Source organism: Nicotiana attenuata, unplaced genomic scaffold (genome assembly GCF_001879085.1).
Source record: "Nicotiana attenuata strain UT unplaced genomic scaffold, NIATTr2, whole genome shotgun sequence".
Classification (NCBI taxonomy): domain Eukaryota; kingdom Viridiplantae; phylum Streptophyta; class Magnoliopsida; order Solanales; family Solanaceae; genus Nicotiana; species Nicotiana attenuata.
Genome location: NW_017674760.1, coordinates 1 through 57225, shown reverse-complemented (window position 1 = coordinate 57225; position 57225 = coordinate 1). Strand labels below are relative to the sequence as shown.

Sequence of the window (57225 nt, the reverse complement as noted above, 5' to 3'; positions counted from 1 at the left end):
ATTATTTAGCTAACTTCCGCTATAGGTACAACCTAAAAAAGCACCGGACGCTCCACTCACGTGCGTAATTCCACCCTTCGGGGAACGGCAAAAGCTCCGAGGGGATGACGTAGACCGTCCGGGCCCGGACGAACCAACCGGCCCATTCTCAACCCCCCTGCTCTTCGTCACCGACAACAAACGACGGGGATGAACGACACTTCAGGGTTAGCAGGCCCTGATTATGAAAGGGCCGATACAGCCGGATGAGGTGATCGAGCGTAAATTCGAGATCGGCCTTCTCCGCAAAGAACCTCATCATCAGCACCACCCGCCAAAACAACGGATGTATCTGCGCCAAAGTGACCCAATACTTCAAGCAAAAATCAAGCACGACCTTATCGAGGGGGCCAAACGCGAAAGGATACAGGTATACACTCAAAAATTCGTCAGCGGAATCTGTAACGTTCGCTGCCGGAGGAAGCACCTGCAGCGCTACCCCCTCACTCCATCCGCAGTATTTTCTCACCATCTCTGAATGCTCCCATCTTATCAAAGAAACCGTCGTCAGAACGAAATCCCTCAGCTCCCGAGCGCCGGGAACAGCACTCTCCGCTCTCGGCCATTCGCCGCCCCTAAAGTGGTTGCCATGGCTACGGTACATACCAAACAGTATCAAAGCAAAGGACGCGCACAAAAACTTCTTGCACCTAGGGAAATAAGGAACCCATGCCAAAAGCAGGGAGAAACAGATACCATCTAAAATAAGTGGAAGCCCTGCGAAGAAGCCTGAAGCCTCCCCTTATGTGAATAAGAAAGACAATGTTTCGCCTGCCGGAGTCAGCCCCGGGAGTACACGATGTCTATATAGTCCGATGGGTATGATATCCGACCCGGAAGTTTATCCACTCCGACAAAAACCCAAGACTCAAGGAACCGCCCACATTAATCTCCGAGCTCGGGATGGCATCCGCCTCGAGGATCCCCACCAAAAGAGAACCAGAATTTGTGAAGCCTTTCATGCTGTCACTCAAGATGCAAGGAGCTCCAATCGCGAAAGTCCGTTGTAAAGTTTCGATAGCGTGGCCTAAGCATAGGCAAAACCGCTCAGCAAAACCTATCTCTACAATATTCTAAAGGAAGTTGTTCCACATCGGAAATCAAAAAGGGACCCGCGGTACCCAAAGCCGGCCTCCATCCAGGATAAACATCCTCAAAGGCCCCGAAGTCAAACGCATTATCTCCATGCGATTCAGAAGGCTAGGCAGCCCAGATCTGATCAATCAACCAGGGTTGCCCGAGGAACAACGATGGCCTCGAAAGGGAGCCGTGTCGGCAGTAAGGAGTCTGGAGTGAGGGCTCGCACCCCCAGCCTAAGTAATAGAGGTCCGAAAAGTATTAAAAGGGCATTCAAGGTTGGCCTCGAGGGTATAAAAACATGCAGTTACTCGGCACAAATCAAAAGCAGAAATCAAAAGGATATGTTCATATTCATAAAAATTCATGTACAACAGCCCCTGAAGGGTCATGACATACGTTTACAAAAGCCCTCGAAGGGTCATTACATACAATTGCTAAGGCCTACGGAAGTCTACCCCTACAGCGAAGGAACGGAAGGATGTACATGTGATGAAACCCGGAAGCCCAGTCCGCCCTCGAGGGTGCATCTCCGGTATCAGCATCCTCGAGCATCACACCCTCGAGGGTGATCCCTTCGACCTCCACCTCCTCTAGGTTCCCAGCTCAATCCCTCAAGGGATTCCCGCCAGAGGAGATGGAGAAAATGAAAAGGAGGAGACACAAAGGAGGCAGAGAAAAGAGACATAGCCCGCCAAAACCAAAAATTGGAGATTCGGCGGGCCTCAGCCTCAACGACCGAGAAGGCCACCTTATCCCTCGGGAGAGAAAGATCCCTAAGGATGAGGTGCCACACCAAGCCCGGGTGGAAGAGTGAGCAGCGGTGCATAATCCGAACGACTGTCTACATAAGGGGGAGGCCGATTCCCCGTCCATCGCCACCTCAGGCCAACGGCAGCAGCAAACACCAGCATACCAATGACCATGGTGGGACAACGCGCTTATGCTCAACTAAGGGACGTCTCGACGAAGGGCCATGGCACAACTTAAGGAAACTCCTCCTAACGATCTTGAGGCCATAAGCCCCAAGCATGATGTTCAAAGGCAGAAGAAGATGACAAGAAGGAATAGGCAAAGCATGCCGATGAAGATACTGGGATAGGAAAAACAACGCCAAGGCACCCCATTTATAGAAGGCAGCAACACGGTCGTCGAGGCTCTGGAAAACTGATCGACGAATGAAATTATTGCATCCTTGAAAAACCAAATCGACGGCAGCACTTTTTACCTTCAAAAGCGGGAGTGGCAGAGTATTGAGAAGGAGTCTATGAGATATGCCATCTATCATGAAAAATTACGCCACGACGCGGATCGCCAATGCACTATCGCCATAAGGAGCTCAAGGAGTCAATGGTCATAACCGTTTCCCATCGTTTCGTTCTGAGAAACGCGGAGACTATCTGTACGTGGTAAAATCAGAGGGCCCGATTTCCCACCATCAAGCCATCTCGGGGAGATACCTCGAGACCCCGAGAACATGAAACTACCTCGGGTAGATAGCTCAAGACCTAATGATATGAAGTCACAACTTAGTCCACTCCTGTGAGGCTTGTCGAGGTCCGATTCGAGGCCGAGATAAAGAGAAAAGGGGGAAGCCCCAAGACACGCGGTTGAGTCTGACAGAAGCAGCCTATCCCTAGCCTATGCTAGGTTGTCGAGTCAAGCCATCACATCTCCATATTTCATAAATTAAATATACATGTATTCCGAGTTTCCTCTCCTATATAAAGGAGACTTGCCCTACCTTGTAAGGGACTGATGTTGCTCCCACAATTCTACAAAGTGCAATAATATCTCTCTCTCTCTCTCTCTCTTTTCTTACAAAAGCTCATTGGTTCTCACTGATACTGAGGATACCTCGATATCCCTCGCCTCTATACGTGTTGTTCATTCTATATGTGTTCTTCATCGTACAAACTCAATTTCAGTTGTAAATAGCTTCGTTCGATTATATCTCTAGCTGTTAGATTACTCCCGAGTATCCCCGACAATCCGAGCTTGACCCCGAGGTCGACCTCGAAGTCTCAATCGACCAAGCTTACGCCCGGGTAGCAGACCCTTTGGTCCGCTCGTTACCTCGTTTATCTCCCCCCCCCCCCATCGTTAAAATTCATAATACTAGCATCATCTGCTCTAACAAACTAGCTTGGGAATAAATCACGTATTTTTAGAGTCCCATTTAATAAATTTAATTGTTGTTACCATTTTCACGGTAAACACTTGGATCTGCACACAAGGTGCAGGGAGTAATGTGAGTACGCCAACTCACTAAGTAATATGGGTAAATAAAGACTGAGCAGTAAGAAACACATAAAAACCACGTCATGAAATCTCAGTAAGTACAACATGCTTTCAAATCAGTATGTGAGTCAAATCATCTCGTGTTAAATCAAGTTTTCGGTAAAAATCATTGAAAATATCTTTCAACAGTTTTCAACAGAGGCTCAATACAATTGATAGTGAAAGCGATGAAAATCATAAACAGCCCCTTGGGCACAACATTACTCAAAAACAGCCCCTAGGGCATATCTCATATCACTTACTCAGGGTACCCGCGCTCACTGGGGGTGTGCAGATTCCGGAGGGGCTCCTAAAGCCTAAGCGCTATAATCCGGATTGACAACTCACGTGCTGCACGGACATCTCACGTGCTATAGTATCAATATCAGAATTTGCACGGACAACTCACGTGCTGCACGGACAACTCATGTGCTATACTCTCAATATCCTCATAAAATAGGCCCTCGGCCTCACTCAGTCATAAACCTCTCAAGCCACTCGGGATATCAGTAAAAACGGGGTGCTCAGCCCAAAATATCATTTTATGCATCAAAACGGAGTAGTAAAGACTGAGTTCTGATATCATTAAGCATAGCATGACTGAGTATAGATCTTAAATCAAAACAGTGAGAGGATAATAAGAAAAGGCCCCTAAGGGTCCAAACAGCTTTGGCCCAAGGCCCAAATATGGCATTCAGCCCAATTTATAGAAATTCCTTCTAAATCACATAAGTATCATATAGTTTCAGTCAGATATGCAACTTAATAGTTGCTATGGGATGGACCAAGTCACAATCCCCAACGGTGCATGCCTACGCCGTCACCTAGCATGTGCGTCACCTCAAAGTAGTGGAACGATGTGAAATCCAGGGTTTCATACCCTCAGGAATAGAGTTACATTCATTACTTACCTCAAACCGGTCAAATCCCTACTCTGCGACGCCCTTGCCTCTGGAATCGGCCTCCGAATGTCCCGAGTCTAACCAAAAGCAATACATGCAATCAATATAGGCCAATTAACCAATTCCATACAAAAAAATTATCAATTTAGACCAAAATCCTAGAATTCACCCAAACCCGGCCTCCGGGCCCACGTCTCGGAATCCGACAAAAATCACAAAACTAGAAACTCCGTTCACTCACGAGTCTATACATACCAAAATCATCAAAATCCGACATCAAATGGTCCCTCAAATCTTCAAATCAAACTCTCCAATTTCCAAGCCCTAACCCCTCAATTTCATCCCTAATTTTTACCAATTTCATGCTTAAACAACTGAAAATTACCATAATCACAAGTATTGAGCTCAAGTAACTTACCCCAATGAGTATCCCCTTGATTCCCTCTTCAAAACCCTCCAAAAAGCTCCAAGTCCAAACAAGAATGGTGGAAAATAACTCAAATTCCCGAGGGGTTCAATTTATACCTTCTGCCCAGGCATTTCCGCACCTACGGCCCTATTCTCGCACCAGCGCAACCGCTTCTACGGTCCAAACAACCGCACCTGCGATTTTCACTTAATTGCCCAAGATCGCTTCTACGGTCCATTCCTCGCACCTGCGGTCCAGCCTCAGCTTCCCAAATCCCGCATCTGTGGTCCTCTTCCGCTTCTGCGGCCACTGAACCTGCGATCCCCACTCCGCAGGTGCGGTTATGACAGCTGAAGGAAATCTTCAGCATTTCTTCAAATTCCATCCTTAATTCGTCAACCACCCAAAATTAACCTGAGGCCCTCGGGACCTCTACCAAACATACCAACAAGTCACATATCAACCTATGAACTTAGTCGAACCTTCGGGAACACTCAAAACAACATCAAACACCAAATCACCCTCGGATTCAAGCCTAAGAACTTCTAAACTTCCGAATTCCGCAAACGATGCCGAAACCTACCAAATCACCTCCTAATGACCTGAAATTTTGCACACACATCACAAATGTCACTACGGAGCTACTTCAATTTCCGGAATTTCATTCTGACCCCGATATCAACATTTCCACTTTCGATCGAGAATCGCCAAATTTCTATTTCGCCAATTCAAGCCTAATTCTACCACGGACCTCAAAATCACATTCCGGACGCGCTCCAAGTCCAAAGTCACCTAACGGAGCTACCCGAACAATCAGAATTCACATCCGAGATCGTTCACACATAAGTCAACATCCGGTTGAATTTTCCAACTTAAGCCTTCTCAAAAGAGACTAAGTATCTCAATTCACTCCAAAACCACTCCGAACCCGAACCAGCTAACACGATACGATGAAATACAACTTAGGAACACATAAGGCATCAAAAGTGGGAGAAACGGGGCTATAACTCATGAAACGACCGGCCGGGTCGTTACAATAGTTTATGCACAAATTAAAATAGGCTATTTAATTAACCGTTAAAATTTTAAAATAGTTAACTAACTGTAAAATTTGTGATATTGAGGCTTTTATCATCCTCTTTTACACTAATATATGGCCTCTTGAGAGCAAAGACTAAAATCACCCTAATTTTAGTAATATATTATAGTTTGAAAAGAAAATAATTAGCAATTGCTTTGTAAAGTTCTTAACATTAATAACCATCTTATAGTAGATGTCACACCTCCTTTTTTACCCCGGAAGGGGTATATGGGAGTTTTTTCAATTAAAGTGACAATAATCGAAACGGGATTATCTATTTAAGTTCAGAGTCGCCACTTGGGATAACTATATGGTGTCCCAAGTCACCGGTGTAAAATCCCGAATCGAGGAAATTTGACTCTGTTTTACAGTCCGCGAAACACAGAAATCCAGGTAAGGAATTATGTTAACCCGGGAGAAGGTGTTAGGCATTCCCGAGTTTCGTGGTTTTAGCACGGTCGCTCAACTATTATTAATTGGCCTAATTATCTGATTAATTACGCATTTTAAACCTACGTGCATTTTTCACCTTTTTAAACCGCTTTTAACATTTATGGAATTATTTTCTAGAACAATGCACGATGTCGTACACTTATCGTTTTGGCACGCATTGCAAATCGCATTACATGAAATGCACCCGCGATTTATAACGTATTTATTTTATTATTAAAATTATTCAAAGTTATGGTAGGGTCACATGAAATGCACACCCAAATTGAGATTTACGCATCGTGACTATGCCACGAGAACCGTACCCATGGCCACGATAATTTATTATTAATCGCGCCTAAAGCAAGCTACGATGTTTATGAATATTAACGGCCTAAGCATGCTCCTAACGAATATAGGCAAGTAACAAAGCAATAGACAATTAAAAGCTCATTTTCATAAACTTTAGCACCTGAGCCCCTTCAATCTAATTTAAGGTAGTTCAGTTGATGAATAGCAACCCAATTCTACATTGTGACAAAATCATGTTCAGCTATAACCAATTCGAGTAAACATACGAGCAGATAGCTAAGCGAGAAAATATGAAACTACGGAGAAACAATTACACAAACAACGGAATCATATCACCAAACAAACATTTAACATTAGGCTTGAATAAAATGGATAGAGGATGATAGAATTGGACCTCAACATGGCCGGAAAATTGGTTGTTTCACTGTTTTAAACTCAAAAATGCAACGAACCGCGGATGAAAACTCGAATTGGCACCGGAAACTCAACCAAACACGGATTCAAACCCACACTTTAATCACTGTTCACGACCTTAAACTCGGACAGCTCCTCGAACCTGAATCTCGAGCAGAACTCAGCAGGGAAACTGGAAACAAAGGCTGGACTCAATCGAGTTTCATAATCTTGAAACAGAACCCAAAGTAAGATAAAGATGCAGAATATTTTTTATTAGTTTTTCTGAAAAATCTGGTCGCAAACTAGTACTCAAACGAATTTTTTTCTTTTCTGATTGTTCATAGAAACACAACCAAAAGAGAGAAGAAGATCAATGATCTTCTTAAGCTTTCCCTTTTCGTCTCTGTTCGTATTTCAGCCACAAATCGATCCCCTCTTCCCCTAATGTTTCCCACTTTTTAGTCTCTTTCAGGTGAGGTTCGGCGGGTTTGGGGGGCGTGAGATGGCGGCGGTTTGGTGATGAAGAGAGGTGGGGCGTGGCTGACTTCTCTAGGGTTAGTGAAGGGTCTGTTTTCGCTGATGGAGAGGGGATGGATTTCCGGCGGATTTGGTGGCTGTTGCTGCTGGTTTTCAGCGAGTTCTGGCGGTGTGAGCAGAGGACGGGTGGAGGTCGTTTTGGTTGGTGAAGGTTTAGCGTCGCTGGTTGTTGTGTGTTCGACGTGAGGGGTGGTCGTTTTTGTGAGGGTGACGATAGCTCTCTAGGTTATGGGTGTGTGTATGGAGATGGAGATGAGGTCTTGGAGATCTAGGGTTTTTGGGTGTGAAGAAGATAAGGGGCTCAAGGTTTCTCTCTTGTGTATTCTTGCTGGAGATGAAAAATGGTTGAAGCTTTTGGTTTCTAGGGTTTCTTTTGACGAAAATGGCTGATGCCTCTAAGACTAGGTTAGGGGTTATTTTTAAGCTTCTTTCTAGGGTTTTAGGGGTATTGGGCTTGGCTTGTTATGGGCTAGGTCCAAAAATTAGGCCTAAAAATGGGTTGTTTGAGCCCAAATTTTATTCTTTCTCCATGAACGAGACTAAAAATACGACCTCATTTACTAATTAATCATACTTAAGTAACATAACTATTAAAATAAGACTAACCGTTAAAACAAACCTATTTTTGGTATTTTCAAATATCATATTAAATTAAAAACAAGGTACTATTTTTGTATATTTTTTTTAGTTTTACGAAAGGTATATAAACTAAAAGCAACTAAAAAGAAGAAATATTTTTGTAATTTTAATTTTTTGTGATAAAATAAAGTAAAAGAGTCAAAACTAATTGAAATAGCGATACAAGGCCTAAACTAAATATTTAAGCTAAAAATGTGTAAAATCTTGGGGAGGGTCAAAAATCACATGTCTACGGTAGAGACAATAAAATGAAAGCCATGATCGGTTTTGCCTAAGTTTATTTTAACGTGACCTATTTTCTTATTGGGTGGGTTAAATGGGTATAAGTGACACATCGTTAAATGAGTTTAATCATTTAAAATAGAATATTTTAACATGACATGACATGCCAAATAAGTGTTTTTTTATTATTCTGAGTCACAAAATAATAGTTGACTTTGTAGTCCCAAACCAAACAGAGTGACTTTCGTAGAATATTCACATAATTGGATGACCATCCAGAGAATTAACTCTATATACGGTTGAAATCGGGCTTGTCTACGACATGATCGATCGGGCTCGGAACATGAGGGACTTAAGATCGACCCCAATTCTAACCGGACCAGCCGAGGTGAGAATGTCCATCTTCAAGAACATTGAGTCTGTGATCCCGGAATTAACCCTGACCCCGAGCGAGCTCTAAGAAACATTGTTAGCGTAACCAACAGAAGACCGAAATATCTGTGACCGGTTGGATATTACAGCGGGAATCTCGGCACGTATCAATAAGGAACCGGCAATCAACAAATCAAGAGATTTTTACCTTTTATATAATTGTACCTAAAGTAGGATTCCTCTACTATATAAAAGGGATCTGATTATTCATTTAGACACACTATAAACGCACTCAGAAGCAATACACTGTTATTTTTCTCTTTAATCTCTTATTCAATTGTGTCTTGGTACCGATCGAAGTGCATCTTGTTCAAGGGTGGCTAATCCCCCAAGGATGTAACGTTTCAATTTGTGCGGTTTGAATTCACTTTATCATTATTTATTTCAATTGCAATTTAATTTATCGCTTTGTGTCAATTTGATCCATGTATCCTTAAAACCACTAACAAGTTCAGTTGTTATCCGATTTTGAGGGTAAACAGTTTGGCGCCCACCGTGAGGATAAGGATAATAGTGGTTATTTGATATAAATTTTCATAACACACACTGCTTTTACACTTGTTCTTTGAAGTGCCTCTAATTTCAGTTTAAAGCCCAAAATGTAAAACTCATAATTAGTACCCCTACCTGTTGATAATGAGTCTGGTCATCACGATGAAAATATCAACATAGCACCTGGTAATGAGGTACCGCCCGCTGATCCCATTGGAATTCCAATTGCGGACCGTTGGACGCTAACTCACATGTGGCTGTCAACACAAATCTGCCTACCGACCTCGAGAATAGCATCCGTGGTGGAGCCCGATCGGCAGAGCAAAATACTCAATATAATAGAGGAGACGAGATCAATTTATGGATGATCTTCGAAATGTTACAGGATCAACAGGCGGCGATAGCTCAGTTACAAAACCAAAGTCGCGTACCGAGCAGAGTGAAACCCGATCTGTCCTAGGAAGTCACCCGCAGGAATAAACCGGTCTTAGAGAGGTCGAATGGAAATGTGTCGGGGACTAACCCCGAGATCATAAAAATGCTCGATGAGCTAACAAAACGGATAGAATCAGGGGAGAAGAAAATCGAAGCAAATAAGGTGGAAACCTACAATTCCAGGGTCGACCAAATCCCGGGAGCGCCGCCGATACTGAAAGGCTTGGATTCCAAGAAGTTCGTGCAAAAACCTTTCTCTCCGAATGCGACTCCAAAGCTGAAACCTTAAAAGATTCTGCATGCCCGAGATTCCTATGTACAACGGAACGACCAACCTAAACGAGCATGTTACCTCCTACACATAAGCCATCAAAGGGAACAACTTGGAGGATGATGAGATCGAGTATGTCTTGTTGAAGAAATTCGGAGAGACCCTGTCAAAGGGAGCTATGATATGGTATCGCGACTTACCTCCTAATTATATTGACTCATTTGCGATGCTTGCAGAATCTTTCGTGAAAGCACACACCGGGGCTATCAAGGTCGAGACCAGGAAGTCGGGCCTTTTAGAAGTAAGACAGAAGGACAATGAGATGCTCAGAGAGTTCGTGTCCCAGTTGCAAATAGAACGGATGGACCTGCCATCGGTCGCTGATGATTGGGCCGTTCAAGCTTTCACCCAAGGACTCAATGTTCGAAGCTCGGTGGCTTCACAACAGTTGAAGCAAAATCTGATAGAATATTCGGTTGTTACTTGGGCTAACGTGCATAACCGGTATCAATCAAAAATCAGCATCGAAGATGATGAACTTGGGGCCCCTTCTAGGTCTGTTTATCCCGTCGAACCATTGACAGAGTCAAGATAGATATGGACCGTGAACCGAGGTCAAATAGTGATCGGTATCAGCCTTACAATGAAGATCGAAGAAACAGTGGGCCCAGGCAGAATTCTATGCGAAGTGAAAGGAGAAGTGATTGATGTTAGAGCAACCCGAGACTCATGAGCAAGAATGGTTTCGACAGGCTTATCGGGCCTAAGGAAGCACCAAGGTTATCGGGATATAACTTTAACGTCGATGCTACCACCATTGTATCAACTATCGGACGCATCAAGGACACCAAGTGGCCTCGACCTCTACAACCCGATCCAGCCCAAAGGGATCCTTACTAGATGTGCAAATATCATGGCACTCACGGCCACAAAATAGAAGATTGCCGACAGTTGAGAGAAGAAGTAGCCTGGCTATTCAACAACGGGCACCTTCGAAAATTCCTTAGTGATAGAGCCAAGAACCATTTCAAGAATAGGGATTCTGATAAACAGACGAAACAAAAAGAACCTCGACACGTCATTAACATGATCATCGGTGGGGTCGATGTCCCTCAAGGGCTGATGTTGAAACGTACCAGAGTATCCATCACAAGGGAAAAATGTACTCGAGATTACATACCGGAAGGAACCTTGTCTTTCAAAGACGAGGATGCAGAAGGGATCGTGCAGCCCCATAATGATGCAGTGGTAATATATGTACTCATAAATGAATCTCGAGTTAAGAGTGTGTTAATTGATCCAAGTAGCTCGGCCAACATCATCCGATCGAGGGTCGTAGAACAGCTCGGCCTACAAGATCAAATCGTGCCTGCAGTCTGAGTTCTAAACGGATTTAACATGGCATGTGAAACCACTAAGGTAGAGATAACATTACCAGTGAATGCCACCGGGATCATCTAGGAAACCAAGTTTTATGCGATCGAAGGAGACATGAGGTACAACACCCTGTTCGGGAGGCCATGGATCCACAATATTAGGGCAGTATCCTCGACTTTGCACCGATTCCCAACACCAAGAGGGATTAAAATAATCTACGGAGAGCAACCAGCCGCAAAAGGAAGGTTTGAGATCGAAGAGGCGATTCCGATATTACAATGACAAAGGGGCCAAGTTCGGCCACAAAGCAAGAAGATAAATAGCAATTACCGACATCAGCCCCGACACAACCGAAAAAATAGGGGACTGATGAAGACAATGACTACCGGGTTCCCAGGTCTTTTATATCCCCCGATGATTCCAACGCCACTAAATCGACGGTCGAGGAGCTGGAACAGGTCATATTGATCGAGCATCTACCCAGTCAAAAGGTATACCTGGGCATGGGGTCAAGTCCCGAGCTCAGGAAAAAACTCATTCAATTTTTTATAGCTAACGTAGATTGTTTCGCTTGGTCCCACCTTGATATGACAGGGATCCCGCCAGAGATAACCACTCACAAGCTAAGCCTGGACCTAAATTCCACCTGGTCAAGTAGAAAAGGAGACCCAGTCTGAGGTCAAACATGCTTTCATCAAGGACGAGGTATCTAAACTCCTTAAAATAGGTCCATTCGGGAGGTTAAATACTCGAATTTGTTTAGCAAACGTAGTGGTAGTTCTAAAAAAGGGAAAAAAATTAAGAATGTGTGTAGACTATAAGGATTTGAATAAGGCATGTCCCAAAGACTCCTTCCCTTTGCCCAACATCTATTGCATGATCGATGCCACGGTCGGCCACGAGATCCTCAGTTTTCTCGATGCCTACTCCGGGTACAACCAAATACAGATGAACCCGTATGATCAGGAAAAAAACCTCCTTCATCACTAAGTATGGCACATACTGCTACAACGTGATGCCATTCGGATTAAAAACGCAGGTGCTACTTATCAAGCCTAGTAAATCAGATGTTCAAGGAACAAATAGGAAAATCAATGGAGGTTTACGGTGACTATATGTTGGTTAAGTCCCTGCGAGCAAAGGATCATTTAAAATATTTGCAGAAAACCTTCAGCATATTGAAGAAGTATAATATGAATCTGAACCCGGAGAAATGTGCGTTTGGAGTCAGATCAAGTAAATTCCTCGGATTCATGGTATCTAACCAAGCAATCGAGATCAACCCCGACAAGATCAAAGCCATCAAATATATCACGATTGTGGATAACGTGAAGGCCCAGCAAAGATTAACCGAACGCGTAGCCACCTAGGGCGATTCATCTCAAGGTCCTTCGATAAGAGCCACCGATTCTTCTCAATACTGAAAAAGAAGAATAACTTTTCATGGACCCCGGAGCGCCAACGGGCCTTGGAGGAGCTCAAATGGTATCTATCGAGCCCATCGCTGCTTCACACGCTGAAGACAAACGAACAACTATACCTGTACTTGGCAGTATCGGAGATAGCGGTAAGTGGAGTCCTGGTCTGGGAAGAGCAAGGTTTGCAATTTCTAATTTACTATGTTAGTAGGACTGTAGGTGAGACCGAAACTAGGTACCCTCACCTAGAAAAATTGGTGCTCGCTTTTCTAAGTGCCTCTAGGAAGCTAAAACCATATTTTTAGTGCCATCCTATATGTGTTGTGACTACTTACCCATTGTGAAATGCATAAACCCGAGATCTCGGGGCGTTTGGCCAAATGTGTCGTGGAAATTAGCGGGTACGATATTGAATATCGACCCCGAAAAACCATTAAATCTCAAATTTTTGCAGATTTCGTGGCCGACTTTACGTTGGCCTTAGTGCCCGAGGTCGAAAGAGAGTTGCTGGTGAACTCGGGGACCTCTTCAGGAATCTGAACCCTCTTTACAAAAGGTGCCTCGAACGCAAAAGGGTTCGGACTTGGCATCGTATTGAATCTACCAATAGGCAATGTAATTAAACAATCTATTACGACTGTAAAAATTGACTAACAACGAGGCCGAATATGAGGCCATGATTGCAGGTCTTGAATTAGACAAAAGCTTGGGGCGGAGGTGATCGAAGCTAAGTGTGACTCCCTCCTCATGGTGAACCAAGTTAATGGGACATTTGAGGTCAAAGAAGAACAGATGCAAAGGTATCTGGATAAGTTGTAGGTAACATTACATCGGTTCAAAGACTGGACTTTGCAACACGTACCTCGGGATCAAAATAGTGAGGTCGATGCCCTTGCTAACTTAGGATAATCATTCGAGGATGACGAGTTCAACTCGGGGCCAGTTGTACAACTCATGAGATCGGTAGTGGTAAAAGACCATGCCGAGATAAACTCAACAAGCCTAACTTGGGATTGGAGGAACAAATATATAGAATATCTGAAGATCGAAAACTTTCCTCGGATCCAAGAGAATCGAGGGCCCTGCATACGAAGGCAACCCAGTTTAGCTTGTCCAAAGATGGAACCCTGTTTAGAAGAACGTTCGATGGCCCACTAGCAATATCTCTAAGGCTGGGAGATACCGATTATGTTCTAAGGGACGTTCACAAGGGCACTTGCGAAAATCATTCAGGCGCCGAATCATTAGTTTGAAAGGTAATCAGAGCCGGCTATTACTGGATCGACATGGAAAAGGACGTTCGCGCCCAACTCTAGTCCTAAAAAGGATAAGCGGTCACTGCAAATATAATCCGGTCTAAAAGACCGGAGTCGAATCCCACAGAGAACTAAGGCTTAGTTGTATCTGTTTAATATCACTAAGAAGACAAGATTGAACAATTTTCTAAATTATAAAGATTGAGATTTATATTTCTAACTAATTAACTAGCAAATACTACAAAGTGGTAAAATTATCAACTAACGAGACAAAGGGTTGGAGACTAAATTAAAGAGGTCCAGAGTTACGATTTCCCCAATTGTCGGAATCCTTCTAGCTATGTTCCCTACAATTTTGCCAATGTATTCTCTACTGATCGTGAGCACTTTAGATGCCGTAATTCTCTCTCGAGCAACTACAACAATTTACTAGACATATTCTTTCGAACTACACTAGTTGGCTTTATCTAACCGCTCATTATGACCACGTCAAGGCTTTGTTATTTCTAAACCTACCTTTAAACCCGCTGTATTGATTTCTCACATACGTTAGGAGTGACGTTGTTCAACAACCACCTAAATATATATCCTTTCTCAAGCAACACATAATAAATATGCACAGTCAATTGATGGCCATTCAATCAACACAATAAACACGTAGTTGAACAAGTAGAGAAATCCAACGACTCAATTATATAAAAACATAACAAAAATTTATCCTACAAAAGGTCTATCAAAACCCTAGATAACAAATTATTTATTCATAATAGTATGTAAAACTACAATACTAAAAGTCATAACCAACAACGAAAAATAGGAAGAGGAAAAGAAAAACTCGTTGAAAAATTCCCCGCCTTGCTCCTATTGTGTCTCTGCCTCCTTAGGTCGAATCTGTGTCAAAAATATGTCCAACCTCCCTTAAAATACCGTTTTCCATGTATATATACCAAGTAGGGTCGGACCCAAACAATTATACCTTCTCCTACGCGAAAAAGGACAATTTATCAGGTCTGGACGCCGCGGTCGCGGTCCGGGCGCGGTATTTACCCAGTGTACTGCCTCAGTCCGCGTCCAGGTCCGCGGTCACGGTTTCGACCGCATTTTTCACCCTGTTCCATTTAGAATTTGGAAAAACGTAAAACATGAAAGTTCTATTCCTTTGAGTTAGCTTTCCATCCATATATTGTGGATCACAAATGGAGTTCTGAACTAAAAGTTATGTTCATTTTACTAGACAATGCGCAATATGCCTACTCGATTCTTTGTTTTGTTGCTCTATCATCCGTTGATTCCCGAATACGATACCGGCTTAATTCCTTGGGCTTTTACTCGGACTTCAAAGCTCCAAATCACTCGAATTCATTCCATAACATCTACATAGCTGGGAATCACCCCTACAAGGCATAAAACACACAATTAGTGCAAAATACTAGCGATTAAAGCGCAAACTCAACTAAAGTGCAGTAAACTAGAGTTTAATAATCGACTAAAATACGTAATTATAGCCTATCATCAGGACGCAAAGGAGTTTGTGCGAAAATGCGATGAATGCCAAAGACATGCTCTGATGATTCATCAACCCAGGGAGCTGCTGCATTCGGTTCTTGTCACCATGACCGTTCATGAAGTGGGGAATGGACATTGTTGGCCCCCTTTCATGGGCACTCGGTAAGGCTCAATTTATATTATTTATGACTGACTATTTTTCTAAGTGGGTGGAAGCAAAAGCATACGAGATGGTCAGGGAGAAGGAAGCCATCGATTTCATTTGGGACCACATCATATGCTGGTTCGAAATGCCGGCCGAGATCATGTGCGACAATGGAAAACAATTCATTGGTAGCAAAGTAAGCAAGTTTCTTGAAAACCATAAGATCAAAAAGATCCTATCTACACCCTACCACCCTAGTGGGAACAGACAAGCAGAATCAACCAACAAGACCATACTCCAAAACCTCAAAAAGAGGTTAACTGACGCCAAAGGAAAATAGAAGGAAATCCTGCCCGAAGTCCTATGGGCGTACCGTACGACCTCGAAGTCCAGTACTGGGGAGACCCCATTTTCGCTGGTTTACGGCGTCGAAGCTCTAATACCAGCCAAAGTTGGAGAACCAAGTCTCAGGTTCTGATACACAACCAAGAATTCAAATGACGATGCCATAAGTACGAGCCTGGAGCTATTAGATGAAAGGCGCAAAGCTACCCTTGTTTGGTTGGCCACCCAAAAACAGCGGATCGAGAGATATTATAATCGCGGGGCGAACCTTTGACACTTCAATATCGGGGACTTAGTGCTAAGAAGGGTCACACTAAGCACCCGAAATTCGAATGAGGGGAAGCTTGGGCCGAACTAGGAAGGTCCATATTAAATTATCGAGATCACCAGAAAAGGATCATACAAACTCGGAGCAACAAACGGTGAACGACTACCGAATAACTGGAACGTAACTCACTTGAAGTGATACTACTGCTAAGGTACGACCCCATTCATTCCTTTCACTTATTTTTGAACTAACACTTGTAGGTGACCAACAAGGAACATTATAACTTTTAGGTCTGAAAGCACGCGTTGCACTCTGTTTCCCTTGGGCCGCTTTTGTCCCAAATGGGTTTTCCGGCAAGGTTTTTAATGAGACAACAGTGAATCGTGCTAACTTATAATCGAAGGCCGATCATGAATTGGTGTCAAATATAACATCAACAGTATCCAAGGCTTCTCTATGATGGACACTAGGGAGCATTACCCTCAGATAACGACTTTAGCAAAGAAAGAGATTTTGTGATCGAACGGTATCGGCTCGATCGATAGGATTTACTGTAAGGGCCAAACGGTTGAATGAACTGTTCCCACATAGACTGATCGAGCCCTGGCACAAAGCTTGTGCACATGTGTAATTATTACGCCCAAGAATAAAAAACGGCTCGGAGACATCTCAAATATAAATAATAAAGCAAAGGAAAAACTCAGAAATTGCTGAATGGAAAAAGCCTTATATATAAATCAAAAGATTTTTTACANTATCAAAAGATTCTTTTACATGGGCCAAATGACCTCGATACAAATTTTTACAAAGGCCAAACGGCCTCAACAAAAAAAGGAAGGTAGTACAAAAGGCAGAAAAAAACAAAAACATCTGTGAAGTGCCTAAGTGGCCTAGTCTTCTCGAGGGGCCGCCTCATCACCTGGAACCTTCGGGGTCTCCTCCACCTCGGATCTGCTCAAACCTCAGAGTCTTCATCATCCTCGGGATAAGCCAACTTCTTGGCCTCGGCTTCGATCCCCTTGGCACTCTCAATTTCAGCCGACAAGTCGAAACCCCGAGCAAGAATTTCCTTGAAGGCCTCTCTTTTTGGATTACCGCTTCACGTGCTCGACGGTATCCTTTGCTCGATCCTGGGCCGCCTCGGCATCGTCTTTATTTTGGGCCACCATCTCGTCCGCATCGGATTTAACCACCACGGCCACCGACTTGGCCGTTTCATGCTCCTTGGCCAGAGTTTCTCAATTGAAGACGACCTAACTTAGCTGAGATTGGAGCTCCTCAATATTTTTGGCATGCACCATGGACTTTTCCTTTGCCGCCCGAAGCTGGACCTCGGTCAAAGCCAATTGCGCCCGAGCAGTTTCCTTTTCCGAGGCCAAGCAGTCCATTTTACTTTTCCATTCTTCGGCCTCGGCCTTTACCACGTCCATATCTGCCCGAAAGTTGGTCGATCCGATCAAGATTCTGTTGGACCTGCGGGTTCGGAGCGTTAGTCACCGAGTCTAGTTCGTCTTCACTAACATCAAAGACTTTTACCTTTTCCACCAGGTCGGCGTTCTCCTTCCGAGCCACCTCTAGCTCAGCTCGGAGGCTCTTAACCTCCCCTTCACGTTGCTCATTAAGAATTTTGTAAGCATCTCTCTTCTTAGTGAGCCCTTGAATCTCAGCCTTATACTAGTTTAGCTCTTCTCGATATCGGAGAAAAGTCTTGTGATGAAGCACCGAGTCCTACAAACACAAAGAAAAAAGATATGATCATCTATAAATTAATCTAAGTACAAATTAGAAGTCATCAAGAGGTATGTAAAGTTACCCGATTTAACGCTTGTTGTGCTTCATTGAACAGGCAGAGCGCATCCACCTCGTTCATCTTGGCTTGGTCTTCATCGATCACTAAGAACCTAAGGTAACTGGCCACCCCTAGGGGGGCAGAGAGGACCCGGGCATCCTCCGGAATGGAGATGATGATCGATCGCTTCCGGTCAGGATCCACGCTCGATGCTGGGAACCGGTTGAATAGTTTTGGACTTGAGGAAGGACTAGTTATTCCCGAAGATGGAGTCTTCCTTGGCACCTCCAAGTCACCCAATCCGGTGACGTCCGTGGTGGCAGAATCCATGCCATCAAAAAAGTCGCAGAGGGGGTATTCCGCTCCTTGAGCCCCCTCGTTAGGGAATTCTTTCACCTTATGAGCCTCGTTGAACATAGACTCAGTAAACGAAGGCGACTCGATGATGTCTATTACACCGATTACATCATTTGGGGCATTACCCACATCCTAGGAGGCATCGGCCACAGCCTCCTCGTTGGCCTCGACCACGGCCTCCTCATCAGCCTCCCTGGCTTGAGGCAGATTGGCCTCACCTCTCTATGGTTCGGAGGCCCCTTGTCCCTCGAACTCTGACCGCACGCGGGCCACCAGTTCAGAGGCTTCTTCTTCTTCTTCAGATTCGTCTCTCAGCCGGTAGAGTGAATCCGAGGGTGAGGCTTGAGCGCTGGTATTTTCTTTGGGCTTGTGCACCAACTTTCTTTTTGTTGTCTTCTTCTCTGAGCTCGGAGAACTCGGATCCCTCTTTCTTTTCCTCTCATCACCCTGTCTTGGAGCAGGGGACTCGGTGGGGCAGTCCTCATCACAGGATGGAGGCCTCAGTGTGACGTCCTTGGATAAACCTGCAAAAGGAAACAAAACAAGTAAAAACTTAGCGACACAAAAGAAACCCAAGTATTGCTCACTCGGGAAAGGAATCTCACCGTGAGAATGGGCCTCCTACCGATAAGAAGGAAGGAAAAATAAGAGTAAAATAAAATTTTGAAAACGAAATTTTACTTACGTTTTATATTCCACTTCTCAGGGAATGGCATGCGCTCGGCTAGGATCAAGTCTGAGGTCCTCACTCGGATAAAACGGCCTAGCCAGCCACGATCCCAATCTTTATTGATACTCGAGAATGAGGCTTTACTAGCCCGACACACAAGTTTGATCCCTCCCCCCCTCCCCCCCTCGAAAGAGTTGGGGACTATATAGGCGCATGAGGTGGTCGACGGTGAATGAGCATCCATCGATCTTGCTCACGAAGAACCGAAGAAGGACCACAATCCTCCAGAATGAAGAGTGAATTTGACCGAGGCATACCTCGTATCTTTTGCATAAATCAATGATAACCGGATCCAATAGGCCCAGCGTAAAGGGATAAGTGTAAATACTTAAATATCCCTCGACATGGGTGGTGATATGTTCATCGGGTCCGAGAACCACCACGTGCTTGTCAACCTAATTGCAATCCCTTTTTATCGTGGGGAGTACCTTTTGCACCTGAGGACTGTGCTTCAGACCTTGAGAGAAAAGAAGTTATATGCAAAATTCTCAAACTGTCAGCTCTGTCTAGAAGTGGCATTTTTGGGTCATGTAGTGTCGAGTGAGGGGATCAAGGTGGATCCGAAGAAGGTTGAAGCAGTGCAGAGTTGACTCAAACCGTCCTTAGCTACGGAGATCCATAGTTTTCTTGGTTTGGCAGGGTATTACCGTTGATTTGCAGAGGGTTTCTCATCTATTGCAGCACCTATGACCAGGCTGACCCAAAAGGGTGCTTCAATCAGGTGGACAGAGGAGCGCGAGGAGAGCTTTCAAAAGCTCAAGACAACTTTGACTACGACCCTAGTATTGGTATTGCCTACAAGTTCGGGGTCTTATATTGTATATTGTGATGCATCGCGGATTGGTCTCGGCGTGGTGTTGAGGCAGGACGGTAGGGTGATTGCCTATGCATCTAGACAACTGAAGGTGCATGAGAAGAACTATCAAGTCCATGACCTTGAGCTAGCAGCTATTGTTCATGCCTTAAAGATTTGGCGGCACTATTTGTGCAATGTCCCTAATGAGATCTACACCGATCACCGGAGTCTGCAACATCGGTTCAAACAAAAAGATCTTAACTTGCGTCAGAGGAGGTGGTTAGAGTTGCTTAAGGACGATGATATGACTATTTTACACCATCTAGGGAAGGCCAATGTGATGGCTGATGCCTTGAGTCCTAGGGCGAAGAGTTTGGGGAGCTTAGCATATCTACTAGCAGCAGAGGAGCCATTAGCATTGGATGTTCAGGCCTTGGCCAACCAGTTTGTTAGATTGGATATTTTCGAGCCAAGTCGAGTTTTGGCTTGTGTGGTTTCTCAGTTTTCTCTTTATGATCGTATCGGGGAGCATCAGTATGATGAACCCCATCTGCTTGTCCTTAAGGACACAGTTCAAAACGGTGATGCCAAAGAGGTCACTATTGGAGATGATGGTGCATTGAGGATACAAGGCGGGCTATGTGTGCCCAATGTAGATGGTTTCCGGGAGTTGATTCTCCAGGAGGCTCACAGTTTGTAGTACTCCATTCACCAGGGTGCCACGAAGATGTATCAGGACTTGAGGCAATATTATTGGTGAAGGAGAATAAAGAAGGACATAGCAGAGTATGTAGCTTGCTGCCTGAATTGCTAGCAAGTTAAGTATGAGCATCATCGACCATGTGGATTGCTTTAGAAGCTAGAGATTCCGGAGTGGAAATGGGAGCGGATCACTATGGATTTTTTAGTTGGGCTCCCACAGACTTAGAGGAAGTTTGATGTTATTTGGGCAATTGTGGATAGTTGACGAAGTCAGCCCATTTCATTCCAGTGATGACTACTTATTCATCCAAGCAACTGCTCGAGTTTATATTCGTGAGATTGTCAAGCTTCATGGCGTGCCGGTATCTATCATCTCTGACCGGGGTACGTAGTTTACATCGCGGTTCTAGAGGGCTGTACAGTATGATTTAGGTACTCAAGTTGAGTTGAGCACATCGTTTCACCCTTAGACGGACGGACAACCTGAGTGCACTATTCAGATATTGGAGGATATGCTCCGTGCTTGTGTGATGGAGTTTGGGGGTTCTTGGGATTAGTTCTTGCCACTTACGGAGTTTTCCTACAACAACAGTTATCAGTCAAGCATTCAGATGGCACCGTATGAGGCTTTGTATGGTAGGCGGTGTCGGTCTCCAGTAGGTTGGTTCGAGCCGGACGAGGCTAAGTTATTGGGTACAGACTTGGTTCAGGATGCTTTGGAGAAGGTAAAGGTCATTCCGGATCAACTTCGTACAACCCAGTCCATACAGAAGAGTTATATGGATCGGAAGGTTCGCGATGTTGCATTCATGATTAGGGAGCGGGTCTTGCTCCGTGTTTCGCCCATGAAGGGTGATATGAGGTTCCGGAATAAGGGCAAGCTGAGCCCTAGGTATATCGGGCCTTTTGAGATTCTTGAGAGGGTTGGAGAGGTGGCTTACACACTTGTAGTACCACCTAGCCTAGATCCAGTTCATCCAGTATTCCATGTTTCTATGCTCCGGAAGTACCACGACGATCCGTCTCATGTGTTGGATTTCAGCTCAGTCTAGTTGGACAACGATTCATCTTGTGTTGAAGAGCCGGTGGCTATTTTGGACAGGCAGGTTTGAAAGTTGATGTCAAAGAACATTGCCTTAGTGAAGGTTCAGTGCAAGGGTTAGCCAGTCGAGGAGGCGACTTGGGAGACCGAGCATGATATGCGCAGTCTCTACCCTCATCTTTTCACCACTTCAGGTATGTCTCAATACTCGTCTGAGGATGAACGATTGTTTTAAGAGGGGGAGCTGTAACGACCCGGCCGGTCGTTTTGAGAGTATTAGCCCCGATCCCCTATTTTGCTTCTTCTATTTCATTTTATTCTTATGTGACTTTCCAGGTTAGTCGGTTCGGGTCTGGAGGTATTTCGGAATGACTTAAGACACTAAGTCTCAAGGTTGGAAGCCTAAGTTGAAATGGTTGATCGGATGTTGACTTATGGGTAAACGACTCCGGAATGGAGTTTTGATGGTTTTGTTAGATTCTTATGGTGATTCTAGTCTTAGGAGCGTGTCCGGATGGTGATATGGAGATCCGTAGTTGAATTAGGCTTAAAATGGCAACAGTTGGATTTTTGAGAAGTTCGACCGGGAGTGGACTTCCAGATATCGGGGTCGGATTCCAATTCCGGAAGTTGGAGTAGGTCCCTAATGTAAAATATGACTTGTGTGCATAATTGGAGGTCAATCGAACGTGTTTTGATAGGTTTTAGCGTCAGATGTAGAATTTAGAAGTTTAAAAGTTCATTAAGCTTGAATTGGGGTGCGATTCATAATTTTAGCGTTGTTTGATGCGATTTGAAGGCTCGACTAAGTGTGTATGATGTTATAGGACTTGTTGGTATGTTTGGTTGAGGTACTGGGGGCGTCGGGTGGATTTCGAATGGTTAACGGATTGGAAAGTGGACTTAGAAGGTTGCTGAAGTTTGCTTGTGCACTGATCTGTTTTCTTCAATGCGATCGTGTGGCTTGTTATGCGATCACGCAGGGTTTTTTTGGTGGACTGAGTTTTTACTCAATGCTTTCGCAAAAAAAGGGCACGAACGCGGAAGCTTTGGTTCTCAGCGAGTCGCGAATGCGTGGTGAATGTCACGTTTGCGTAGGGGTTTTTGGGGTAGCAGGCCACGCGCGGTTGTGCTTCGCGGTCGCGTGGCTGAGTTGGCGATCGTGTAGGCCTGGGCTTTTCCTTTTCCACGTTCCCGTGTAGTCAGCCGAGTTCGGATAGGCCTAACTTCTGGGGCAACTGAGTTGTGCTTCGCGATCGTGAGGCTATTTCCGCGATCGCGATTAAGGAATACCTGGGCAGATTTAAACATTTCAAAATCGAGGGTTTGCCATTTTCTTCATATTTTGAGATAGAGATCTCGGATTGAGGTGAGATTTTGAGGGATTTTCAGAGGAAACATTTGGGTAAGGATTCTACACTCATTTTTAATTAATATCCAATAATCCATCGTTAATTTCGTCATCTAATTGAGGTTTTGGGTTGAGAAATTTGGGGGAAAAAGTTGAAAAGTTCTTAGACCGAATTTTGGCGTTTTGATTGAGGTTTTGGTATCGGATTTGAATAATTTTGGTATGGGTGAACTCGTGGTTGAATGAGTGTTCGTATTTTGTGACTTTTACCCAATTTCGAGACATGGGACCAGGTTGACTTTTGGGGCGATTTTCTAATTTCTTGTTAAAGTCTTGATTTCGTTAATTAGATTAGTTTATATAGTTATATTTATAGTATGTAATTACTTTGTCTAGATTTAGTCCATTCGGAGTCGGAAAGTCGAGGAAAAGATATTCTTATTGACTGATTGAGCTTGGTTCGAGGTAAGTGGCTTGCCTAACCTTGTGTGAGGAAAATCCACTTAGGATTTGGTATTGTTGTAATAATCTGTGATATGTGAGTGCTGTGTACGCGAGGTGACGAGTGCGTACATGGGCTAATTATTGAGAATCCGATTTATATTGAATAGTAAGCTGCTATATCTTAACTGAATTATCCCAGCATGTGTAGATATCATGTTTAGCCTAATATCTCATGTCTATGTGTCTTAAATGCTTAATTGAAATCTGTGGAGCATGATCTCATGTCTTCCATGATTTTTGCATTTAGTCTTTAATGGTAGGATTCTTGCTGTGAATTCGTTGTTCCATTGGTGGCAAGTGTGTGTTTACTTTTGGGACTACGAGGCGGTACCTCAGGAGATCCCCTGTTGCATTTTTATTTTTTGGACTACGAGGCGGTACCTCGGTAGATCCCCTGTTGTATATTTACTTTTGGGACTACGGGGCGGTACCTCTGGAACTCCCCTGTTGAGCATTTATTTTTGGGACTACGAGGTACCTTGAGAGCTCCCCTGTTGTTTACCCCTATTTTCTGTGTAGTTTCCTCTTTCTGTATTTCTCGTTGTTAAATTCCCAGTCTTTCATTATATTACTATATCTTCTGCCTTAATTATTATAGTCCCCTGACCTGACCTCGTCACTACCATACCGAGGTTAGGCTTGGCACTTACTGGACACGGTTATGGTGTACTCATGCTACTTTTATGCACATGTTTTGTGTGCAGACCCAGGTACCTCCTACCAGCCCCGCTATTAGTAAAGAGTACGTGTTGCTGCTACGGAGACTTCAAGGTATATATGCCAGCGTCTGTAGACCTCGGAGTCCCCCTATATCCTTTCATGTCGTTCTTCTTTATTTTCCCTAGATGCTGATGTATAGAGACAATTAGAACAATTCTTTAGAGCTTGTGAGTTGTGACTACCTGGTCTTTGGGAGTTGTTTATACTCAGAGTTGTTGATTTTACTTGTACACATCGAGCGACAGTTTTCCAGCTTTATCTATATATTTACCTGTTGATGTTGAGCTTTAGTCATTAATTTAGTTGTTATTTCAGTTATTCCGCAACTGTTAAGCTTACCTAGTCTTTGAGACTAAGTGCCGTCACAACATCTTACTGAAGGAGAAATGGATTGTGACATCAACTCTTCTAACTTAAAGCTTTCATATTGAGATATTATTCCATCAAATCAACCTCGGATCCTGAGAACGTCAAAACCAACCACATACACAAGTCAAATACATCATATATGAAGCTACTCAAGATCTCCAAATACCGAACGGAATGCTAAACTCAAAACGACCGATCGGATCGTTATATAATCTGTTCAGGAATGGTTTAATGTGATAAAATAATATTCCTAGAATTCCCTATAGAATAACAAAGGTAATACCCGTGTTTTTTTTTCCAAGTGGAATTAGCATGGTATGAAGGAGATCGACAACTTGGAGTTTACTAACAAAGAGAACTGAAAAAGTGGTCTAATATTTGGCTTTGTTTGTGTATCGGCCTGCTGGAGGTGGCAAATCTCTGTTTCTAATTATGTTTTGCATATAAATATCTAATATTTAAAGAATCTGTTATACTGTCAAACGAAGAGGGAGAATCTAAATTTAAGAATTTATAATACATGAGAGGTTCTAAATATTATGTTAAGTATTTACAATTTTATCTAATGTAGGAGTTACTTTTAAAGTTCTAAATATTAAGAGGTAACTTAAATTATGATTTTATCCAGCGTAACATATGTTTTTTTAGAAGGTGAAAAAGGAGAATAATATTTCGCTAAGGGGTTTCATGCTTTTGATGTGCCAGGCTGTATCTACTGGTTATTGTTTTGCTGTTCATCTAATTTCAGGTTCTGGTGATGCTGTTATTTGTTTCATGGTTTCTTTTGATGGTACTGAGATATTGCCTCTTTTCGTCTTCTTGAGCCGAGGGTCTTTCGGAAACAACCTCTTTATCCCCTTGGGGTAGGGGTAAGGTCTGCGTATACACTATCCTCCCCAGATTCCACTAGTGAAATTTAACTGATCGGTATTGTTGTTTGTTATTGCTTCGTGCTTTTGATACAGTATATACTAATAGATAGATAGACAAATAAAAATTATTTTTAATATTGTGTATATAGATATTAAATTTAGGCAAACACAGCTTAATTGCAAGTGTCTGCCAGTGGATGGCTGCATGGACATGCCTCCCTAGTCAGATATGTTTTCTAGAAGCTTCAATAAAAAAGGAGGAGAGAGAAAAAGGAGATCAAATGCCAACAAATACTTATTCTACATACAAACAAATAATATATACGTAGGTAGACCACATTTTAGGATTCCACCACACATTCGGCCACCGGGGACTTATTCTTATTATTATGACTCTCTTCCTACCAACTTCACCCTCTTATAACAACGACTCAAAACGATGGTAATTCTGTAAATAACTTCACTTTCGACTCTCATTTCATTTCTCCTTCACTCCCTCCCGCTCATGAAAAACCCTAACAAAAAGCTGACACTCCAATGTGTCTGAAAATCTAAAAAAACAGTTGGCAGAATTTAACATTTAACGGTCAAATTGGGATTTTTCAAACGAAAAAACACCCCATTTTTGAACCGTCAAATTTGGAAATTCTATTGCTTCAAGTAAAGGGTTCAATTTCTTTCCTTGTAAGTTCACACATTTTAGCTTCTCCTACATATTAACTATTGCTTTACTTTTTACTTGTTAACTATGGTTTAATTAACTTGTAGTATTAATTGAGCTCAAACTTTAGTTTATAGAGCTGAGGAATTTAATAGAATTCAGTGTATTTGTTTTGTGGGTATGTCTTTGTGATTGTTAATTGTGAAACGCAATTGGGACTTTGCTTAATCTTTCATTAATGATTTTTTGGTTGTTGTTGTCTCTTTTATGTCATGATATTGAAATGAATTTTTTTGATAGAATTAATTTTTTCTATGGAGCTGTCACTAACAATTACTAGACAAAATATTCTGTTCTTACAAGTAAATACATGAAACCCGAGTAGGCTTGCAAATCAAATCATGGTATGATCAAACGCTTTCTGAGTTCTCTTAGACAGTGTAATTGGGTATTTACCGATACACCATCAAATCTGCCTAAGCCTTGGTGGGTCGAGTTACCCGGTACTTGGGAGGTAATAGGTACCCGGGTGGAATACTCGAGGTTTGCTTGTTACTAATGTAGTCTCGTCTCTCTTCTGTTTCTTAAGACATCATTTAAAAAAAAAAATTCACAGTCAAGGTTTGCTTGTTACTAATGTGCTCTAGCCTCTCTTCTGTATCTGATCCATTGCTTCACTCTGTAGTTGTATTGGTAGTGTCAATGCAGAAGATATGAATACATTGACATACTGTGTGCAGGTATGTTTATCTTATGGGTATCACCGAGGTGTTAGAGAATGGAGGAGTTGGTAATGGGAATGGTATAAATTCATGTGGTGGTAATGCTTATGTGGGAACAAGTAATAGTGGGTCTGAGAGAATGGTGAATGGTGGAAGCGGAAGTGAGAATTTGGGTGATGAAATTTTGGAGGACTTTGACTTGTATTGGGAAGATATCAATGACCGGATGATGGTGTCGAGGATGGTGAGTAACTCTGTTGTTAAGGGAATTGTAAGTGCTGTGGAACAAGAGGCGGATGAGAGAATGATTTCTAAGGAAATGGAATTAGCCAAACTGAAGGAGTATTTGCAATTTCACGATGTGGGTCTGAGTAAAACTGAATCTTTGGGGTCGCCTGTGTTAGGGGATGAGCTAGAGGGTTTGAATTCTCAGAAGCATTGGAATTCATCTGATGTTTTTCTGGAACATGAGAAGTTAAGAGAAATTCTGGATGGGCTAAGAAATTCAGGAAAGGATCAGTTCAAGAAGCTGAAGAAGGGAATTGATAGGGTTAGAGGCTTCAGCTCTTTCAGAAGGAGTGGTTCTTGTTCAGAGTTGGTGGGTCTTGGTGGCATTTTGCGAGAGAAGGAATCTGAGAGTTGGGTACACGTCGACAAAACACTGAAGAATCTGAAAATGACCATGGATGCCATTTTCATACGGATGGATGAAATGATACAGTTGTCCAAGACATCAATGGGGCAGTGGCAGGAGGAGCATCTAATTGAATCGGAGCTTGATGCTGTGGTGATGCAGAGTCTGATCCGGGGTATGCAGGAATGTTTTGAGGACAAATTGTGGGATCAGTATCGTCAATCACGCGACATTCGAATTGAGAAGTTGAATGAGATCTCTAGTTTGCGGAATGATATAGAGATTATATTGAAGTCATTCTCAAGTACAGAAACAGGGCGTCTGACTTTACATGGATCTCAGGATGTGGACCACTTTCACCGCAAGATGTCTAGTGAGCATGTGGCATCTTCAAAATCTATTTGGGAGGAAAAAGGGAGGCTGGAGGATTCAAAGAGTGATATACCCGAGAAGTTTGAAGCTGCCTCTTTGAAACACATGTCACGGGAGGAAATGGTGGACTATTTTAATAATATGATGACAAAGATGAAGAGAGAACACGAGTCCATTCTGGAAAAGAAAACTGATGACTACTTTGCTCTAAGACGTGAATATCTAAATCTTATAGGAAGGGGGTCTGTTGTGCCGCATAAGACAGATCAGGGGGAGTTTGATTTTCTAAGAAAGAAGATCCCAGAAGTTATATTGAAATTGGACGATATCCTTGTAAAGAATAAAAACTGTCCTGAATTTACTCAGAAAGCTGAAAGTTTAGACAATTTGAAGGACAGAATCGACAGCCTTCTTTCTGAAAATCGTCAGCTAAACGAATTGCTTAGAGATAAGGAAAATGACATGAAGTGTATGTTATCCGAAATTTCCAGCGCTGCTGAGAAGAGTCGGCAACAGTCTTTGGCTGAAGCTAACATGCTAAAGCAGATAGATGATATCAATTTAGTTGTGGAAGACTTACAGATAGCAGCTTCAGTCAGGGAAGAAGTGTATACATGTTTTCTGAGGGATCTCATTAGAAAGAAAGGCAGAGAAGCTGATGAGTCAAGCATGGAGTTTCATATTATGAATGGAATTTATGATATTATTTTGAGGGAAGCTTACATTAATGCCGAAAGTACCGGCAGATTTGAACTTGAAGATTCAGAGTTAGAGTGTCTGATAGTGCAAGATCTTTATGGAGTGATTTTCGGTGAAGGAATCAAGGATGCTCGGGACAAGCTCAAAGAATTGTACCAGGATTATTTGAATGAAAATGAAGGTCGGATATTTCTTGAGATGAAAGCTATTCAGAGGGAATATGAATTAACATTGGAGGTTGAAGAGAAGGAAAAACTAAAGCAAATGATTTATCAGCTGGAAACGTCAGTGGATGAAAAGGACAAATTAGCAAGAGATGCATCAACTGCTCTAGCAAAGGAGAAGGAACATTTTCAGTTGGCAACTCAAGAGCTCAATGCTGTGAGAGAACATGCAAGTAGGCAGCAAAGATTAGTTTCTGAGAACAATATAGAATTAGATGCAGTAAAGAGTCAATTGGCAGAAGCATTGGAGCAAATTGAAGTACTGAAGGAGATGATCCACCAGTTAAATCAAAAGCTTGTAGAGAAGGTGCAGGAGTTAAAAGATGCTGATGACAAAACAAAGATGGTCCTTGCTGTTTCTGAGGAGAGGCAGAACATTTTGGCCTTAAATGAAACCAAAGAAATTGAGCAAAGAAAGCAGATGGAAACAGTAATTTGTACGGTGCATGGGCTGTCAAAAATGCTTGCGGATTTTGAATGCAGGGTGAATGGCAGTCTTGAAACTAATCATGCGAGGTATGTGCTTCATAACCCACATGGTATTAATGATTACCTTTTAAAGTCATACTTTTCCGCATATGGACTCTTGTGAGTCCTATCAAAATTTTAGATACCAAAAAGTTCTACCAGCACATTAGAGTTCCAAACTGGATAAAAGCCTGACTAAAATAGTAATAAATGATAATGACATAAGAAATAAATGATACTCAATTCTATCTTCCAAAATGGTAAATTTATAGTGATACTATGGAAATGTGTAATATTTTCATTACTCTATATAAGTAAAAAGCAATATATAAAATTTATATAAATACTTAAATATGCTACTTCATATATTGAAAGGGAAATGACATTAAGTTAAATAGTTAATCACAATTGCTTAGTATGATTGTTAATGTAATATTACCAATTAAAAAAGGAAGCATTGCTAATGCAGCTGTCATTATTATCTTTATGAAAATCAACTATATGTATCTACACCCTCCGTTTCAATTTATGTGTCTTATTTTCCTTTTAGTCACTGCCTCTTTCTATTTTTAGTAACTATTTAATTCCAACGTTTCACATGACATATTTAAGACCACAAGATTCAAGGGCATCTTGGTACATTACACACATCTTTAGTTTAAGACTGCAAGATCTAGAAGTTTTCCTGACTTAAGCTCCGAGCTAAGTCAAACTAAGGCACATAAATAGAAACAGAGGGAGCATTTGATAAGTTAATGTACGATTATTTTGGGATGGCAATCAAGATGAATGCGCTTTACATTAGCCCCAACGAAAATATGGAATGCCTATAACATAACAAACCCTGTGATACGTAACTTTGCCGTTTTAAAAAATGGGCCAAGATAGAAGCCTAAATGACGCAACAACAGATTTCTTTACTCTTAAGTGCTAAATTTGAATTTAAAAGAAGAACCCCTTCTCTTCAAATTGGGATCGCCCGTAAACTTTGCTCTGCTTTCTAATACTAACCTGCCATAGTCTCTTCCTGCCACATCAATCTATAGGCCCTTATATACCAGTGAACATTCAAATGCTGTAGAATAGGACTCTCTTATTCAGCTCAACAGGATCCCTCTTGATATCCATATTGCTTTCTTGATAGAAAAAAATTACGTTGTTAAAACTAAACCTTATTATAACACTTATAGTTATTTTCCCTGAGTTTTCTTCATGGAAGGAAAAGATTCTACTTTTTGCTGTCACAAATTGCCAGTTGTTGATTATCAGTTGGATATCTATTTCTATCCTTTAGTTTTTTCCCTTTTGTCGATAATATTTACTCATCTACTCCTTAATGGACTCGTTCTCTCCATGTGCCCTACTCCAGCAATAGATAAGCTATTATTTAATGCATCAACTTGGTGCACTAAGCTCTCGCTAAAGAAGGACCAGACCACATTGGATCTTTTCTACAGTCTTACCTTGCTATTCTGTAAGCGACTGTTTTCATGGCTTGAAAGTCTTCTCGTTGTGCCTAGTTTCCCTCCTGTTTACTGCACCAACATGTGGCAAAAAAGTTTTCCAGCATTAAAACATTGTACTTTTCTTTATTGTAGTTTACAAGCCTATTTGTCTATGCATATCCTGATTTGTTTTTGGATGCATTGGAAATCAGGTATATAGGCGTTATAACTGGCTTAGTTATTGTATAGTAATCGGGAATTTTTTTAACTGGTTTAAGCATTAACACCATGTTTTTATTGTTGACTGGCTTAATCATTTTATACTAATAGGAAATACAGTGTAATACTTGTACATGTTCTTTTTTCATTTAACTGCATAAACACACGCAGGCAGACACGCATGCACATGTGCACACATACACATGGACCTAGGTTATAGATGATAAGAATTCTTGAAGTTTTACAATGTGTTGATTTGCCTACAGCATAATAGATTGTCTCAATAATTCAGGTTGGAGCATTCATCGTGTCAATTGAATTCTCTTGCTAAGAAGACCAATTCACTTAGAAGAACAGTGCTATTGTACCGACAGAAGCTTGAAAAAAGATGTTCAGACCTTCAAAAGGCCGAGGCTGAGGTAATGACCTGCATTTATTAGGCATAGGAATATAATCAGTTGGAGTATGTTAATCTACATGCAGCCTCCAAACTAATTGAGAGATGGTTGACTTAGGTTAATTGAAAACCTAACTCTCGTTATGATCCATGCTAAAGTTATCTAATTATAAAGAGACAAAATAAGCAATTGATAGTATGGACATCAAATGAATTTTCCATTTACATCGATTTCTATTTATTTACAAGCTATAGAACAACAACTACATCTCATTCCCAAACTAATTGGTCGGCTATTTGAATCATCTATAATCATGCCATTTCATTTGGATAGCTATGAAGATATAAAATTACCTATTAAAAATTGTATTGGTCCTGTATATTTTTTTTGGTTTTGCATGTTCATAATAGTTCTTTTTTATCAAAGCATTTTCATAGTTGCTAACTCTGCAATGACTTCAAGTGTAAGTTACAAGCTTACTACATAAGTAAAAACATCCTTTGATATATCCATGCTTCTATAGTTGCCTGATATATTTTAAATTCAATATTCAGGTTGATCTTTTGGGAGATGAGGTAGATACACTTCTGCGACTACTTGAAAAGATATACATCGCACTTGATCACTACTCACCAGTTTTGCAGCATTATCCTGGAGTAAGTCAAATCTTCTGCTCAAAGAAATCTTAATTAACTTTCCCCTTCAATATAAGTGTTTTTGGGTTCTTTTGATTTAACTTCGAGCAAGTAAACCTGTTCAAGTATTGTCTCTAAGGTTGCAAATACTAAAAATAATTCTATTGAGGCTGCTAGATTTAGGAACTGGCCTTTGCATCTGAAGACAGAATTTTTCTTGGCACCAAGTTTTGAAGGACAAATTAAAGGGAGAAATTAAGAAAAAACAACACCAGAGTATATAGTAGTTATCATGTGGGGACTATCAGTAACTGCGGTTGAAATGGCAAGTGGGATAAAAGACTTTTTCCTGCTGCTGGTGAACAAATTCCAGGGGTTGGGTGGAGGATTGGGCATTTAGGTGTGTGGGGGGGGGGGGGAGGGGGAGGGGGGTGTGTTTGACGAGTTGCAGTTTCCCCTGAAGCTTGTATTGTAAGAGGTAACATTGTATCTTTTTACATATCTCTTTTATTCAAATGCAGATTATTGAAATTCTTAAGCTGATAAGGAAGGAGTTAAGGGGAGATTCTGCTAAACCAGTGAAGTAATCTCCTATATAAGGTAATTTTCTTTTGCTAGTGGTTAAAATTTTATATGGTGGTCTTGGAGCTTGGAAGCAGTATAATATTGCTCGGTTGCTATCAGTTAGAGCACCAGAATACTGGAGTGTGAAATGTCTATGCAAAAGAGTACATATTACTATATTAGTACTTTTGTTTTCTGGATAGTTATTGCTTTCATCTTTCGAACATAAGGAAAAAGGAAACAACTATTGTTGAGTTATGTGCTACTTGTTATATTTGCTGTAGCTTCACCATTAGTCAAGCTTCACCCCAATATATTGGTAAGAATTGTTGAGTTATGCTACTTGTTATGTCTACATTAGCTTCAACATTAGTCAAGCGTCACCCTACCTTTTGGTAAGAAAAGGAAAAAATGAATCTTAGTTAAATAACTGCCCTCCAATTACAATAATTTTGGGAAAATGACACTGTATAGTATCAAAATAATAGCCGAAAAAATATATATTTTTTTGTATATATATACATTCTGTATGTTATATAAAAAAATTATACAAATTTTATACACTTTTTCGGCTACCGAATGTAAATAGTATTTGGCGCGGGCTAAAAGTGATAATACCCTTGGCACTTCTTTTTGATAGTATATGCTCCATTCATCACTGATTAGGGAATGCAAAAGATACACCATACCTGGTTTTTTGCCCATAGTGAACATAAACTCTTTGGGAAAAGAAAGGGTAGTCAGGGTATATGCATAAAATGCAAGATGTTGTAATTAGAGAAACACAAATGACCTAACACATGTTTCATGCTTCCTAGCAAGGTTTTGATGATAATGCAAAATTATCTCATCCAATTCGTGGTCGTAAGTGAAAACTTAGTGAAAGACTGGTGTTTTCTTGTGAACTATGAATTCATCAGGTTTCACTATGTGCTTAAATATTATGACAAACTAGTATAATAGCAAGCTATTAGAAAGAGACCTAAACCAATTTGATTGCCATTTCTTCCTCAAGCCAAGACATAGAGAGGTCCCTAAACTAATTAGATTGCCATTTCTTCCTTAAGCCAGAGGTTTCACTTTGAGCTCAAAGATCATGACAAGTTTGGATATTAGCAAGCTACTCCCTACAGTACTAGAGAGCACTAGACCTATTAGATTGCCAAGTCTTCCTCTAGCCAAGATACAAAACGATTATGAAATTCCATGATACCCAAAAGGAAACCAGTTATTTAAGAAGTGATCTTCCTAACACATGTAACATGTTTGATGCCTCCTAACAATAATTTGATGGTCATAATACCATATCTCATCCAATTCGTGGTTTTCTTAAGTGTAAATTTAACGAAAGGGTGGACCTCCAAGGCTTTGATCTTGTGGTAAGAGCATTGCGTATGATGTATGGGTTAGGCACACATCATGGGTTCGAACCCTGCCATAGACAAAAACCCATTATTTAAATGGAGAAGAGCAGAGGGGTGGCCCATTATCTACTGAGTTTCGAACCATGTGATATTGGCCCTCAGAGATCTCTCGGTTATATATAAATGCAAATCCTTAATGAAAGGGTGGTTTTCTCTTGTGAATTCATTAGGTTTTACTCTGAGCTTAGAGATTATGACAAGTTAGGATTTTATCAAGCTATTTTTTTATAGAAGGAAATTTTTTATCAATGTTATAAATATATTATATTATGGATGTTCATTTAGTACTCTGTTATAAATAAGCTTCCTGAAAAAGCTTATCCATATGGGACTCCGTCGTAAATATGTTTATCTATTTAGTACTCTATTGGAAATAAGCCTCCTGAAGAAGCTTATCACTTCGGTACTCGGTTATGGATAAACATTACCCACGGTAGAAGATTATCCATATCGGGTACAATAAGCTTATCCTTTCGATATTCCGTTATGGATAAACATTACCCCCGGTAGAAGATTATCCATACCGGGTACAATAAACTTATCCTTTCGATACTCCGTTATGGATAAACATTACCCCCGGTAGAAGATTATCCATACCTGGTACAATAAGCTTATCCTTTCGGTACTCCGTTATGGATAAACATTACCCCCAGTTGAAGATTATCCATATCTGGTACAGTAGCAGCTTACACAGCAGCTTGCAGTAGCAGCTTACACAGCATCTTCCTTTCTTCTATAAATAGAGGAGATTTCAGTTTATTAAGTACATAAGTTTGAAGGTGAATAATATATCGGTTTCTCTCTATATTTGTCTTCACATTATAGTCTTTATTTTATAACGCGTTATCAGCACGAGACTCTGTCATCTCGAGCAAATACTTTGAAAGTATCAGAGGTACGAACTTTCTTTTTCTAAATAATGTCAAATCTCTCTAAACTTGAATTTGTAGCCCTGGATATATCGGGCAAAAGCTACATGTCTTGGGTGCTTGATGCTGAAATTCATCTTGATGCGATGGGTCTGGCAGACACCATTAAGGACAAAAATCAAGCATCAAACCAAGACCGTGCCAAAGCAATGATATTCCTACGCCATCACCTTGATGAGGGCCTAAAAATGGAATATCTTACTGTTAAAGATCCGGTCATACTGTGGAATTATTTGAAAGATAGATATGACCACCTGAAGATGGTCGTTCTTCCACAGGCACGTTATGATTGGACTCATCTAAGGCTACAAGATTTTAAATCTATAAGTGAGTATAATTCTGCTATGTTCAGAATTATTTCCCAATTGAAATTATGTGGTGATAATATTACTGATCATGATATGTTGGAGAAAGCTTTCACCACTTTTCATGCCTCGAATATGCTCCTGCAACAGCAATATCGAGAGATGGGATTCAAAAAGTATTCTGAACTTATCTCACATCTTGTAGCCGAGCAACATAATGGGCTATTAATGAAAAACCATGAAAGCCGACCTACTGGTTCTTGTCCATTCCCTGAAGTGAATGAGACGAACTTCCACCAAGCTAAGCGTGGAAGGGGTTGTGGCCCCAGTAATGGTCATGGCCGTGGTCGGGGAAGAAACTTTAATCATGGTAATAATAATGCACCAAAGAACCCTCCTCACCACCAGCAGTGGAAAAAGAAGGAACAAAAGCATGAAGCGGTGCAAGCACCAAATGCAGAAAATGCATGCTATTGATGTGGAGGAAAAGGGCCAAAGCACCTGGTTGAGCTTCACCAAGCCTCCCTGAAGAAGACAGAGAAAAATGCTGAAGCAAATTTTATTTCTGAACTCTGAAGATAATTTAGACTTCATGCATTTGGATGTAGCTGATTACTTTGCACTCCCAGAAGGAGAAGCAAGTCATGTAATCGGTGGCGAATCTGTAGAAATGTAAATATTTTAATTTTTGTTGTTTGTAATAGATAGTATGGTTATGTAATTGTTGTACATAAATAAAAGTTATGCTTTGATAATGATGTTTACTATAATATATTTTATTTATGTCACTTTGAAGAATATGGATATTTCTCAAATTATGTTTGGATCAAAGACAAATCATGAAGATATTTGTATAATTGATAGTGGAACAACTCATGCCATATTCAAGGATCAGAAATACTTTTCTTATTTACATAAGTAAAAAGCAAATGTTTCAACAATTTCTGGTAATATAAGTTTGATTGAAGGTTCCGGAAAAGCCATTATATTTCTGTCTAAGGGAACAAAACTTATTATAGACAATGCATTGTTCTCCTTCAAGTCCCAAAGAAACTTGTTGAGTTTTATAGATATCCGCCGAAATGGGTATCATGTTGAGACAATAGATGAAATGAACGTGGAATATCTTTGTATTACAAAGAATATTTCTGGCCAAAAATGCATTATAGAATAGTTACCAACTTTATCTTCTGGCTTATACTATTCAAAAATTAGTACCGTTGAAGCACACTCTCTCGTAAACCAGAAGTTTACGGATTCAAATACTTTTGTGCTTTGGCATGGCCGTTTGGGCCATCCTGGATCAATAATGATGAGACGAATTATTGAAAATTCGAGTGGGCATCCATTAAAGAACCTGAAGATTCTTACAAATGATGAATTTTCTTGTGATGCTTGTTATCAAGGCAAAATGATCAGTAGACCAGTAGACCATTACCAATGAAGGTTGGCATTGAATCCCCTGCCTTTCTAGAGCGTATACATGGGGATATATGTGGACCTATTCACCCACCAAGTGAGTTTTTAGATATTTTATGGTCCTATAGATGCATCTTCAAGACGGTCTCGTGTGTGCCTACTGAGATAATAGCTATTCATGAAGCAAGTAAGGTCCTGTGTGTAGAATAATTTTGGTGAAATGTGCTTCGTTCTATCTCCTTTTATAAATCCCCCTTCAATTGGGCTATGCATGCAGCATTGTCTTCGTGTAAAATTATGGGTCCTAATAGATGCATCTTCAAGATGGTCTCCTTGTGCCTACTATCATCTGGCAACCTGGCGTTTGCAAAGCTACTAGCCCAATTAATTCGACTAAGGGCGTAATTCCCAGATTATCCTATAGAGGCTATTCGCCTTGTCATCTCAAGCTTTTGATGATTATTGTCTATCAGTTGGAATAAAAGTTGAACATCCCGTAGCTTATGTTCATACTCAAAATGGCCTTGCAGAGTCATTTATTAAACGCCTGCAATTGATAGAAAGACCACTACTTATGAAAACGAAATTGCCCACTACTGTTTGGGGTCATGCTATCTTGCATGCAGCATCACTTATCCGTCTCAGGCCAACACATTATAATAAATATTCTCCGTCACAATTAGTTTTTGGTCATGAACCAAATATTGCCCATCTACGAATTTTTGGATGTGCTGTATATGTGCCAGTAGCACCACCAAAGCGCAGTAAGATGGGACCACAGAGAAGGATAGGAATATATGTTGGGTTTGAATCACCCTCTATTATTCGCTATCTTGAACCATTGATAGGAGATTTATTTACTGCTCGATTTGCAGATTGTCGGTTTGATGAAACAATTTTCCCACAATTAGGGGGAGAGAAAAAGGAAATCAAAAGAGAAATTGTGTGGAGAGTTTCATCATTATCTCACTTTGATCCACGTACCCCTATATGTAATCAGGAGGTCCAGAAGATCATCCATCTACAGAATATAGCAAATCAAATGCCAGACGCATTTACTGATTTGAAAAGGATAACTAAGTCACATATCCCTGCAGAGAATGTGCCTATCCGAATTGATGTCCCAGTAGGACCATCTACTAGCATGAGAGCTATGAACCTAAAGCACGCCTGAAGCGTGGTAGGCCTTTGGGTTCTAAGGATCGAAATCCTCGAAAAAGAAAATCGACAAATGATCAAAACGATACTATGAAGGGATCTCCTGAAGAGACCCAAAATCTGATTAATTCTGAGATTCCTGAAGAAATCAATGAACCCGAAGCTCATGTGAGTGAGGAACTTTTAATAAGTTCGACCGGTGATGGGATTAATTTAAATCGATCTAAAATAGTGGTGGATAATATTTTTGCATATAATGTTGCACTTAATATTATGCAAGATAGTGAGGATCTTGAACCTCGATCTGTCAAAGAATGTCGACAAAGATCTGATTGACCAAAATGGCAAGAGGCAATTCAATCGAAATTGAAGTCACTTGCTAAAAGAGAGGTCTTTGGACCAGTAGTCCAAACACCTGCTGATATAAAACCAGTTGGTCATAAATGGGTTTTTGTACGAAAAAGGAATGATAAAAATGAAGTTGAAAGATACAAAGCTCGCCTTGTTGCACAAGGATTCTCACAACAACCTGGAGTCGATTGTGATGAAACATATTCACCTGTTATGGATGCCATAACATTTCGATATCTCATCAGTTTAACACTACATGAAAAGCTTGAAATACATCTGATGGATGTAGTTACAAATTATCTGTACGGTTCACTTGATAATGAAATTTATATGAAAATCCCTGAAGAATTTAAAATGCCTGAAGCGAATTCAAAATCTCAGGAAATGTATTCAATTAGATTACAAAGATCTTTGTACGGTTTAAAGCAATCTGGGCGTATGTGGTATAATCGCCTTAGTGAATATTTGCTGAAAGAAGGTTACATAAATGATGTTATTTGTCCATGTATTTTTATAAAGAAAATGGCATCAGAATTTGTTATACTTGCTGTTTATGTTGATGACATAAATCTTGTTGGAACTCCAGAAGAGCTCCAAAAGGCAATTGAATATCTTAAGAAAGAATTTGAGATGAAAGATCTTGGAAAGACAAAACTTTGTCTTGGTCTGCAAATTGAACATTTAGCAGACGGGATCTTTATCCATCAATCTGCATATACAGAAAGGATCTNTATTAATTTACTAGCAAGATATAGTTCTTCTCCTCCACGGAGACATTGGAACGGGATTAAGCATATATTGCGATATTTAACGAGAACTCTTGATATGGGTTTGTTTTATGCTAACAAAGATAGTGCAGATCTTGTTGGTAATGCAGATGCAGGTTATTTATCTAATCCCCCTAAAGCTCGATCTATGACCGGGTACGTATTTACATATGGAGGTACTGTCATATCATGGCGCTCCACAAAGCAATCTATTGTTGCTACTTGTTCAAATCATGCTGAGATAATAGCTATTCATGAAGCAAGTAGGGAATGCGTATGGTTGAGTTCACTAATTCATTTTATTCGAGAAAGATGTGGTTTGGAATGTGAGAAAAGACCCACAATTTTACACGAAGACAATGCTGCATGCATAGCCCAATTGAAGGGGGGATTTATAAAAGGAGATAGAACGAAGCACATTTCACCAAAATTATTCTACACACACGATCTTCAGAAAAATGGTGACATTGATGTGCATCCGTTCAAGTGACAATCCGGCAGATTTATTCACCAAATCTTTGCCAACTTCAACTTTTGAGAAGATGGTATACAAGATTGGAATGCAGAGACTCAAATATTTGAAACAAGGTTTTCATCAAGTGGAGTAAAATACACGCTGCACTCTTTTTTTCTTACTAAGGTTTTTTCCCAAAGGGTTTTTCTTATAAGGTTTTTAATGACGCACCTAGCAATGCGTATTACCAAATATGTGTACTCTTTTTCCTTCACTAGAATTTTAACCACGGGGTTTTTCCTAGTAAGGTTTTATTGAGCCACATTATCTTTTAATGAACATCCAAGGGGGAGTGTTATAAATATATTATATTATGGATGTTCATTTAGTACTCTGTTGTAAATAAGCTTCCTGAAGAAGCTTATCCATATGGGACTCCGCCGTAAATATGTTTATCTATTTAGTACTCTATTGGAAATAAGCCTCCTGAAGAAACTTATCACTTCGGTACTCGATTATGGATAAATATTACCCACGGTAGAAGATTATCCATACCGGGTACAATATGCTTATCCTTTCGATACTCCGTTATGGATAAACATTACCCCGGTAGAAGATTATCCATACCTGGTACAATAAGCTTATCCTTTTGGTACTCCGTTATGGATAAACATTACCCCGGTAGAAGATTATCCATATGTGGTACACTAGCAACTTACACAGCAGCTTCCTTTCTTCTATAAATAGAGGAGATTTCAGTTTATTATGTACATAAGTTTGAAGTTGAATAATATATCAGTTTCTCTCTATACTTGTCTTTACTTTATAATCTTTATTTTATAACAACCAGGCTATTTCTGGACACCAAAATTTGCATTTAGCATATAAATCTAGTGAACAAGTTTTCAGTGACAGCTAGGATATGAAAGTAAGATTTACTCATTGCCATGGGCAGTACACAGATTTTTGGACCATAAAAAAGGATTAAATATGAATGATACCAAGTATTTTGAACATTACAGATGTTGCATCTTCTAACAGATTCAGTGTGTATAGATATGAATAGCGAGATTATATGCGTTATCGAAGTGTAGATAGTAACGTATTAAAGTCGATTGTTCTTGAAAATATATTTTGGAACTATACCTTGATGTGTTCTACAGTTACCATCTCTTTGACCTGTTAACATTTTACGAACATCGTTACAATTTTAATTACTGGGGGGACTCTACTTTGTTAACATGCATATGTTTGTTAGACCCTATTGAGTATACATGTACTGGAGCTACATCCTAAACCTGCTCAATTGCAACTGTTATTGCATAAGACACAATTCTTTTACTCTATCCACTCGATGCAGGATAGTTCAGCCAATTACCCTCTCTATTGCCATCCCGAAATAACCATCCATGCCACTTTTACAAGCAGTTACAAGAATTTCTTGAAAAGGTAAGTCTATCATGTATTAATATATCAGCACTAAGGTAGTGCTTGTCAGTTAAATGGTCTAGGTGCGTGCAAGCTGGCCTGGGTACCACTCTTATTAAAAGAAAAAAGAAAGATAGTGCTGGTCAGAAAAAAAAGAAGAAGGAATATACCCCTTGTACAAGAGAAGCATTCATTTACATAAGTGCTATTCAGTCTGATACTGAACCAATGAACTCTATTGTATCGTCCTCTGCCATGTATATTCTGTAATCTAGGCTTTAGAGAGCTAAGAAAGACACACTCTTCAACATATGTACACTCGAAAGGCACCTGTGTTTTTTTCGTTCCAAATGGTCCAGCACAAGCAAGCAGGGTGAACTGGTCATATTCCACTGAAAATTTAATAATTCACTCTAGCTCACACAAAAAAAATTTGAACTACACTGTAAAAGGGGCGGGCAAAGTAGCTTTTGGAATCAAGCTTGTTGCTAGTTCCATCTCTTTTTAACTTGTACAACTTTTTAGAGAAGGATATCTATGGGGCTAAGAGATGTTGCAGCATATCTTAGTTTTTTTTTAAATATAGCAGCATATCTTAGTTTTCTTGCGACTGTTTCTTTCAAAAATAACCTCGTGTTGCTTCCTGTTTCTTCTGTTGTACAGGTAAGAACTTCAAAACTGGGCAATTTTTTTTTTTGTTTTTTTTTGTGGTCCTGGCTGATGAATTTTGTCTGCCATGTGGATCCTGAAATAGAAGTTCAATAGACCTGTCTTATAGATGATCTTTTCTTGTTATGCAAATTAGATACATAGGTAGGAAGGACCAAACAACCATATAGCTGTTTCTGGGCATTTTAGGTACTTTAGGGTCTTCAACACATTTCCAGCTCTTCTTGTACACAGAGAAATAGAATGTAAAAATCACTTTGGACAGTGCAATTCAAAGAAAATCTATGTTTATTATATTCCTTACTCTGAAATTACAATTGTGGTTTAGCTTTATCTATGACACAAATTATATTAGATTTTTTTTCCTGATTGCCATCTATGCTGATGCTAAACTTTCAACAAATTCATCGAATGGTTAAGAGCAATATCTAGTATTGCATGTTTTCATATAGATTAATGTTTGCTCAAAAAATGTTACACATCTTACGAGTACAAAACAATATAAATAAATTCCGGGATAATCATAGCAAATCGTAATAATCCGTTGGACCAAATGAAAGAAACGAAAATAAGAACTCAGAATTAGGGGGAGAAGCATTAGAAACATCTATTGATAATATTTGTTTGGTCTGCCTCTCCATGAAGAGGTTCAGAGCCTTACAATGGTGTTTTTCTCTTCCCATAAGAGGGGTATATTTTCTCGTTTCTCTCTCCTCTCACTAGTGATGAAGAAGCCCCCTCTTTCTAGGGTCTCTTCTCTTGGTATTTATAGCTGTGGGCTTCGTGAGCTGTCAATAAGTGGCCGTGACCACGTTGAGATCTCGCCTTTATAGTGGCGGATAGGCCAGGGCCTTTGTTGACCGAACCAGGGGCGGGTTGAACGTCGTCAATTATTAGTGGTCGTGCCACTAATTAATCTTGAATTAACTTAAAACGGGATTAGCCTCGTTAATTATCGTGGGGTCGGATTCTGACCCATACAATTAAAAAGACTAAAACTATGTTATACGATTAATTGAACATGATAAGTAGGTGATATCTTTAGTTTAATGTAACAACTTCTCAAGCTGATTCCCAGGGAGAAATTCAAAAATAGCCAGATTTACCACTGGTCGTTGAAAAATAGCCAATTTTTAAAAGTCATCGAAATTTAGCCACTTTAAATCTGAGCGAAAACACTGTTCAAAATCCGAAAAATACGCCCGTAAATTTTACGGGAGTTCCAGCATAGTATGCTTGAACTCCCGTAAAATTTACGGGAGTTCCAGGATAACTATGCTGGAACTCCCGCAAATTTTACGGGAGTTCCAGCAAGTATAATTGTCCAGTATAATATATTGGAGTTTGGAGCACTGGTGCTCCAGTCTCCCGCAAATTTTACAGGAGTTAGCAAAGTATACCGGTCCAGCATAATATGCTGGAGAAAGTACACAAATGCACCAGAACTCCCGTATATTATACTGGACCGGTCCCCGTTGCAGCAAAATAGTGGCTATTTTTCATTGACTTGATAAACGCTGGCTATTTTTCATTGACCAGTATGAAAACTGGCTATACCATGATATTTTAACTGATTCCCACGCCAAAATTTTGATTTCAAGCCGTTGGTGTAAGATATTTAGATTAAAACAAGATCAGCGCATAAATTAAGACCATATACAAACATTAAAAATATTAGGTATGTATTTCCACATCCATTTGTCTATCGACGTGAAAGCATTCCAGGTGCTAAGATTAGATCAAAAGTCTTCTTATGACCTTTATCAAGATATTTCATGGGCTGTTCCTAAAAGTGATAAGTGTATAGGGAACCTAATACTACTTTACCTAATGGACCATCCTATGAAAGCGACCTGACAGACATTAGGCCTACCACTGAAATCTAATGGAGCAATTTTTACTCGAGGTAAAATGGTAATTTGTTCCGATCAACCGAACATTAGAAAAAAATCTTAGTCGAACCCAGTTACCACATCCATCCACATATAGTTACTATTATTAGTTACTCCAGTGCCAATCATATTAACACTCGGTTTCGATCATTGTTCCCTATTATTTTATAATGTATTGTATTGTATCGTATCGTTTTATGAATATAATGTTTGGATAGATTGTATTGTTTGTTGTTGTTGTTTGGTTTGACTGTATCGTACTGTATTGTAACTGATAAGTTTACTAAAATATCCTCAATTGTTTAAATATAAAATTTATAAAAAATTATGTATAAAAATAATTTTAAAAAACAAAACAGAACAAGGCAAACATCTTAAGAAAGCAGAACAAAGAGCAAGACAGAAGAAGGCAAAACAAAGGAGCACAACTAATTAGAATTGAGTTAAAAGCAAATTAGGAGAAAAAATAAAACAGAAGGCAGCAAAATACCTCTAACGTTGGCGGTAGAAGTTCTAGAAAAAAATAAAGTAGATTATAGGTTGGAGATTTGGAGTTAATATAGAAAAAAAAAGATTGGGTAAAATAGAATTGTGGAGTAATAAGTTAGGGTATAATTGGAAAAAAATAGGAAACAATCCCACCACACCAAATCAGTTGTTTCAAAAAAAGGGACTTTTATTATTTCAAAACAATTGATTTAACAATACAATACAACCAAAAATGAAAGATTTTTAAAGTCACTATCCTATGGCATGTTACATATATACTGGAGAATATTGTTCATCCTCCAGGATGGATTTAAAGTGAATCGAATATCCATTTTACTTATTTATCAAGTTCATTGAAAATGTTCTTTATTTTTATTTATTGTTGTTTGACTTTTCACCCGCTTTAGGACCGACTAATCCGGATTTGTACCGAAGCGCTCCCTACTGTAGCTCTATCCCTACCAAGATTTGTAATTTACAAATATTGTCAGTATAATTTTTTTTACACTATCAATATATTTAACACGTCATTGCAGTTAACTTGTCTTATATATTTTCCAAAGTACTAATTTTACTTTTTATGAATGATGACTTGTAATTAATTTTGAGGTGATCTAATGTAGAACAATTGTATAGAAGTTAAACTCAATAAAAGAACGCGGGAAAGAAATAATAAAAACACTTAAAAAAAATATCCTCAACAAGTACTTGTGAGAATGCTCAATAATTTAATAATAACAAGTGAAAAGTTACAGAGGCCAAGGCCAAGGTAGACTATTACATCATATATATAGAGCTCTTATTTGCCTTTCTCACGTCTTATTCATGTGAAATAACACTAGCTTTTTCCTACTTGCTATAACCTCTCCAAAGCAATTTGGTCTTGCATGGGATTCCTGCAAATTGACATTCCCAACAGACAAAACATAAGTACATTCGGATAAAATTAAAAGATTTGTTATCTATTACAAAATAAAATTGATAAATAATTCTGCTAATGGCAAGATAATTCCTTCATAAGTTATTCAGTTTGACAACACAAAAAACTCTTTTCTTTGTTTTTCCCCCCTTTTTTCATCAGATTTAAAAAGGCTTTGGTTGTATAAGAAAGCAACTTTAGGGGGCATTTGCATATATACCTGTTTTTTGGGTCACGTTTTAACTTGTACCCGCTTTGCAAAAAAAATTGCAAGCATACCCACTTTTTTGCGTAACTTCAGCATACGGACCTGAAGTAACAAAGGCAATCACGCAAACTTCAGCATTCTAGTAGACGAGTCTGAAGTAGCAAGAATTGCTGAACCAGGTGTGCTGAAGTTTTTGTTTGTAATTGCTGAACTTAAGCATGTTTTAGCTGAAGTTTTTTTTACGTAAACTTAGTGTTGGCAGAAGTTTTTGTTTGTAATTGCTGAACTTAAGCATTCTAGTAGCTGAAATTTTGTTCTCTATTTGCTGAAGTTTTTGTTTGTAATTGCTGAACTTAAGCATGTTTTAGCTGAAGTTTTTCACGTAAACTTAGTATTGGCTGAAGTTTTTGTTTGTAATTGCTGAGTATTTGCTGAAGTGTTTGTTTGTAATTGCTGAACTTAAGCATGTTTTAGCTGAAGTTTTTCACGTAAACTTAGTGTTGGCTGAAGTTTTTGTTTGTAATTGCTGAACTTAAGCATTCTAGTAGCTGAAGTTTTTGTTCTCTATTTGCTGAACTTCAGCATGTTTTAGCTGAAGTTTTGTTCTATATTTGCTGAACTTCAGCATTCTTAGAGCTGAAGTTCTAAAACAACAATGACAAGTTGTCAATAAGATCCAGTTGGGATCTTAATGACTTAAAAACCACTGCCAATAACTCTGACTTACAAACTACTGCCAATTTATTCTTCACAAACAAGACTCTCGAAAAAAATGTTAAGAGTTACTAGTAATATCACTAGTAGGTTCTCTGATAAAATGAGTGCAAGTGTGCCGGTTGAGATGGGCACAAGGGGAACTGTAGGATCACTTTTGAAGAAAGAGATTGAGTATTTCAAAAGACTTGAATTGGATTGTAAAAGAAGTTGCAATAATAAATACCAGAAGAGTACAGTGGAAATAGATGCTGGTGGTGGTGGCAGTTCTTGGCCTAGTTTGTTGAGCTGAACTTCAACAAACAATGGGATTTGATCATACTGGTAAAGATTATTTTGTCTCTGTTGCTCCATTTTTGCATATTCTTGACTTCTCTCAAAAGGGGTATACGTATCACTATAGAAGAAGAAGAAAACGAAGGAGGAGAAGGAGGAGTAGAAAGAGAGCTGGAGTTGTTTAAAAAGTGAGTACAAGTTAAAACTTTTTAAAAAAATGGGTATAGGTTAAATGGGGGTGACCAAATAGGGCGTCCGATGCAATTTTTACCAACTTTAGGGGTGTGTTTGGTATAAGGTAAAATATTTTCCATGGAAAATGTTTTTCAAGAAAACAATAACTAAAGTAATTGTTTAGTTATCTAAAAAATAAAAGGCAGTTTATCATAAAAATATCGATGTAATTTTTTTTTAGAAACTTACACTCTTTATATGTAGAAGATTATATATACTCACGTTTCACAGTTGGTGTTCATGGAGACAGGGAAGCCAACTTTGATTTTAGAAGCAGTGGCAAGTTGGCTAAGGAACTTGTCTTGTACCCCAGCAAAGTTCTTTACACCAGCCTTAAGGCATCTGCAGATAGCCTCCTTGTCATCTACAGACTTCACACTTTGTGCCAACTGTTGCAGCCCATTGCAACACGGCGCCGACGGCTTTGCGTCCTTCCCTGTGGCAAAGGAAATTGTATACAGTCGAAGGCTCGAGGGGACGCCTTGAGCCCGAGTTGAAGATGGATCGAGTTCGAGCTCGATGGACTAGGCTCGAGCTCGAAGGCAGAATACAAGGTTCGAAGAACTAAGTGTCGGATGAACGTCGAAGCCTAATGTGACTGGCCTCGAGATAATGCCAGTGTGGATTTTGTAACAGAATGAGCAAGATTTCTGCCACGTCCCCAAGATTGTGGCGTTAATCCCGGAATAGATTTGTACGAATCCGTATTAGGCGGTTAGACAGCTGTCCCAATAAGATTCTTTGCTGTAAATAAAAATGTACCTTATTTAGGGTTCCCCTATTATATAAAGGGGATCCCAATCATGTGTAAACATCATCTAATCATTGGCAAAGAGTATACTCTCTACTTTTCTCTCATTGTTCATCAGAATTGTCCTTTAACTTTATTGTTCTTGATTCATCTCGAGGTCACTGAGCTCGAGGTCGATACTGCTTAAGTAACACTGGTTTGTTTCACTTATTTCCTTCATCTATACTTTATACTTCTTGATTATTAATTGGTATTGAACTAAATCACATATCTTTAAAACCACAAATCAAATTTAATTGTTACTCGTATTTTCGAGGTAAACAGTTTGGCGCCCACCGCGGGGCTAAAGATAATAGTGATTATTTCATTACTGATTCTCATAACACACCTTATTTTTACACTTTTTCTTGTCAAGAATTTTTTGATTCTCAGGATTAAACATGTCAAACTCGCAAAATGCACCTGTTCATGACAACGAAGGTCTTGGATTTCATGAGGAAAACAACAATGCAGGGTAGGTGTACCACCAATAAGCCCTGGGGAAGTGCCAAATGTGGAACCAGTTGATGTTAGTTCGCACATTGCTATGAATGCAGATTTAGGCACAGACCCTGGAGGAAGTGTACGCAGGGAAGCCCGATCTGGGGGCCAAGGAACACAAGGTATAGGAGATGGGGGAGTCAGCCTCCAAGTGATATTCGAGATGCTACAAGCTCAGCAGATTGCCATCGCTCAACTTCAGAGTCAGAATAAAACTCTGAGCATTGCGGAACCAGAAAACACTCGACATGCTGAACCGACACCAGAGAGGTCAAATAAAAGTGGCTCAGGGACTGATCCCACCATTATGAGGATGCTCGAAGAGCTCACCGAGAGGATCGAGTCCGAGGAAAAGAAGGTTGAAGACAATGACAAAAAGATGGAAACTTATAACTCCTATATCGATCAAATACCGGGAGCTCCCCCGACCTTGAAGGGATTAGATGCCAAGAAATTCGTACAAAGGCCGTTCCCTCCGAGTGCGGCTCCGAAGACCATCCCAGAAAAGTTCTTTATGCCCGATATACCTAAATACAATCGAACCTTTGACCCAAATGAACACGTTACTTCTTACACGTGCTCCATAAAGGGAAATGACTTGGAAGATGACACAATCGATTCTGTACTGCTGAAGAAGTTCGGGGAGACTCTATCGAAGGGTGCCTTAATATGGTATCATAACTTACCCTCTAATTCTATTGATTCGTTTGTTATGCTTGCAGATTCTTTTGTAAAAGCACACGCCGGAGCCATTAAAATTGCAACAAGGAAGTCAGACCTTTTCAAGGTAAGGCAGAAAAATAACGAGATGCTCAGGGAATTCGTATCTCGGTTCCAAGCGGAGAGAATGGATTTTCCTCCGGTCACCGATGACTGCGCTGTTCAAGCTTTCACTTAAGGTCTTAACACTGAGAGCTCCATAGCTTTACGGTGGTTGAAGCAATGTTTAATCGAGTACCCGGCTATCACTTGGGCCGACGTACATAATCGGTGTCAGTCGAAGGTTAGGATCGAAGATGAGCAACTAGGGGCTCCTTAAGGGTCCGTTTATCCTAGCAAGACCATGGATAGGATTAAAAGGAATATTGATCGAGAGTCGAGGTCCAATGGAGATCGATATCAACCATACAACGGAGACCATAGAGGCAGCGGTTCTGGGCGAAGCTTCGCACGAAATGAGAAGAGAAATGATCGAGGTCCAAATTCACGGGGATTTAATGTCGAGGAAGATCGAGTTAAATATCCAAAATCCGAATGAAGGTACGACCCCATTCCAATACTTTCTATTCTTTCGACTAACACTTGCAGGCCATCGACAAGGATCGACACGAAGTTTTGGATCTTAAAGCACGCATTGCACTCTTTTTCCCTTAGATCGGATTTTGTCCCAAATGGGTTTTCCGGCGAGGTTTTTAACGAGGCAACCGTTGTTCGTGCTAACTTAGAGCAATTCGTGACAGCGGGGTCTCGATAGGAAAATGTTGTAAGGGCCAAACGGTCGGATGAACCGTGCCCGTGTAGGTCACTTCGACCCTAACATCAAGCATGCGCGCATGTACAATCATCTATTGGGAGAAGTATTTGTCCTTGCCGATATCCCCTGCCTTTAGAAAAATTTCATATTTTATATTCTTGATCTATTGTATAAACATGCTTAAGGGCCGACCACGACGGAAATTCGAACAACTGACCCTATGCTTGAGGACTGCCGTCCCAAAAACAAACAGAATCAAACTACTAACATTTCGAGACCATAAGACCTTGAAGGCAATCCTCGACTTTACGGGCCACGACCACCCCACTCGGGACTGACACTTCGGGCAAGCTTGAAGTGAAACAGAAGATAAGCCCAAAGGGTAAGTTCCAAACTAAAGAGGCTACGACGAAATTAACGTGGATCGGAGACTCCCAAAATTCGTACCAAATACAAAAGCCCAAGGGCTATCTTAACCCGAGTTTGAGCAAACTCTCACTCGGGGACTATCTATGAAGCCTAGGGGCTAACTTTACTTCGAGTTCGAGAAAATCTTCACTCGATCATAAAAGCCCAAGGTCTATCTTGACCCAAGTGTGAGCATACCTCAAACGCTCGGGGACTACCTACTCGAGCTATCTAAGTTTGAAATAATAAGACCTCAAAGAGGCACCCCCCGATATACATGCCAAGGCCGTCAGACTCGGGGACTAACATTTTGAACAAGTTCGAAATGTTATTGGGAAACAAGTCCAAGAGACATACCCGAAGGCTACGGCCAAACTAAAGACTACGGTCATATAAAATGGCTACGGCCGAAATAATGCGGCTCGAAGACGTCCGACTTCTACCATAAAATAAAGGCCTTCAATTACTTTGAAAAACTGATTAAATGAGGCTACCCTCGGCAAAAGCAAATGATAAAGGGCTTCGATAACATCAGCCTTCAAAGGAGCCTCAAGAGGTATTCGATTATCGTTACACAAACAAAATTACAAATAAGGTTCCGATCGATTGAACCTTCGAAAAACCCAACGGGTACGAAAAAAACACATGCTAAGGCATAGAAAAATTTTCACTAAATTTTTTAGCCGAAAAGAGGGAAAAATTATAGCCGTTTTTAGAGGCCAAATTGGCCCGACCTAAAAGAGCATAAGGGCCGACCTAAAAGAGCCTAAGGGCCGACCTAAAAAGAGCCTAAGGGCCGATCTAAAGAGCCTAAGGGCCATTATACAAAAGCCTACGGGCTAACTTTAATTTGAGTTTGAGCAAGCACTCACTCGATTACCGAGCCCAAGGGATACCCCAGTTCGAGAAGATTCTCACTCGAGGACTATCAATGAAGTCTAAGGGCTAACTTTATTTCGAGTTCTAGCTAGCACTCACTAGATTATCGAGTCCAAGGGCTACCCGAGTTCGAGAAAATTCTCACTTGGGGACTATCTATGAAGCCTAAGGGCTAACTTTATTTCAAGTTCAAGAAAACCCTCACTCGACTATAAAGCCCAAGGGCTACCTTACCTTATCGATTGATTGGCCTATGATCTACTCAAACTCAAGTTCAAATGGTCATTCGAAGTCCTTTGATCAAAAACGGTCGAGGGCTGTACTTATTGTCGAGCGTTACCATCTCAAAACTGTGGACATTCAAAAGAAATTTTATGCTAAGGAACTCTGACCCGCACAAAAGAGTAACGGATTCAGAAGCCATGAAAGGATAAAAGCTTTGTATAAATCTATTTACAAGGGCTATAGGTCACGGTCAAGAATGCCCCACAAGGGTCGATCAACCTCAAAAGCGAACAATAATGAAGAACACGAAACCTAAGTAGCGAGGTCCTTATCGGCAGAAGCATTTTCACCCTCAGGATCTTCTCCACCGCCAGACTCACTAGAATTCTCGGAGTCATCCTCGGGAAAGGCCAGCTTCCAAACTTTTGTTTCCTCAGTCGCTTACGCCATGATGATGATGTCGTAACAGATCGGGGTAAGGATCAAGGGCTCAATTCGTTTCTTATCATCATACTCTAAGAAACGCGGTGACTATGTGTATACGGTTAAAATCGGGTATGCCCAATTTCCTGGGCTCGAGGGGACGCCTTGAGCCCGAGTTGAAGATGGATCGAGTTCGAGCTCGATGGACTAGGCTCGAGCTCGAAGGAAGAATACAAGGTTCGAAGAACTAAGTGTCCGATGAACATCGAAGCCTAATGTGATTGGCCTCGAGATAATGTCGTTGTAGATTTTATAACAGAATGATCAAGATTCCTGCCACGTCCCCAAGATCATGGCGTAAATCCCGGAATAGATTTGTACGAATCCGTACTAGGAGGTTAGACAGTTGTCCCAATAAGATTCTTTGCTGTAAATAAAAATGTATCTTATTTAGGGTCCCCTATTATATAAAGGGGACCCCAATCATATGTAAACATCATCTAATCATAGGCAAAGAATATACTCTCTACTTTTCGCTCATTGTTCATCAGAATTGTCCTTTAACTTTATTGTTCTTGCTTTATTGTTCTTGATTCATCTCGAGGTCACTGAGCTCGAGGTCGATACTGCTTAAGTAACACTGGTTTGTTTCACCTATTTCCTTCATCTATACTTTATACTTCTTGATTATTAATTGGTATTGAACTAAATCATATATCTTTAAAACTACATATCAAATTTAATTGTTACTCGTATTTTCGAGGTATACAGAGATGCAGGCTGCGGCCTTCATGCAGGGGCAGATTTAGGGGGCGCAAGGGTGTTCACCCGAACACCCTTCGCCGAAAAATTACATTGTATATATAAGGCAAAATCTGTTTTTTACCTCTATATATTAAGTTTTGAACACCCTTAACACAATCCAAAAGTGTAGTTTTGTGGTCAAGGGGGTTCAAAATCTACATAAGGTCATGGGTTCAATTCCCACTAGCTAAAAAAAAATTTTTTGAACCCCGTTCGTAGAGATCTTGCGTCCGCCACTGCCTTCATGTCCACAGTGCCACAGGGAATAGCTGCTTCATTGATATGAGCAAGAACAAAGAGGAAGGAAAGGCAGAGAGCAACTGAGTAGCAAACGTTCTTCATGATTTGTTTGGAATATGTGTTTAATTTGGAAATATGGAGTGGTGATTGTAATGTACTAAGAGAAGTTTGGATTTATAGCTGTTTGGTTTGCTCTTGGAAGTCAGTGGGAGAAGATTATTATATATATTGAAAGAGAGAATGGAGCATTTGGTTCTTGGGAGTTGGGAATGAGCTTCCCAAAAGGGTTTGCTGATTGAGCTTTGTAGGAGTTATTTTCTTGGATCGTGAACTTTTGTACTTTAAGGGGAATTCATGTTATCAGTCTTTTCTTGGATTGCCCGCCATATAGTACTCCCCCAAATTTAATTTATTATCGCGATCCAAAATTTAATCGGTCGTGATAGCACCTAACCCAAACCGTTAGATAAGTCAGATAATAGTCGATACAACTATAATGATGTAAGAAAGATCAATAAATGAAATAACTGAAATTGTATACAAAAAATCCCAATGACTGGTAGTACAAATCATGAGCTTCTAAGATTTAGAATTTACAATGCTGGTACGAAATAAATACATCATTTGTTCGCAATATACATAAACAGATTTGCAAATCTAAAGCTACCAAGGACAAGTGGAGTTATAACCGGAAGGCAGGTACATCTTCAATGCCAACTTCCACCGTACACAACAACATCAACTCCAAGATCTGCACACAAGGTTCAGAAGTGTAGTATGAGTACAATCGACCTCATATACTCAATAAGTATCCTAACTAACCTCGGCGAGGTAATAAAAGAAAGAACTATAAATGATACTCGCTGATCACCTGTGCAGTTCATAAATTTAATAAGTATAGAGCAGTTATATGATCAAATATGGATACCACACACGTAAAAACCATTGTGGTACTTATAATTCTTTATTTTAAAGTGTTCTACTCAGTCAACAATCTAGCATATAAATAAGATATGCAAGTAAATCAAGTAAACAGTCAAGGAAATTACAAGTAAAGATGAAATGCAATAACCAAATATCAGTCCGTTACGGTGCGCAACCCGATCCATATAAAAATATGCCAATAAGGCTTGTTGCGGAGAGCAACCCTATCCAAATAACAATAGCCAGCTCTCCCAGAGGTCACATCAACCAGAAATCCGTCGGTTTTTCACAATCCGCGTGTACACTATCAAGAGAGAAACATGAGAGGGTGACCCTAGGGGGATGGATCCATATCCACAAATAAGCACGGTCAATTAACGTATTATAAACCCGACGTGGTCACAGGCTCAATATCATAATCCGCCGGCGTGGTCACATGCTCAATATAACGGATCCGCCTGTGTAGTCACATGCTATATTACAATCCGCCAGGCATGGTCACAGGCATAACAACACATCCGCCCGGCGTGCTCACGTTTATAACAATACACTCCGCTCGGAGTGGTCACAGGCATAACAATACAATCCGTCCAATGTATTCACATGCATCCAGTCCAAATCATATCGCACATAAGCAAATATACAATAATACATGCATATGATGAACGAATATCAGATTTCATGCTCCTGGACTAGTATAATGACATGCTAAAGTGCATGTATGTGCAAAGTGTGCTATCATAGCTCAAATCGGCAATTTCATCACAGAAATATCAGTTATCAAGTTCATTTGGGAAATTAGACTCTATGCAATCCTCAAACATGGATTAAATAGTTCACTAAAAGGTTACAAGTATGAGATACATCACAGCTTAAAGCTTAACAGTCAATTCTAGATATACTATAGTCTAAGCACTACCCAAATATGGATATATCCCCCGGTGCTCGCACACGGGCTCAAACCCCACACATGTACGCACCTATAGCATGTAGCTATCACAAATAACTCAGGAAACAAGTGCCTCAACCAAGTTTAGATAAGATACTTACCTCAAGCAAGTCAAATCAAATACCGAGGAAGCCAAACAATACTCTAGAAATACATTCTACACAAATCAACCTCCAAACGGCTCGAAACTAGCAAAAATTAACTCAAAACATCAAATAATGCCTTAGGAAAACAAACCCAAACGATAAAGGTCGAATCTTTAATCAAATACTCAAAGTCAACAAAAAAGTCAAATCCAAAACCGTATCTAGGAACCCGATAAAACTTACAAATTTCGATAATCCGTTCAATTACGAGTCCAACCATACTAATTTCACTCAAATTCAACTCTGAATCAATGTTCAAAGCTCAAATATTCACTTTAGGAAATTTAGACAACCCCAAATTTCTCTTTTAAAATCACTGATTAATTACCAAAAATCGAAGACGGAATCACGAAATATAACCAAAACCAAGTAAAAAAATACTTATCTCAATCCACGTGGTTCAATTGCTTCCAAAATCATCCAAATCTGAACTTCATAGCTCAAAATATGATAAAATGAATAAACCCTTGAATTATATAGAATCTGCCCAGTATTTCCGCATATGTGGTCACATTGTCGCATTTGCGACCACCGCTTCTGCTGTACAAATCTCGCACCTGTGAGTCACCCCGCCGCCCAGGCATCCGACGCGCCTGCGGAAAGATCATTGTAGATGCGCAAAACTCAACTCCCAGCCGACTCGCCTCTACGGGCACAGGTCCACATTTGCGGACTCGCAGATACGGTAATAACTTCGCAAATGCTCTCCCAGCTAGCCTACACCATACATCGCATCTACGCTCAAATAGCCTCACCTGCGACACCACCTCTACGGTCATCTCACCGCAGATGAAAAAACATAAGAGGCCTGAATCATCAACAATGCAATAAACCAAAAACATGGTCCGCAACTCATCCAAAACACAGTCGAGGCCCCTGGGACCCCATCCAAATGTGCCAAAAAGTCTCAAAACCTAACGCGGACCCACCTGAGGCCTCAAATTATACATAACAACATAAAAACCACAAATCGCATATCAAATCAAACTTAATGGACTTTTGAACTTTTAACTTCCAAAACTCGTGCCGAACCATATCAAATCAACCCGGAATGACTTCAAATTTTTCACACAAGATCCAAATAACACAATAGACATATTCCAACTCCCAAAATAATAATCCGAACTCGGTTTCACCAAAGTCAACTCCCAGTCAAACCTATGAACTTTCTAAACCTTTAAATTGCCAACTTTCGCCAAATAGTGTCGAAACCTTCTAAAAGCATCCAAATGCAAATCCGCGCATACGCCAAAGTCCAAAATCACAATCCGGACCTAATGGAGCCGTCAATACTCCAATCCGAGGTTAAATACATAAAAGTCAAACTTGGTCAACTCTTCCAACTTAAAGCTTCCTAGTTGAGAATTATTCTTCCAAATCAATCCCGAATCACCTGAAAATAAATACCGACAATTCACACAAGTCATAATACATCATAAGAATCTACTCAAGACTTCAAATAGCCGAATGGAATGCAAAATGCTCAAAACGACCGTGTGGGTCGTTACATTCTCCCCCACTTAAACATACATTCGTCCTCGAAAGTGCCAAGATTCGTTCCAAAGCCATCAAATCACTGTGTAAACTCACCGTACATATACCCGTGGGTAAATCCCACATTGCCCCAATCCTTGTAAGCCTGAAAACACAACCTAACTGAAGATCTTTACTTCAACCTTAGTCCATAAACCTTAGAATCAAATCCCCAATCTCCAGAGTCCATTACAAGATTTGATTCTCACATCTATGCACCTTATAAGCTCGAACAATCTGAATCACACCATAACCATGAGCCAAAAGGTAATCACATGATATACCACATAGCTAAGATACTCATAGCAATAACTCCCAACCATAATAGCTGCTCAATAACAAACCTGGTACCGATAACAAACCTCATATCAAATAAAACGTTGTTTTGAACCTTAGCACAATGCCAATGATGATAGGAACAAGCCAAAACTCTTAACCACCCATCAAATCAACAGGTCGTGGAGCTCTCTCATCTGACAAGAACTATAGCCAAATTCTAAGATGATTAGTGACATTATTCTTCCAAACCAACCGAGAATCAGACTCGATAGCACCCATTATAGGTCCAATGACCTCATCTCATAATATACAAGCTTCCCTACTGACATGCTACACCAATACATATCAAGGACACAAACCGTGTAATCTGTGCACCCATACGCAACAACCCAAATGTACCCAAAAGTGGAAAATGACTCTAATGCGAGAATCGTTCTGCAAGCTCAACAGATACCACCATGTTGGCCCAAGTAAAGGTTAGTTTTGAAGACTGACAAAGGAACTTAGAATGAACCAGGTCCATCACTCAGGTGCACAAAAACGGGCAGATTCGAGCATGTGGGTTACACGTGAAGGAGATAAGCTTAACTTGGTGTATTTAATATCTCCTGATCGAAAAGGTTGCATAATTGATAAGGAGAAGGACTCCTTAATCAAAGAGAACACTATCCAAGATAGGGAAGGAGTTAGAAGTTGAAATCAACTAGAACTCTTCCACCAAGGAAGAGTTGCACAGAACTCTAGTTATTTCTTCATCTACTAACTATTTAAATTGCAGGATATTCTCACATGACAAGTGTTGCACAAAAACACAGAAGTTAAACGTGAATTGAGAGCAAAATAGCAAGGCTTTTTTGCAAGCAGTTCGTGTGTGATTCAAGTTTGCAAACCTGAAGCTACATGAACCAGATTGAAGAACCAGCTCCATAAAGAGTTTTATGTGTCTTTCTTTATTTCTAGTTCAATTGTAGTAGGTGTTTTCATATTGTACCTTTCAGCTTTATCTAGAAGCAATTGTAATAGGTATTTTGAGTATTCAAGTTAGAGTTAACTTGAAGTTGTCGCAACAGTTAGAGGCTGATTGCTACAAAGGTATTAGAGGTAATCCTTAGGTTTACAAAGAGTTTTGTAAATGATGTTTTGGCTCAGTGATTTAGTGAAGTGTTGGGGAAAATCCTACTGAGTAGTAGGTCGTGGTTTTTTCACCTTTTGAGCTGGGTGTTTTCCACGTAAAATCTATGTGTTCTTTATTTTCTGGATTTATTATTCCGCAACAGTAGTAGTTGGAACACATAGAAGAACCAGGTCCTTCCAGAAGCAGTTTAAGCGAAAATTTGGGTACCACACAAATCACCCCCCCCTTCTTGTGTGGTATTGACGTATAAAATGTCAATTGGTATCAGAGCAGGTTATCCTTGAAGAGGCTAACACCTTAGGACAAGATCAAGATGAGTGCACCGCCTGGAAACTGGG

The 57225-nt window shown here is 40.3% G+C and overlaps 2 protein-coding genes and 1 long non-coding RNA gene across 6 annotated transcripts; 2 read left to right on the top strand and 1 right to left on the bottom strand.

The window, feature by feature from the left end:
* Positions 1 to 25876: 25876 nt before the first annotated feature.
* On the top strand, positions 25877 to 46876 carry LOC109219230 (WPP domain-associated protein-like). 4 transcript variants are annotated; one of them, XR_002066901.1, is made up of 7 exons: positions 25877 to 26184; positions 26902 to 29328; positions 31237 to 31363; positions 31897 to 31998; positions 32499 to 32577; positions 40709 to 40797; positions 41440 to 41748. XR_002066901.1 is itself a non-coding variant. In XM_019383672.1 (6 exons), exons 2-5 carry the CDS (start codon positions 26915 to 26917, stop codon positions 32562 to 32564), a joined length of 2709 nt encoding a protein of 902 aa, XP_019239217.1. In that variant the 5' UTR covers positions 25877 to 26184; positions 26902 to 26914; the 3' UTR covers positions 32565 to 32577; positions 46428 to 46876. The 4 variants fall into 4 exon arrangements, 3 of the variants coding, with proteins under 3 accessions (XP_019239217.1, XP_019239216.1, XP_019239215.1); XM_019383672.1 differs by lacking the exons at positions 40709 to 40797; positions 41440 to 41748 and adding an exon at positions 46428 to 46876; XM_019383671.1 differs by lacking the exon at positions 40709 to 40797.
* Positions 34885 to 35676, top strand: LOC109219229. Its single transcript, XM_019383669.1, has 2 exons — positions 34885 to 35221; positions 35477 to 35676. The coding sequence occupies exons 1-2, from the start codon at positions 34885 to 34887 to the stop codon at positions 35674 to 35676; spliced, it is 537 nt and encodes a 178-aa protein (XP_019239214.1).
* Positions 44511 to 46418, bottom strand: LOC109219232. Its single transcript, XR_002066902.1, has 2 exons — positions 45894 to 46418; positions 44511 to 44722 (listed from the first exon to the last, which is right to left on the bottom strand). It is a non-coding gene; the product is annotated as an uncharacterized LOC109219232 (long non-coding RNA).
* Positions 46877 to 57225: the final 10349 nt, after the last annotated feature.

Bases quoted from the DNA above. Each gene is read 5' to 3' on its own strand.
- LOC109219230 (XM_019383672.1), top strand. From the start codon at position 26,915: ATGGGTATCACCGAGGTGTTAGAGAATGGAGGAGTTGGTAATGGGAAT. The intron at 29,329-31,236 runs GTATGTGCTTCA...TCAATAATTCAG, and splicing joins CTTGAAACTAATCATGCGAG to GTTGGAGCATTCATCGTGTC. The intron at 31,999-32,498 runs GTAAGTCAAATC...ATTCAAATGCAG, and splicing joins TTTTGCAGCATTATCCTGGA to ATTATTGAAATTCTTAAGCT.
- LOC109219229 (XM_019383669.1), top strand. From the start codon at position 34,885: ATGTCAAATCTCTCTAAACTTGAATTTGTAGCCCTGGATATATCGGGC. The intron at 35,222-35,476 runs GTGAGTATAATT...CATTCCCTGAAG, and splicing joins ACAAGATTTTAAATCTATAA to TGAATGAGACGAACTTCCAC.